This window comes from Pygocentrus nattereri, chromosome 11 (genome assembly GCF_015220715.1).
Source record: "Pygocentrus nattereri isolate fPygNat1 chromosome 11, fPygNat1.pri, whole genome shotgun sequence".
NCBI lineage: Eukaryota > Metazoa > Chordata > Actinopteri > Characiformes > Serrasalmidae > Pygocentrus > Pygocentrus nattereri.
In genome coordinates, this window is record NC_051221.1 from 17123182 (window position 1) to 17195021 (window position 71840).

Genomic DNA, 71840 nt, shown 5'->3' on the forward strand with positions numbered 1-71840 from the left:
TTTGAAATGTTTCAGAACCCCTGTGAGGATAAGCGACACAAGGATATCTGGTCTAAGGAGAAAACATGTGATCGCTTCCCTAAGCTGCTTGTGATTGGACCACAGAAAACAGGTGAATGCCCAGAGCTCCCCCTGCTGGATTTATTGTGTGCTACACCCAGAGCCCTTGAGGCCAATCATTTCAACTGTTGGCACATTAGTTCAGTAGTTGTACTAATGTATTGTGGAGTTATCTTTCGAATAGTAATTATTTTAAACAAATCTAACATATATATGAATGTCCATTTAATAGTCTCACAACTGTTCAGTGAATTGAGAGAGAGAGAGAGAGAGAGAGAGAGAGAGAGAGAGAATGTCATTAGTGTTACAGTGCTGTGAAGCGTCAGGCTCCACGGCCGGCAGCCAGATCAGTGTGGTTTTGACACTCAGCCTTCTGCTACCTGTTCCTGTGCTGGTGTAAGATCAGCATGTATGTTTTTATGTATCTATGCAGTCATATACAAAAGTTTGGACTTATTATGCTCAAATTACATGTTTGTCGATTTTGTAAGTAAAAACCTAATCATCTAGATGTCCTTAAATATAGTATAGGTATTTTCACAGGCTACATTTTAAGCCACCATTAAAATGTCTAGAGGTGTTCTCTACTGAGAGAGTGTAAACAAAACATGTCATTTAACCAGGGCACCCAAACCTGACTGTGTCTATGACTGCATATATTTGTGACTGTTTTATAGACTGGGTAGCCCATTCATTACCTCCAGACAGGGATACAGATAGGGAAGGTGTTGTAATTTCAGGGAGGTGAAATAGTCAAGAGGGTTTATAATAATGTACTATAGATGACAGCTATATATTAGGAGCTCATGCACATCCTGCATGCTCTGTGGTCATTCTGGTCAAACTGTATGCAAATGACTTAATCTACTGTAGACGACTGATTTGTGACACAGGCTACACGTTGAAGATGCATTGCCTGTATGCACAAAGTGTAAGAATAGCAGTTCATTTGTTATTTAGCAGTTAAGTTTAAATAATTCTGAAGTCAAGGGGTGTTGCATCGTACCCCTGTGTGCATCCCTGTTTCCAAAGTGCTTAATACTGTTTCTTTTCCTCCACTCATTTCTTGTTCTGTCAGGGACGACAGCCCTGTATCTATTCCTGGGCATGCACCCTGACCTCATCAGCAATTACCCCAGCAAAGAGACATTCGAGGAGATTCAGTTTTTCAACGGCCACAACTACCACCGGGGAATAGACTGGTGAGAAGTGCTCTAGGCTTTCTTTGTCTCTCTGCATCAGTACATTTTTTTTTCTTCTTCTTCACTTTCTCACCTGGACCTGCAGCACATTCAGATTCAGGATGAGAATATCTCAAATCCATAAAGTTTTCTATGTAGTTTGCAGGTTACTCTTTAAGTTTGTTTTAAAAGTTATATTTTACATACATTCATGATACTCCCAGTTACTGCACATCTCTGTTATTGGCTACCTAAATGTTTCTCATGGATAGATTTATAGTATAGCATGCTTACTTGGGCTTTATCCCATTTCTTATTTTTAACCCCTACCTCTTGTTTTCGAATGTGTCACTTTGCGCGTTACAAGGGGTAGTAGCTGAAATCTTCCTCTGTGAAATGGGACAACTCTCAAATAAAAAAGAACATTGCTTCACTAATGGGCTACTAGCAGTGCTCTGTAGGTGACCCTGCCACTCTGCAGTGATAGCAGAGGAGCAGTAAAGTTCAGCAGTTTCACTTTTCACAGATATTTGATGAAAAGCTTTAAAGATTTATGAGGAAAAGGATAATACATTGAAGTAAGATTAAACTAAAATAACACCATGTTTGTCACAATTTTTAAACAAAAGGAAATACATGTGTGGGTCACTTGTATAGCCGTCTTGCTGCTTTTTTTTTTTTCCTCCTTTATAATGCTCCATTTAGACTGACTCTTAAAAACCTCCAATTTAGACCTAACACTTCGCCCTACTCCTCTATCTCATTAGAAATTTGGGAAACCCTACCCCTAGACATGAATGCACAAAACGGAGAGCTAAGCACTAAGTCCTTTAGGGTAGGGATGGGGGGTGAAATGAAATTAGGGGAATTGTGGAAATAAAATAAATCTCAGTTAACAAATAGAAACTGTGCTCTAAAATCTAAAGAAAAAGTTGTTATATTTGAGTCTGTAGGGGGTTTGTTAACTTACAACCCCAATTCCAGTGAAGTTGGGATGTGGTGTAAAACATAAATAAAAACAATATGATGATTTGCAAATGCTTTTCAACCTATATTCAATTGAATACACTACAAAGATATTTAATGTTCAAATGGATAAACTTTATTGTTTTTTGCAAATATTCACTCATTTTGAATTTGATGCCTGCAACACGTTCCAAAGAAGTTGGGACAGGGGCATGTTTACCACTGTGTTACATCAACTTTCCTTTTAACAACACTCAATAAGCGTTTGGGAACTGAGGACACTAATTGTTGAAGCTTTGTAGGTGGAATTCTTTCCCATTCTTGCTTGATATACAACTTCAGTTGCTCAACAGTCCGGGGTCTCCGTTGTCGTATTTTGCGCTTCATAATGCGCCACACATTTTCAATGGGAGACAGGTCTGGACTGCAGGCAGGCCAGTCTAGTACCCGCACTCTTTTACTACGAAGCCACGCTGTTGTAACACGTGCAGAATGTGGCTTGGCGTTGTCTTGCTGAAATAAGCAGGACGTCCCTGAAAAAGACGTTGTTTGGATGGCAGCATATGTTGCTCCAAAACCTGCATGTACCTTTCAGCATTAATGGTGCCTTCACAGATGTGCAAGTTACCCCATGCCATGGGCACTAACACACCCCCACACCATCAGAGATGCTGGCATTTGAACTTTGTGCTGATAACACTCCGGACAGTCCTTTTCCTCTTTGGCCCGGAGGACACGACATCCATGATTTCCAAAAACAATTTGAAATGTGGACTCGTCAGACCACAGGACACTTTTCCACTTTGTGTCAGTCCATCTCAGATGAGCACGGGCCCAGAGAAGCTGGCGGTGTTTCTGGGTGTTGTTGATATGAGGCTTTCGCTTTGCATGGCAGAGTTTTAAGTTGCACTTGTAGATGGAGCGACGAACTGTGTTCAATGACAGTGGTTTTCTGAAGTGTTTCTGAGTCCATGTGGTAATATCCGTTACAGAATGATGTGGGTTTTTAATGCAGTGCCACCTGAGGGATCGAAGGTCACGGGCATTCAATGTTGGTTTTCTGCCTTGCTGCTTATTTGCAGAGATTTCTCCAGATTCTCTGAATCTTTTGATGATGTTATGGACTGTAGATGATGAAATCCCTAAATTCCTTGCAATTGCACGTTGAGAAACGTTGTTCTTAAACTGTTGGACTATTTGCTCACACAGTTCTTCACAAAGTGGTGAACCTCGCCCCGTCCTTGCTTGTGAATGACTGAGCCTTTCAGGGATGCTCCCTTTGTACCCAGTCATGACACTCACCTGTTTCCAATTAACCTGTTCACCTGTGGAATGTGCCAAACAGGTGTTTTTTGAGCATTCCTCAACTTTCCCAGTCTTTTGTTGCCCCTGTCCCAACTTCTTTGGAACGTGTTGCAGGCATCAAATTCAAAATGAGTGATTTTTTTTAAAAAACAATAAAGTTTATCCGTTTGAACATTAAATATCTTTTCTTTGTAGTGTATTCAATTGAATATAGGTTGAAAAGAATTTGCTAATCATCGTAATCTGTTTTTATTTATGTTTTACACAACAACTTCATTGGAATTGGGGTTGTATTTTCACGTAGAAAATCAATTGCAGCCTCGTTTGTCTGTGCCTGTATGTTTCAGGTATATGGAGTATTTCCCTCTCCCCTCCAACACCAGCTCAGATTACTACTTTGAGAAGAGTGCTAACTACTTTGACTCTGAAGTAGCAGCAGCTAGAGCAGCAGCCTTGCTCCCGAAAGCTAAAATCATCACTGTCCTCATCAATCCTGCTGAGAGAGCCTACGCATGGTACCAGGTAATACTCTCTATATTCCTACAAACCTCCAAGAAAACATGAGATAGTAAAGGTTTTGATGAATCAGTGCACATCACACTGTTTAAGACTAATATTAGTTAATGTTACATTAATTAATAGTAACATTGTCTGTGGTCATGGTTCCTAGCACAGATCCTGCTGTCTCCACTGGCTTTAATATCATTTTTCATCAACTCGCATTTACAGAGCAATCAGAAAGGCCTGAGTGTCAAATGTCAAGGTTTTATTTCAAGGACACATTGCAAGGTCTAGATGCTCTACTGACTCATTACACATTATTCACATATTTCTTCCCTTTCAGCACCAGAGAGCTCATGACGACCCAGTGGCACTGAAATACTCTTTCCATGACGTCATCACCGCATCCCACAGTGCTCCTGTGAAGCTGCGTATCCTACAGAGCCGCTGTCTGGCACCGGGTTGGTACGCAGCCCACCTGGAACGATGGCTCACACACTACCACTCTAGTCAGGTGTGTGTGTGTATTTTGCATTTCAGTGCATAAGCTTAGAGCCTTTTTAGTAGTGCTTTGGTAATAATTTGAGGCTTAAAAACTGCAATCATTTTTGTGTAGATCATGGTTGTGGATGGGCAGATGCTGAAAACTGAACCAGCATCAGTCATGGATAAGGTGCAGAAGTTTCTGGGACTTGTGAACACCATTAACTACCACAAGATCCTGGCGTAAGTCATGTTCCAAACGTATCCCTTTCAGCTGTGCTTTATCTTGATCTTGATCACTCACAGCCTCTAGAAGTTGAAAATTCTTTCATTTTGCTTTGCTATTCAAATGTTTATACTAGTTTTGTAGCAGTTTGTTTCAGTGAATTATGAGTAAAAATCATTAATATATGATAAGTATGCTGTCTGTGACTTCTCTTTGTTATGACCGTTACAGCTCTCCAAACTTGTAGAAAACCACGTTCTGTAGGAAATAGTGATAACTTTTCCACTTGATTTCTTGCAAAGGGCTTCCTTCATCTTTACAGCTTCAAAGATACAAGTCCTAGTGGTAACATGAAGTTGAAACATATTTTTGAAGCTCTAATGACTGTGAACAGTGATATTAAAACAATCATATATTTGTGCAAGGCTGGTTTAGAAAGTTTCTGTGAGCTTCCTAGACACCTAGAAGATGGTATAAAAATATACAAAGGATATATCTAGTATACGTGTATTAAAGCTCATATAAAAACATTTCAAATTTGCAGGGTATGGATTTAATATAGTAAGAATGAAATGTAATAAAATATTAATAAAGTCATGAACGGAATCAAATGTGCTGTGATCATCTGTGCAGGTTTGATCCTAAAAAAGGGTTTTGGTGTCAGCTCCTGGAGGGAGGGAAGACGAAGTGTCTGCGGAAGAGTAAAGGAAAGAGATACTCAGATATGGACTCAGAGGTACAGTACCTTTGCCTGTATCATGCAGCCTTTACTGTCCCTGGACATTTGTCATATGGAGCTGTAGATGAGGAGTGCTAGCATTCTGATTATCTTATACTGATGAGCAAGTCATCCATTTATACAGTGACTTACCGTTACATTTGTACACTGCAATGTAAGGCTACGTTCACACAGCAGGTAAAAGTGGCCCAAGTCCAGTCTTGTTCTTTAGATGAACAGCAAAAACACACTGAATCTGACCGTTACAATTCCAATTTGGACACTTTCATATGTGGTACTGAAATCTGCTGTGTATCTGTCATGTCAATCTAACTCAACATTCGTCAAAAGTTTGCACTCCTGAGAAAATTGGAAGACATTTATCATAACTGCTCCATGTCCAAAGACATTTCAAAAGAAATGACTGAACACTCCTGTAGGACAGCGGGGCTACAGTGTCAAAAGTAAAATGTCTGAAAGCAAAGGCTAAAGAAAGGACAAGAACCAAAGAAGTGGCCATGGCCGAATAACATGCCCTTTCCATAGCGAGCTCGAACAGAGGTTCTTATTAGCGCCTGTGAAGCTGCCGAAGATGAAAATGAAAATGCGGATGTTAATGTTGACTCTGTTTTGATCATGTACCTCTGGATGATTGTTGATGATGTTTATTTTTTTAAGGATGCAAGTCAGTTTAGGAGCATTATCTGGTAAGAGACATGTAGGTCACTTTTAAAAGACGCTGTGAACAGCTTAACAAAACATTGGATTTGGTGAGAAAATCAGATTTGTGCCACTTTCACCTGCTGTGTGACTGTAGCCTTAGTGCCTCATGATGGGAATGGATTGCATCACACTTTACAGTACATTTGTTGTATGGAAAAGTGAGCAGAACCCCCCCCCCCCATCAAATGACATGTTTTGTTGATTTTCTAAGAGAAACTAGGTTGATACATCTGCTACAGAGAACAGACTTAATTGTGACGTTGTTCCGTTTATTTATAAGTTTATTTATATAGAGTTTTTTTGCATCAGGCATTCTCACAAAGCAGTTTTACAGAAAAATCCAGGTCCATGCCCCCATGAGCAAGCCAAAGGCAACTGTGCCAAGGAAAAACTCCCAAAGAGCAAGAGAAAGGAACCTTGAGAGGAACCCAGACACAAAAAGGGAACCCATCCTCCTCTGGTTGACCCCGGAAAGCAAAACAATAACACGAGCAATATGAACAGAGAATTGTTTTTTTATCTTTACTATAAAATATTCAAATACAGAAGAGGAAAAGCAGGTGAAGCAGTTGCTATGATTAAAGAGTTCATACTGCATGCAACAGTATCAGTGCCATGCAGGAGAGATTTGCACAGCGTTGTACAGCAGGAAGCTACATGCTGTTCTGACTGATCCAGAAGGCAGGAGAGCAGTGGGAACCTGATGTCTGTCTTGGACTCCCAGCCACAGATGGCTGTGGAGATCAAACCTGCAATCTCTTGTCAGCAGGGCCAATGCATAAATGCTAATGCATTGTGCTTATGCTTTTTATAGCCTTTCTAAAATGATGCAGCATTTTTTACATTCCATCATGTTCATAAACCTCCAAAAACAAATTATTGGCATTTGTATTTTGTATCATGAGAATTATGCTGTTATTGTATTCTGATCAATTGCATACCGTTGACCTCTCTCTGTTTGTTTCTCTCTCTCCCCCTCTATTTCTCACTCATAGTCGCAGGTCTTTCTGAGAGAGTACTACAGGGATCATAACATTGAGCTGTCCAAGCTATTGTATAGGATGGGACAGCCTCTGCCCAGTTGGCTCAAAGATGAACTCCTCAATAGCAGGTAGCATTGAAACTCATACCTCCCCCTGTCTGACAATGGTATAGTCATCGGCACCACTCATCTGCCTCAAGTGGAATAAACCATTCATGTCATTGGGGGTGTAAGGAATTCCACTGAAATGGAAGCTTGCCTTCCTGAATTGACTGTTGGAATGTGATGTGGTAATTCACTAAAGGACAGAAGCAGCCTCCCCCATGGGGTAGAATGGTACATGACCCGTTTGGGCAAAAAGTGATAGATCCTTCTGTTTCATCCTAATGGACTGAAGTGTATTGGGCTTGCTATGGTGTCGAGCATTGAGATTTCGTGTGTCATCTTGATGAGATGAAGATGAAGATGCAACAGATTCCTTCACTATGTTAATTGTGGATGGGAAAGAAATGTCCAAGAACTTGAACTTGTTTTGATGAGCTATTGACTTAAAGAATAAATACATTGGACATGAGGAGATGGACGAACTGCTGTTTAATCACCTCTGGTCTTTTGGGTTTAATATGAGCAGGTGACAGGTGAGGCCAGATGAGCATATGTGTGTTAGTTTTAAAAGTGCCAGTCATAGAAGAAAACACTGAGGGTTTTGTATAATGTAACTGTGTTGTTTTCTTTATCATATGAACCAGTTACACAGCGCTTACTCAGCATGGTACGCAGGCAGTGAAGCTGCCGTCAACACTAAACATGAATGTATCATAATGTAATTCAAAGCCTGCCAGTTATTGATTTTATAAGTATTTATGAGCTAGTATTTCCTTCCACCCAATTCCTTCCATCCTGGCTACAGTGGAATAACCTGATCACCCTGTACTGTCTTCTGAGTCTTTGAGTTGAGTGGTCAAAGTCTACAATTTTCTTTAAGGCAGCACCCTGTTCTTGTATGATAGATCTGAGAATGGGGCCCAGTAGGGGTAAAATTGCATCATGATGTAGAAATGCGTTTTTACACCAGGGCTGGCCGTAAATGTGAGAGATTCCATTTCTCTTCCCAGCATAAATGTCAGCATGCTGGAACCGCCATCCTCAGAGGCTTTCACCCACTAACACTACAAGGTAGCAGGTGTGGTAGATATTGGCCTAGGCCGACATAGGATACGTAGGATATCACTTCATTCAGAGATAAAGGAAAATGAGTTTCAAATGGTACTGGTTTGAGTCTGGGAATATGGTGTTTGTTTACTCTACAGACTTATGTCAGTTTGAAATAGTTTTACAGTGAAATAAATTCATTTTAAGTGCCATAACTACAGCTTTAGATCCTGGTTGAATGTGGAGGTGTGGGGGGATATATTTGTAATTTTTTTTTTTCTGTACTTTGTTTTATATCATTTTTTACTTTTTGTTGATTGTATTTTTTCACATTCAGATATAAAACCATGCAGGCACCTCTTACAAAACTTGCTGATTAAAAATGGCATCAGACAGATGGATTTCTTTCCCATTAAAAGAAATAACTCTATATTTCCACAATGGAAACTTTATAACTAAATGTTAAAGTACGTTAAGAGTAATTTTTTTTTTTTTTTTTTTTTTTCCCCTTTTTTCAGTTTCTGCAGAATTCAGCCTTTGAGATATAAACAGAGTTATTCAGAGTGGTTTGATGTGAAATGCGCCATTCTGTAGAAACTAATCAGTCATGATTTCTTTACAGTGGTGGTGATAGGAACCAGGGGGCACAATGTCTACATCACAAATATAGCATTTTATTTAATATACAAAATAACACATATATTTATATACAATGTTGATAATGGTAACAGTGGTAAATCTGTATAAATAAGTTTTCTTGGAGGACTATTTTGTCATTCAGTGCCCAGCAGGTACCTCCGTGAATGGATTAGGTCACAACCTTCAGCTCAAAACTATCATAAAGCAATACATCAGGCAGTGTATTCTTAGGCATTTCATGTAATAACTTTCTGTGGAGGAAGCTTTTAGAGGCATTAAACTCTTCAGACGTCTGGTTCCTATCACTACCACGGTAAACAATTCTGACTCTTACTGAGTAAGTTTCTCTAGAGCGTTTCGCATCAGATAACTCTGACTTTGTTTATGTCTTAATGATTTAATCATGAAAACATTTAGAATTCTCCTCGATGCAATAAGATTTGATGTAATAAGTAATTGGCTAACAAATGAAGATGGTTGTGTTTTTATATTACAACAACATAAACTAAGAATGTGCTGCTGTTTCTGGACCAGATGCTTCCAACTAAAGACAAATCACTATCAGTATCAGTTAGAAGGTAACCCTCTAATGCAGTGGGGGGCTTCTGTGAGCCTCGGTATGAAATACTTTAAACATTTTAAATGGCTCTTTGTTTTCTCTGTGATCCTGTTTTGCAGTCCTCATCCATGAGCAGTGGAATTAAGAATGTCCTCATTTTACTCCGAGTTTCCAAAATGTATCTGGTTTTAATTGGATACTGAAGTTGGCATGTCATAAAATGGTCATCTTTAAAACGTTCATTTTTGGTGTGTAATTGCATGGGTGTTGGAAGTTTTCATATGAAAGTAATTTGCCTTCTTTAGTCTATTCAGGGAGTTTCCCCTGTTCTGTGCCTGTTTTTATTATTTACCCATTTTATTCTGGATAACAGATCAGCAGTACTGATAAAACCATTGTAAACGTTAGTGGGGCTGTATAAGGAGACACTGTACTCTCCTGCTATGTTCTTTGCGTTGTTATGATTTTGGGAAACAAAAGCATAATAACCTGGGCCCAGGGCGGCTAATGTTTTTAACAGACAGATGTTGCATATGAATGACCAATCAATGGTCAAGAAAGCACAGCTTTTTATAGTGTAAATATGAATCTAATAATCTATGAGGTTTCATGGATGAATGAGGAGAGTGGAAATTATTGGATGTGGAATATTAACAACTAACCCACATGAACTTTCAGGTTAAGAGTGACTGAATTGCAGGATTAGAAGATAATATAATAATGTTTTGTTTTGTTTTAATATTTGCCTGTTTTTATTTTTTTATTTGTATTTATTTTTTTGTTCTACATGTTTTCCTCAGTCTGATTTCATTTTGGATACTGTTAAGTGCGTCTGAACTTTGAAAGCCTGGGCACTGAGGCCTGGCTGTGTTGCCACTACAGCTGAAGTTTAACAGAAAGTGTAATAAATAGGCTGCAATAATCACTACACCTTTCTGCAGTTATATTCTCTTCTCTCTCTCTGTGGTCATTGAGACTGTTCTCTAGCTCATGAGCTCATTGTTTGTGAAAAGTCTGCCAGTATGTAAAAGAATAGGTTACTGATATTTATCATTTCAATACATGGTCAGTGTCCTGCAAAAGTGCACTCTTAGTTTAACAATAGCTTTGTTTCCATCAACTTTCTGAAAAGCAATAATGAAAATGGATTTTTTTTTAAATTCACATTAAAGTTTAGCAGCTAAAGATGCCTTACATAATTATGTAATTTCCTGCAAAAAAGCACAAAATTGATACAGGTTTTGGTTTATCAAGAAAATGTTGTTTGGTGTCGGTGTTGATGTCCTCATCTCTAAATTCATGCACGTCTCAACATCTCTACCTTTGGCTTCCCTCATGTTACCATAGGGTGTGGATAAGAAAATGACATTTTATGGGGTTTTTTGTTTCCAGAAATATTTTTATTTGGTTTTCCAAATACAACTCAAAGAGATTATGTATATGTTGTAATTAAGCTCAGGTTGTGATGCTTATGACAAGAAAAACAAATATCAAAGGGGGAAAAAAACAGGCAACAAATAAGTAAATGAATAAGATAATGTAACAGACAGTTGTGTGGACATGGCCTTCAAGTAAAAACTGACTCCTGCGCAGCGGCATTCTTTACGTACGATGGAAATAAACACAGCACTTAAAATTGCATTGTTTGGATAGAGTTACATAAAAACAGAAAGAAAAGCTGCACGTTGGGTGGGGACATCGGTTATCTTTCCTCTATATGGCCCAGTATTGGTTGCCATATTTTGGCAAAAACCTCTGATCTATGAGTTAGACTGTATCGTAGCTGCTCCACGTGGAGCACATTAGCAAAATCTCTGATCCATGCTTCCAATGATGCTTCCGATTTCCACTGTTGTAATATTAATCTGTTTGCCAAAAGTACACCAAGAGAAATTGCTTGTTTCTGAAATTTATTCAGACATAAATTAGTCTCTTATTCCCAATATTGCAACTAAGGGGTCTGGCACACAGGTTCTATCGAATGCTACAGAAAAGAAGTCAAAAACACACTTCCAAAACTTCTGAAGTCTAGAGCATGTTCAAAATTGATGAAGCAATGTTCCTTCTTCAGTATTACATTTACTGCATATGGGGGAAATCTCAGGAAAAATCTTATGCAATTTGGCCTTTGAATAGTGAACTCTATGAACTATTTTATACTGTATCAGTGTATGTCTTGTATTTATTGAACATTTGTTGATATTCTTTAGGGCGTCTTTCCATTGTTCATGAGGAATCTATATACCAAGTTCTTCCATCCATGCTTATTTGAAAGAGTTGGACTGGATGATAATGCGATCACATAAGATGTTATAAAAAACCGGAAACCGTTCCTTTCGTGTTTGGACAAATGGAAAGAATCTTCTCCAAAGGTGAATGATGCGTTTTGGTTTCAACTTCAGTTAAATATGTTCTGGTGAAATGCTGAATTTGTGAATATGCAAAAAAAAAATGTGAAGAGGGAGATTTGTATGTAGATTGCAGTTGTTGGAAAGATGCAAAACAGTTGTCAATGTAAAGATCTCCAATAGTTTTTAGACCTCTGTTTTTCCATTGCAAGAAGACAGCCTCCTTCAGTGCTTCTGGAAAGGCTGGTTGTTGCATATTGGATTATCTATGTACATATCGGGCGCTTTTAAGTATGTTTTAATCTCCAAATTTTCAGGGTGTTATGGATCATGAAATTGTTGCTGTGTAAAGATTTCTGCGTTTCAATCGGACTGTTAAGTGAACTTAATAGAAAGGTATTTTGACACAAAGACCGGTCAACGGACAGCCAAGAGGGAATTTCACATTCTTGATCTTTTTATGGGATTTTAATATGATTCAGAGGGGGACACTGGGGGCCTTCTTGGCTTTCAAAGAAGTCTGAGTAATTTCTGGAAACTGGGAAAAAAATATTTAGAATTTTAAGTTCGTAGAATCATGATTGGATTTAAACTCCAAGTATCATGGAACTAATCCAGTTTCATTAAGTTCTGGATGCAATCACAATTCTTAAAACTTGCCCATCAGGAGTTCTTTTTCTGCACGATATCTAGGTAGATATAGCTTTGTGAGCTCAGGAGTATCGGCATAATTACAGAGTTAATTAACTAGTCATGGTTTTGATTTCCAATGGTTAGGACCAGTTGTGAGAAACATTACTCAAGGCCTTCAAGAAGTTCTTTGTATGCCATTGACTGTGAACATGAGTAGCAACCTGGTTAGTGGATTGTTACAACTGGACAGCAGTGGTGACACCTCTGTACCAGGCCTCTCCACTGAAAGAGTTGCTGTGAAACTTCTCCAAGGTCAGTTATATGATATGTCAGTCACAAGTTTCAAGTAAAACAAATGTCTTTTATAGAAGCTTCACATGTCTGTGTTTAATCTTGCATGGCCAGAAAATGTTCCGTTAGCTTAGCGTTAACAAATTATTACAATCCCAAATTATCGTTTGCAGACATTAACATTACCGTAGAGGTGGATTTGACATTTACATCCTGAACTGAAGGCCTACTTCTAATAGTCACAGTTGACCACTATTGTCACTATTATTATTATGATGTTACTACTATTATTTTTCCTATCAAACTGTTACGTGAGGTGAGGTTTCTCTGTCATATCTCTGTTACAGCTCTTTTCATTTCGAAATTCTATAGTGATAAAGTGGCAGCATTGCTTTTAAAAGTCTTCAGTCCAGCTCCAGCTCTTCACCTTTCATGTCAGAGGTACTTGGGGGGAAATCTTTCGCATGATGAATTTTTGTAGGTTTTTCCTAACAGTTTCAAATTTGATAAGCAAACTTTAAAAATGTTGTGGCTGAAAACGTAACTGTAAGCATAGCTGAAAACTATACCATCCCAACAAGGGGTAGAACTAATATGACCTTTTACAAGTTAATACAGTACCTTCATGGTGTGCATAAATTAGAGGACGATAACAGAAAAACATATATAAGATATAAGAAGCAAAATAAAAGTATTACAGTTGTTTGTGTCTGTGTTTAGCAGGGGCCCGTCTTTAAAGTCAACGTGAATCTTCAAGTCGCAGTGCAGTCCCCTTCTCTTTCAGATGATACAGTATGATGAATTGTGCTTCATAAGTCCAGGAGCATGAACTAACAAGGTAAAAAAAAGTCAGGTTTGATTTCAGGTTGATTTGTGTGACAACTTTTTGTCTGCGACTGCTGCCCTCTAGTGACCATAGATATTTACTGCACTGATCTCAGCACATCCCTAAAACCACCTTTGCTCAGTTTTATTGTTAAAAGATACAAGGCATTGTAGATCAGTAATAATGCTGGCCTCGAATGAGAAGCTGTGGCAGATTTACTGTTTGATCCTGTATTTGTGGATTTCAGTCCATTTATTTTCTGATAGTCATAAAAGTTTACCTCTGATGCTCTGCAATGTCGTCATCATTAAAGAGATGTAATGACCTGTAGACAGAGATTTAACGCATCATAAAAATGTGTTTTATTTTGAGATTGGTTACTTTTTCCATTAAACACTGCTGTGTGGTAACATGAATTTTAATTAAATTGCAGTATATTTGAAGCACTAAAATAATGGCAGGTTTAATGAGCCTCTTGGAGAGGATAAAAAAAAAAAGCAAAACCAAAGTACATTAGTTGCAATAGCTGAAGTGTAAATGCCTTCCTGCTCCCTGTATAGGGAGTAATGTTATGTAATGTCTGTTCTTCACCCAAATAGAGCATTGAACACCGATCAGCCACTTCATTAAGTACACCACCTTGAATCTCCACTCATTGTCTGTTTTATCAGCTCCACTCATGACATAGCTGTGCTTTTTAGTTCTACAATTACAATCTGTTTCTCTGCATACTTTGTTCTTCTCTTTCAACCTGTTCTTCAGTGGTCAGGACCCCCTCCGGGCATCCACAGAGCAGGGTGGCGGATCATTCTCAACACTGCAGTAAAACCGACTTGGTGGTGGTGTGTTGGTGTTTGCTGTGCTTGAGTGGATCAGAGACAGCAGTGCTGCTGTTTTTGTCTATTTTATTTTTAGTTTATTTGCTGAATTTAACGTTTTGTAAAATCATAAAATGTAACCTGTGCAACTGTTATGGTACATTGGAACCAGACATCTGAAGTGTTTAATGTCTGAACCTGGTTAAAATATACATGAGCTTTATGTAACATCTAATAATGTTCTCTCTTTAACATCTCAGAAATCTTTCCGAAGTCCATTAGTGTGAAAGGAGAGCTTATGCTTAGCTCACTTCTCTCCAGAATGTCTTAAAATGAAGTTACGGTATCTCCCCTATTTCATTTAAGAGAGGCTTAGGAGAAAGGATTCAGAAATATGTGATTCTTTATGAAAACAGTATTGAGAGATGATTTTTTTTTTCTTTTAAGAAAGGTTGAGACTTTTCCTTTTGAGATGTATGTTTATATTGTTCTTAATAGTTCCTAAAATGTAATGACCGTGAAGGGTCTCTTTCCAGAATAAGTGGTCGTTTAGTTCCTGTGAAAGTAACATAGGTGTGGACATTTTCTGACTTAATCACTGCTAATAGTAAAGCATGTTGCCTGGCAACAGAGGAAATTCACAGTCACAGTATTTGCTGATAGGAACAGAAATGATGCAAAATGTACATAAACTTTAATGATTGCATGATGAAATGCTAATGATTGAACAGCATTTTTATCAGTAAGAATAAGGTTTTTGCATCAAGAGTGTTGAAGCCCTGCTATCAGGCCAGTTAAGTGTAGGCTGTGTGTAGGCTATGGTGTTCTTGCAGTGATTCATGCTGGAGTCATTTCCTCGTGGGGGTGGACACTACATCGCTACATCATCAGACCAAGAAAATGACCTGAAGATGGTAAATTCAAGGCTAAAACATCAGCTCCTTTCTACTGTTGTGTACACTAAAAATGTGTTTTAACTCACACTCTGTAATATCAGACACTGTTTATGTCGAGAACACAGCACAAGTTCAGCGCAGGCTGTGATTAGAACACATTGATGTGGTACAAATCTGAGCACTGTCTGAGTTGAATAAGATATTAAGTTGTCTTAAAGGAAAATTGTAAATGTGTTTTGCTTAATTTACAGAAGCCCATTCCTGTCAGCTGGAGAAGATCCCCTGTTTTAATCACCCCCACCCCCCCAACTTCTCAGTTCATAGCTGCACTATGTCAAACCTTTGACTTGGTATCTCAAAGCAATGACTTATTTTCTCCAAATATAATTTCAAATTAATGTATGTTCCCAAACGTTTGGCTCATTAACTCAAGAGTTTGGGTTATTAAAAGAGGTGTCTCATGTGAGTTATTAAAAAAAATCTTGAAAAGTAATTATTTTGAGAGACAAAGATGAAATGAAAGTCAAAATTTTAAGATGTCAACTCAGAGTTTATGTACTTTAAGATAGTCATTTTTTGCAAAAGTAAATCATTAATAATAGAGATACTAAGAAAATGTTTTGAGAATATAAATCATTTGACATACTAAGACAAAGTATTGAGAATATAAATCATTAATTTGAGATACTAAGACAGAGTATTGAGAATATAAATCATTAATTTGAGATACTAAGACAGAGTATTGAGAATATAAATCATTAATTTGAGATACTAAGACAGAGTATTGAGAATATAAATCATTCATTTTCGATACTACGACAGAGTATTGAGAATATAATTAATGAGATACTAAGACAAAGTATTGAGAATATAATTAATGACATACTAAGACAGAGTATTGAGAATATAAATAATCAGCGATACTAAGACAGAGTATTGAGAATATAAATGAGATACTAGGTCAGAGTATTGAGAATATAAATGAGATACTAGGTCAGAGTATTGAGAATATAAATCATTCATTTGAGATACTAAGACTGTGTATTGAGAATATAAATCATTAATTTGAGATACTAAGACAGTATTGAGAATATAAATCATTAATTTGAGATACTAAGACAAAGTATTGAGAATATAAATAATCAGAGACACTAAGACAGTGTATTGAGAATATAAATGAGATACTAAGTCAGAGTATTGAGAATATAAATCATTCATTTGAGATACTAAGACAGAGTATTGAGAATATAAATAATCAGAGACACTAAGACAGAGTATTGAGAATATAAATGAGATACTAAGTCAGAGTATTGAGAATATAAATCATTCATTTGAGATACTAAGACAGAGTATTGAGAATATGAATCATTCATTTGAGATACTAAGACAGTGTATTGAGAATATAAATCATTAATTTGAGATACTAAGACAGTATTGAGAATATAAATCATTAATTTGAGATACTAAGACAAAGTATTGAGAATATAAATCATTTGAGATACTAAGACAGAGTATTGAGAATATAAATAATCTGAGATACTAAGACAGAGTATTGAGAATATAAATAATCAGAGACACTAAGACAGAGTATTGAGAATATAAATGAGATACTAACTCAGAGTATTGAGAATATAAATCATTAATTTGAGATATTAAGACAGTATTGAGAATATAAATCATTAATTTGAGATACTAAGACAAAGTATTGAGAATATAAATTATTATTAATTTGAGATACTAAGACAGTATTGAGAATATAAATCATTAATTTGAGATACTAAGACAGAGTATTGAGAATATAAATCGTTTGAGATACTAAGACAAAGTATTGAGAATATAAATTATTAATTTGAGACACTAAGACAGAGTATTGAGAATATAAATAATCTGAGATACTAAGACAGAGTATTGAGAATATAAATGAGATACTAGGTCAGAGTATTGAGAATAGAAATCATTAATTTGAGATACTAAGACAGTGTATTGAGAATATAAATCATTAATTTGAGATACTAAGACAGTATTGAGAATATAAATCATTAATTTGAGATACTAAGACAAAGTATTGAGAATATAAATCGTTTGAGATACTAAGACAGAGTATTGAGAATATAAATAATCAGAGATACTAAGACAGTATTGAGAATATAAATAATCAGAGACACTAAGACAGAGTATTGAGAATATAAATCATTCATTTGAGATACTAAGACAGAGTATTGAGAATATAAATAATCAGAGATACTAAGACAGTATTGAGAATATAAATAATCAGAGACACTAAGACAGAGTATTGAGAATATAAATCATTCATTTGAGATACTAAGACAGAGTATTGAGAATATAAATCATTCATTTTCGATACTACGACAGAGTATTGAGAATATAAATAATCAGAGATACTAAGACAGAGTATTGAGAATATAAATAATCAGAGACACTAAGACAGAGTATTGAGAATATAAATGAGATACTAAGTCAGAGTATTGAGAATATAAATCATTAATTTGAGATACTAAGGCAGTATTGATAATATAAATCATTAACTTGAGATACTAAGACAAAGTATTGAGAATATAAATCATTCATTTGATATACTAAGACAGTATTGAGAATATAAATCATTAATTTGAGATACTAAGACAAAGTATTGAGAATATAAATCATTTGAGATACTAAGACAGAGTATTGAGAATATAAATAATCTGAGATACTAAGACAGAGTATTGAGAATATAAATAATCAGAGACACTAAGACAGAGTATTGAGAATATAAATCATTCATTTGAGATACTAAGACAGTATTGAGAATATAAATCATTAACTTGAGATACTAAGACAAAGTATTGAGAATATAAATCATTTGAGATACTAAGACAGAGTATTGAGAATATAAATAATCAGATATACTAAGACAGAGTATTGAGAATATAAATGAGATACTAGGTCAGAGTATTGAGAATATAAATCATTCATTTGAGATACTAAGACAGTGTATTGAGAATATAAATGAGATACTAGGTCAGAGTATTGAGAATATAAATCATTAATTTGAGATATTAAGACAGTATTGAGAATATAAATCATTAATTTGAGATACTAAGACAAAGTATTGAGAATATAAATCGTTTGACATACTAAGACAAAGTATTGAGAATATAAATTATTATTAATTTGAGATACTAAGACAGTATTGAGAATATAAATCATTAATTTGAGATACTAAGACAGTATTGAGAATATAAATCATTCATTTGAGATACTAAGACAAAGTATTGAGAATATAAATAATCAGAGACACTAAGACAGAGTATTGAGAATATAAATCATTCATTTGAGATACTAAGACAGTATTGAGAATATAAATCATTAACTTGAGATACTAAGACAAAGTATTGAGAATATAAATCATTTGAGATACTAAGACAGAGTATTGAGAATATAAATAATCAGATATACTAAGACAGAGTATTGAGAATATAAATGAGATACTAGGTCAGAGTATTGAGAATATAAATCATTCATTTGAGATACTAAGACAGTGTATTGAGAATATAAATGAGATACTAGGTCAGAGTATTGAGAATATAAATCATTCATTTGAGATACTAAGACAGTGTATTGAGAATATAAATCATTAATTTGAGATACTAAGACAGTATTGAGAATATAAATCATTAATTTGAGATACTAAGACAAAGTATTGAGAATATAAATCATTTGAGATACTAAGACAGAGTATTGAGAATATAAATAATCTGAGATACTAAGACAGAGTATTGAGAATATAAATAATCAGAGATACTAAGACAGAGTATTGAGAATATAAATAATCAGAGATACTAAGACAGAGTATTGAGAATATAAATCATTCATTTGAGATACTAAGACAGAGTATTGAGAATATAAATCATTAATTTGAGATACTAAGTCAGAGTATTGATAATATAAATAATCAGAGATACTAAGTCAGAGTATTGATAATATAAATCATTCATTTGAGATACTAAGACAGAGTATTGAGAATATAAATCATTAATTTGAGATACTAAGTCAGAGTATTGAGAATATAAATCATTCATTTGAGATACTAAGACAGAGTATTGAGAATATAAATCATTCATTTGAGATACTAAGACAGTATTGGGAATATAAATCATTAATTTGAGATACTAAGACAAAGTATTGAGAATATAAATCATTTGAGATACTAAGACAGAGTATTGAGAATATAAATAATCAGAGACACTAAGACAGTGTATTGAGAATATAAATGAGATACTAAGTCAGAGTATTGAGAATATAAACCATTCGAGATACTAAGACAGTGTTTTGAGAATATAAATCATTAATTTGAGATACTAAGACAGTATTGAGAATATAAATCATTAATTTGAGATACTAAGACAGAGTATTGAGAATATAAATCATTTGAGATACTAAGACAGAGTATTGAGAATATAAATAATCTGAGATACTAAGACAGAGTATTGAGAATATAAATGAGATACTAGGTCAGGGTATTGAGAATATAAATCATTCATTTGAGATACTAAGACAGAGTATTGAGAATATAAATAATCAGAGACACTAAGACAGAGTATTGAGAATATAAATGAGATACTAAGTCAGAGTATTGAGAATATAAATCATTCATTTGAGATACTAAGACAGAGTATTGAGAATATGAATCATTCATTTGAGATACTAAGACAGTGTATTGAGAATATAAATCATTAATTTGAGATACTAAGACAGTATTGAGAATATAAATCATTAATTTGAGATACTAAGACAAAGTATTGAGAATATAAATCATTTGAGATACTAAGACAGAGTATTGAGAATATAAATAATCTGAGATACTAAGACAGAGTATTGAGAATATAAATAATCAGAGACACTAAGACAGAGTATTGAGAATATAAATGAGATACTAACTCAGAGTATTGAGAATATAAATCATTAATTTGAGATATTAAGACAGTATTGAGAATATAAATCATTAATTTGAGATACTAAGACAAAGTATTGAGAATATAAATCGTTTGATATACTAAGTCAGAGTATTGAGAATATAAATTATTAATTTGAGATACTAAGACAGTATTGAGAATATAAATCATTAATTTGAGATACTAAGACAAAGTATTGAGAATATAAATCGTTTGAGATACTAAGACAAAGTATTGAGAATATAAATTATTAATTTGAGACACTAAGACAGAGTATTGAGAATATAAATAATCTGAGATACTAAGACAGAGTATTGAGAATATAAATGAGATACTAGGTCAGAGTATTGAGAATAGAAATCATTAATTTGAGATACTAAGACAGTGTATTGAGAATATAAATCATTAATTTGAGATACTAAGACAGTATTGAGAATATAAATCATTAATTTGAGATACTAAGACAAAGTATTGAGAATATAAATCGTTTGAGATACTAAGACAGAGTATTGAGAATATAAATAATCAGAGATACTAAGACAGTATTGAGAATATAAATAATCAGAGACACTAAGACAGAGTATTGAGAATATAAATCATTCATTTGAGATACTAAGACAGAGTATTGAGAATATAAATCATTCATTTTCGATACTACGACAGAGTATTGAGAATATAAATAATCAGAGATACTAAGACAGAGTATTGAGAATATAAATAATCAGAGACACTAAGACAGAGTATTGAGAATATAAATGAGATACTAAGTCAGAGTATTGAGAATATAAATCATTAATTTGAGATACTAAGGCAGTATTGATAATATAAATCATTAACTTGAGATACTAAGACAAAGTATTGAGAATATAAATCATTCATTTGATATACTAAGACAGTATTGAGAATATAAATCATTAATTTGAGATACTAAGACAAAGTATTGAGAATATAAATCATTTGAGATACTAAGACAGAGTATTGAGAATATAAATAATCTGAGATACTAAGACAGAGTATTGAGAATATAAATAATCAGAGACACTAAGACAGAGTATTGAGAATATAAATCATTCATTTGAGATACTAAGACAGTATTGAGAATATAAATCATTAACTTGAGATACTAAGACAAAGTATTGAGAATATAAATCATTTGAGATACTAAGACAGAGTATTGAGAATATAAATAATCAGATATACTAAGACAGAGTATTGAGAATATAAATGAGATACTAGGTCAGAGTATTGAGAATATAAATCATTCATTTGAGATACTAAGACAGTGTATTGAGAATATAAATGAGATACTAGGTCAGAGTATTGAGAATATAAATCATTCATTTGAGATACTAAGACAGAGTATTGAGAATATAAATCATTCATTTTCGATACTACGACAGAGTATTGAGAATATAAATAATCAGAGATACTAAGACAGAGTATTGAGAATATAAATAATCAGAGACACTAAGACAGAGTATTGAGAATATAAACCATTCGAGATACTAAGACAGTGTTTTGAGAATATAAATCATTAATTTGAGATACTAAGACAGTATTGAGAATATAAATCATTAATTTGAGATACTAAGACAGAGTATTGAGAATATAAATAATCAGAGACACTAAGACAGAGTATTGAGAATATAAATGAGATACTAACTCAGAGTATTGAGAATATAAATCATTAATTTGAGATATTAAGACAGTATTGAGAATATAAATCATTAATTTGAGATACTAAGACAAAGTATTGAGAATATAAATCGTTTGACATACTAAGACAAAGTATTGAGAATATAAATTATTATTAATTTGAGATACTAAGACAGTATTGAGAATATAAATCATTAATTTGAGATACTAAGACAGTATTGAGAATATAAATCATTCATTTGAGATACTAAGACAAAGTATTGAGAATATAAATAATCAGAGACACTAAGACAGAGTATTGAGAATATAAATCATTCATTTGAGATACTAAGACAGTATTGAGAATATAAATCATTAACTTGAGATACTAAGACAAAGTATTGAGAATATAAATCATTTGAGACACTAAGACAGAGTATTGAGAATATAAATAATCTGAGATACTAAGACAGAGTATTGAGAATATAAATGAGATACTAGGTCAGAGTATTGAGAATATAAATCATTCATTTGAGATACTAAGACAGTGTATTGAGAATATAAATGAGATACTAGGTCAGAGTATTGAGAATATAAATCATTCATTTGAGATACTAAGACAGTGTATTGAGAATATAAATCATTAATTTGAGATACTAAGACAGTATTGAGAATATAAATCATTAATTTGAGATACTAAGACAAAGTATTGAGAATATAAATCATTTGAGATACTAAGACAGAGTATTGAGAATATAAATAATCTGAGATACTAAGACAGAGTATTGAGAATATAAATAATCAGAGATACTAAGACAGAGTATTGAGAATATAAATAATCAGAGATACTAAGACAGAGTATTGAGAATATAAATCATTCATTTGAGATACTAAGACAGAGTATTGAGAATATAAATAATCTGAGATACTAAGACAGAGTATTGAGAATATAAATAATCAGAGATACTAAGTCAGAGTATTGATAACATAAATAATCAGAGATACTAAGACAGAGTATTGAGAATATAAATGAGATACTAAGTCAGAGTATTGAGAATATAAATGAGATACTAAGTCAGAGTATTGAGAATATAAATCATTCATTTGAGATACTAAGACAGAGTATTGAGAATATAAATCATTAATTTGAGATACTAAGAGAGTATTGAGAATATAAATCATTAATTTGAGATACTAAGACAGTATTGAGAATATAAATCATTAATTTGAGATACTAAGACAAAGTATTGAGAATATAAATCGTTTGACATACTAAGACAGAGTATTGAGAATATAAATAATCTGAGATACTAAGACAAAGTATTGAGAATATACACTCACCAGCCACTTTATTAGGTACAACTTGTTAGTAAAATGTTGGACCCCCTTTTGCCTTCAGAACTGCCCTAATTCTTCATGGCATACTTTCAACAAGGTGTTGGAAACATTCAGAGTTCTTGGCCCATATTGACATGATAGCATCACACAGTTACTGCAGATTTGTCAGCTGCACATCTATGATGCGAATCTCCCGATCCACCACATCCCAAAGGTGCTCTATTGGATTGAGATTGAGTACAATGAACTCATTGTCATATTCAAGAAACCAGTTTGAGACGATATGAGCTTTGTGACATGGTGCATAATCCTGCTGGGAGGAGCTATCAGAAGATGGGTACACTGGTCATAAAGGCATGGACATGGTCAGCAGCAATACTCAGGTAGGCTGCGGCATTTAAACGATGCTCAGTTGGTACTAAGGGGCCCAAAGTGTACCAAGAAAATTTCCCCCACACCATTACACCACCACCACCAACCTGAACTGTTGATACAACGCAGGATGGATCCATGCTTTTATGTTGTTTATGCCAAATTCTGACCCGACCATCTGAATGTCACAGCAGAAATCGAGACTCATCAGAGCAGGCAACATTTTTCCAATCTTATACTGTCCAATTCCGGTAAGCCTGTTAACACGGTTAACAATGACAACAGAAATACATATAACAGCAAAGAGCTAAACTGAGACACAAAAGACTTCAGAAAGCAGCGATATATATATATATATATATATATATGTGTGTGTGTGTGTGTGTGTTTATGTATGTATGTATATATGTGTGTATATATATGTTTATATATGTATGTATCTGTCCCTCCAGAGAACATGTCTCCACTCTAGAGTCCAGTGGCGGCGCTTTACACCACTGCATTTGACACTTTGCATTATGCTTGGTGATGTAAGGCTTGGATGCAGCTGCTCAGCCATAGAAACTCATTCCATGAAGCTCTCTGTGCTGTTCTTGAGCTGATCTGAAGGCCACATGAAGTTTGTAGGTCTGTAGCGATTGACTCTGCAGAAAGTTGGTGACCTCTGCGCACCATGTGCCTCACTGTCCACTGATCCCACTCTGTCATTTTACATGGCTGTCCACTTCGTGGCTGATCTGCTGTCGTTCCCAATCGCTTCCACTTTGTTATAATACCACTGACAGTTGACTGTGGAATATTTAGTAGTGAGGAAATTTCACGAGAGGTGGCATCCTATCACAGTACCACGCTGGAATTCACTGAGCTCCTGAGAGCGACCCATTCTTTCACTAATGTTTGTAGAAGCAGTCTGCAGGCCTAGGTGCTGTATATATGTGTGTATGTGTCATGGCTTTGACCGTCTCACGAAAGACGGGATCCAATCTCCCTGAACTCTCTGGGAGATCACATGATCGAGCAAGGAGCCTCAGACTCTAGTTTGGCAGACTCCAACCCCCAGAATGCTACACAGGATGACATGACGCCACAGCGTTCCTATCAGAGATCGCAATCCCCAGACTATTGACGGTGCGCACCTGTGCCTAGTTACAATGATGAGGCACAAGAGTGTATTTAAACTCAGGCTGAACTTTCTAACGTTGCAAAGTATTGTTTCTATGCAATCACTGAGCATTCGACTTCTGTTTTGTTTGTCTTTTCCGTGTATCGACCTGTTTTTGTGCATTTCCCGATTTAGATTTCTGCCTGACCCTTTTGTATTCTCCCTTCTTGGATCTGACCTGTGTTTGACTATTTTTGCCTGGGCTCTGACTTCGATTTGTGATTTGCCCTTTCCGGGTATTAAAACCAACTATCTTCTTATGTTATTAATAATAATATTATTATTAAGTGTCTGGTACTCGTCACAGTATGTGTGTGTGTGTGTGTATATATATATATGTATACAGTCAGTCAGTTTGAATAACACACACTGATCCCCCCCCTACCCCCCCCCAACCCAGCCTGTTTTATGACTTTCACTGTTACCCTAAATCATGTTCCCAGGCAACATAAGTAAATGCAGTAGTAGCACTGCCTCTCTCTCTCTCTCTCTCTCTCTCTCTCTCTCTCTCTCGCTCTCTCTCTTCTCGCGCTTCTCGCGCGCTCTCTCTCTCTCTCTCTCATTCTCTCTCTTACTTGCTGTCTCTCTGTCATTTCAGTGGTCCATCTTTGAAAACGCTCCCTCCTCCTTCCCTCCCTTGAACCAGAAATCTCAAGTCCTCTTCTTTTTCTTAAACTGAGGTGGGTGGGGTGGGTGGGGAGGGTGGGGGGTTGCCTTTATTAAAGGTCGGAGGGGTTCACCACCTCACTTTGAGGAAGAAAAGAACTTGGCACATTCCATTGGTCAGTAGTGACCAGGGCAGGATGTGCAGGAATTTGTTTTGGCTGCTTTAGGCACATTGAGCATTCATTAATCTGTAATGTTCCTTATGGAAAGGTTCAGTGAAAAAGCCACTGCATTACATTCGTTTATTAGACATCAGGTGACTTTTCTTAAAATGTGAGGTTTTCATTCTTAGTGTATTTTCATTTGGTTGTTGTTGTAAAATAGGCCTTCAGGTCAGTTTTATTTGTACAGGCTTTAAACAATGAACATGCCACCAAGTGTTTTTACAGATCCAGGCCTGGTCCACTAATGATCAAGCCAGAAATCTGTATAATGTTAATAGTAAAGCTTTTCATTTATAGAGCTCCTCTCAGGTTGCACACAAATAACACTAAGGGCAGAAATAGTCAAATTAAATAAAAGCATACAGTTGTATGGCAAAGTTTGAACACCCCTGATGATCAATTGCATGTTTTGTCGATTTTTTTGTAAAAGTAAAAAAAGTGAATGTAAGTTCTTCTACAGGAAGCCAACTTAAATATGGCATTTTTTGTGCACAATTTCTATTTATTTGCTGAGCTTAATATATGAAAAAAATAAAATGTGCCAGAAATTTTCCACAGACCAGATTTTTTGTTTTTATCAATATATTTAGCAAATAAACAGTAACTTTGCATTAAAATTTGTTCTTTGTAGAGTATGTGTTCACCTAATTTCTCTTAGAAAATCAACAAAATATGTAATTTGACCCAAACGTCTGTATTCCACTGTATGATTTTATGATTTAATTGTTGTCCTCTGTTTTTATTTATGTGTACTATTTTATCATTGTTTTCATACTTGCATCATAAAACATTTTTTGTCTATGAAAGGTGTAATATAAATAAAAAGTCTTAGTGTTATATTAATCTCATTTATATTATTATAAATATTTTTGGGTATATTTTAAGGGTCATTTGACAAGGTGTGCTCAAACTTTTGCATACCTTTTTCTAAATGACCTGATCTGGTTTGATCTTCACTTGTTAATGCCACTTTCTTCTGTCTCAGCAAACTTTTAGTATGCAATAAGCTCTGGTGGGATAGCAGCCCCTTTTCTCTGCTTGAAGAGTGTGTGTGTGTGTGTGTGTGAGAGAGAGAGAGAGAGAGAGAGAGATGCTGTAGAGGGGGGGTAGGGGTGTCTCTGCCACCCCACTCCAACAGCCACCCCCCCCCCCCCCTCTTTTTTTCTTTCTGGTTGCCTTGGTCACTCTGTCATATACACACACACTTTCTCCCCCAGCTCACACTTTAACTGTGGCAGGCGGAGTGAAGGGCACCTCCATGGACCCTCCGGTACCTGAAGCCCTTGAGTCTGGGCCCTGCTCCAAGCCCAAACAGAACCAAAGAGAGGCTCCAGACACAGATGCAGAGGATGATGTCCAAATTCAGGCCAAGAGTGCAGAGGAGGAAGAGGAGGAGGAGGATGATGAAGGAGGAAAGTCCGAGATGGAGAACCAGGAGCGTTCTCCTGCAGACTGGATAGAGGAGCGGTTCCGCATTGACAGGAAGAAACTAGAGACCATGCTTTATGGTGAGACGGAGAGAGAGAAGTTTTGTTTTTATCATGGTTTGATTTAATGCAGTATTTGTGTGTTGATGAGTATTTTAGGGCTGTGCAATAAATAATGTGTTAATCATCACTGCAGTACTGGCTTTAGGCCTGATCACAAAATGAGACGTGTGCCAAATCGCAAAATAATGTATTCTGTTCCGTGAGTGTCCATGTTCCACAAACTAAAATCATGTTGATGATTAAAAATGCCTTGTTACAATAAGATGTTTGTCAGGTCAAAAGCCCATAAAACAAATTGTTTTCCCCCTTTTTGTTCCAATTGAACACCAGCATTGTGTGAGCATTTCATAACAAATGGGCCAAAGGACATGATCCAGAATCACTTAGAATAAAATCTTGTTACATTAAAGCATATTCAAGATTTTTAGACATCTTCCATAAAGGTATCCACGAGATCTAACAAGTCTAAAATAATATCGATGCTGCTTCTATAAAGTTTTCTCACATTAAAGAAATGTAAATAGTTTTGCTCAAAACATTTTAGTACTTCTATAAATTTATCCAGATGAACCAACAAATTGTACAGAATTTGCTGAGAAAACGTAAATAATTTAGCCAAAATGTCAATAATTTGGTCAAAATATCTGTTGCCTTATTAGTAAAATTATTCCTGTTATCCAACTCATGTACATAATTTTGGTTAAAACATTTTCCTACTTCAATAATTTACATGAACCAACAAATATATACAGTATTGAGCAACACATTGTTGATGATCCAACAGGTGTAAATGTTGGGAGTAATGGACTAAATAAAAACACATGAGCTTTTCTTATGATAGTGAGGATATATTATTAGGTATATCGCAATAGTACTGTAATCACAAGATATTCATATTATACAGGCCAACTCTAAAGCCTTAGACACGTTCTAATCCATCATTAGTTGTGAACCCTGCACAGGAGCTTAGAGTAGCAGCGGCCCTGCCATTACAGCTGTGTGATTGATGTTGCCATTTTAAAAGCACTTTAATGAAAAGGTTTGACATTCTGCGTTCCTGTCGTGGCTGCAGTGCGTTATTGCTTGGAGATTGCTCTGAGCAAATGATGGCTGTTCTGTGCTAATGCTGGTGTTTAGGCTCTTCTCCAGGCTCTGTTTCACTTGCATCAGTGCATTGAGGCTTTGTCCAAGGGAGGCAAGCGGGTGTGTTATCGTGGAGAAGCAGCTGGGTGACTGATGAGGGGATGGGAGTTTTGAAGAAGTCTTTCGGTCTCACATGCTGGGACAGTCGTCCCCGCTGCTGCTTTGATGTTCAGTATGTGAAAAGAATAGGAGTTAGTGTGAGAGGCCGATCACTCGAATGTTGAGTAGGCCGCTGCTGCTGGAGTGTTATCTGTGCTGAACTGACACGCAGTGCATTGATAAGTTTGTGCTGTGGTGTTGCGTGTGCTGTCTCAGGATTAGCTTTCTTTCCTGGATGCAGTGTCGTGACTTTATCTCTCGCGTTCCTGAAAGTGGCAGCGTTTGCAGTGGGGGATGGTTTTGCGTCAGCATTGTTGTTAGTTAAATGCCTTTGACTGCTTGACGCTGTTTCTCAGAACTGGCTTTTGGCTCTTTTTCTTGCCCAGAAACGCACACACACATACTGGTAAGTTGGGCCATTCCTGGTGGCAGGGCAGCGTAACCCGGGGAGATGAGAAGGAGGAGAAGAAAGGAGAGGGATGTTCACCCTAACCCTGTAAATGTCAGTGTAGAGCTCTGCCCTTTCATTGTATTTAACTTTATCCCCCCAAACACACCGCATACTCATACTCATTTGTCTGCCTGTCCTTGTATTTAAACTTTTGTGTAAATCTTCCTGTTGACTTCTCTGTTCTACACATTACAACCCATTTCACAGCAGGCAGAACATAGAACAATACACGTAAACAGAATCATGAGATTCATGAGAAACAGGCTATAGGTTCAAGCTGCATTCTCTAAGATTTTTGTTATAATTGTTGTAGCATTTAGTGTTGTAGTCAAGACCAAGACCCGGACACATCAATTAAGACATTTAGTAATGGAGTCCGAGTCAAGATTGAGATGGCACGTCACATATGACACACATGCACACAGCTTCCCAACTTTATATACATATGTGTGTGTGTGTGTGTGTGTGTGTGTGTGTGTGTGTGTGTGTGTGTGTGTGTATGTGTATAAATCATTGAATTCACGTGTTTCAATCACTTCCATGGCCTGCGGACTGCTTCTACAGACATTAATGAACGAACGGGTCACTCTCAGGAGCTCAGTGAGGTACCGTGATAGGATGCCACCTGTGCAACAAGCCCAGTCGTGAAATTTCCTCACTACTAAATATTCCACAGTCAACTGTCAGTGGTATTATAACAAAGTGGAAGCGATTGGGAACGACAGCAACTCAGCCATGAAGTGGTCAGCCACGTAAAATGACAGAGCGGGGTCAGCGGATGCTGAGGCGCATAGTGCGCAGAGGTCGCCAACTTTCTGCAGAGTCAATCACTACAGACCTCCAAAGTTCATCTGGCCTTCAGATTAGCTGAAGAACAGCGTAGAGAGCATGGAATGGGTTTTCAAGGCCGAGAAGCTGCAAAATTAGTAACTACAGCTCTGTGCTGTTTGTTCAGGGGTCAAATTAAACTTTTAAACCCAACAACTTGAAACTTCAACCTGTTGAAATGAACCAGAACTCCATTAGTTTTCCTCTCTTCAGCCTGACATCCAGCACATGGTAGCTGCCAAATCAGCCTTCTCATTAGGTGAGTCAGGAAAAAATGTAAGTTAAATCGTTTGTGGTCTTTTGTGTTTGTGTGTTTGGGCTGCAAGTTGCAAAAGTTTGAGAACCTCTGATACAAAGAACTGACTGTTTCACTCTGTTTGTTCAGATTTTGTCAATATTCAGTAATCAACTAGTTTTCATTTACTTTAGATGGAGCCATTGCACTTAGCTGGTCTCAACAGTTTCTGAGTCCAAATAAGTTTAAGACCAAGATGAGACAGAGACTGGTAGTTTAGGGTCTCAAGACTAGACTCGAGTACTACAATACTACTATCATCAGTGAGCCAGGGGGAAAAACAGGCTAAAATATGGTATGTGTGTGTGCTGCTGTAAGTCACTCTGTAAGTCCTGAAATCATTTAAAAGTCAGAAGCGTTGGGTCAGATTTTGTGAGAGTTTTTCTGAGTCAGTCTTTACATGTTGATGTTACATGTACAGGCTTAAAAAAAGGAATTTGTTTAGGCCTAATTCAGAATCAACTTGTAGGCAATTTACTTGGATCCTCAGAAAACAAAGAGTTATCTTTGAATATACTTTTAACTCTCGTCAGATTTATCCCCTCAGGGAAGGAATCTGAGGCACAGCCAATGCATGTTGTGCACAATTACACATTTCCACCAGAGAAGACTCTAAATCCCCAAATCTTTGAAGTAATGCTGCGTTTTTAAGCCTAATTTGTGTCTGCTGGATCTGTACCATACAGGCAGTTCCCAAAGACAAATGGAAAGAAAAATAAAGAAAAAATGTGAACACATTTCCCACTAATCTGTAGAATACCATCATTTACCATGGACAGCAGCTTCCCTATACTTTAAAAAAAACATGTTAGTTTAAAAGTGTATTATAGAAACCAGTGGAAGCTGCTACAGCAACTCTTTAAAGTCAACTTTTTTTTTTTTTTTTTTTTTTTTTTTTTTTTAGGGAAATTGTCAATGGCCATTGTCCTTGACTAAATGCTACAGATGTGGCAGATGGAAAACTGATTGAATGTTGTTTTAATGTTTAACTCTTCACACTGTAACCTCTTTATTTATCAGTCTCAAGACTCGTTATTCAGTGTGTACTATGTTTCTGAATGTATTCAGTGGTATTTTCACAAGTATTTCTTCAGTGAAGTAAGTTGTTGGGAGTGAGCTTTGCATAATAAATTTCAGGCCAATAAAATACAGTTTTTGTTTGTTAGTTTGTTTGTTTTGTTTTTTGTTTGGGAATGTAACTCTTCACGTAATTTTGCAGGCCCTGCAGAAGGGACCAACCTGACCGGAGAGGAGTTCTTTGAGAAGGTGAGTGGCCCACCTGTTACTACTATTGGTTCAGTTTTATTTTCTTCACTTTCCAACCTCTCTTTGTCCATTAGAATGGATAGGTTTGTTACTGTACCTTTAACACTAAAATATGTAAATGGCCTGTGTTCTGATTGGCTGCCCTGCGTTTTGCATCATTCAAAAAGGGGTTCAGTCTGAAATATTCTGGCAGGTGGACCCAAATTGCTGCGGGCTAAATCGGTAGTTATGTGTAATTTGGGGCAGTCAACAATTCGAGTAATTGCGATCATCTTTGCTCTCAAAAAACACAATGCATCTATATTTTTGGTGTTTTTTTCTTTTTAAAATCACAAAAAAAATTGACTTATAGAAATGTTTCAAAGTCACTTGGAACTAAATCTCTTTACATAACTTATATTAACAATGTTTTAGCTTTCTCCTGTAAAGCTGCTTGTAAAGTTACGTGTGAAATAAAATGTTCCTTAGAAAATCACCATAAAAAATTATATTAATTACTAATAATATTTTAGTATCATTATTTTCATCACATGAATGCAGGATTCACATACAGCGAATGAGCAGCTGGCCTTCAGCCTACACAGCTACGATGGTTCAAAGTGTCAAACAAAAGAGTTGTAACTGTGAATGTAACCATTACATTGTTATATTAATTCTGGCAGCTCTTGCTTGGATAATTTGCTTTTCCATTATACGAGGCCTTTAAGTTTCTTTCATTCTGAGAACTGACTTTACCTTCAATGACACTGTAACTATGGAAAACTGGGCTGTCTATTCATGTCTATGGAAGTGACCTGGCTCTCGACTGACTGTCTGTCTTATAGGGGTAATAACTACTGCTTTGAAATGCTAATGATGTATTGTCACTGTTGAAAGTATCTATTGAGGGGACATGTCCTCCCTTCTCTTTCCCACACACCTGCCTTTATCTCTCTCTTTCTCACTCACATATGTATCTGTCTAACACTCTCAGTACATGCACACACACACATACGTGCCCCCTCTCTCTCTCTCGCACCTCTGTCTCTCCAGATAATGAGGGAAACTAACACTCAGGTGAAATGGCCGTCGAAGCTGAAGATTGGAGCAAAGTCGAAGAAAGGTGAGAGAAATCTCATCTCATATAGCAGTCGGATTTCAGCGCCTCCAGACCACTCTCTGTCAGACCTCTCAGCTTTCCTTCATTAGGCTGCTTTCTGGCTGCTCCCGGTTACAGTGCAGGACTGTGCAGGATGACATTACATTGATCTGAAGAACCTGAAAGACATTATTTTAAGATTACTGACGGTCATTAAATGAATCAGTGGTGGTATTATTCATTACGCTGTCATTAGTATTCATTAAGTTTAGGATGTGTTCACTGACTCTTTAGCTTTCTCACAGGTATGATGTAATTGGTATATAAACATTTGGGTGCCCCAAATAATATGGTTTGATTTTTTTAATCGCAAATAAATTAACACACAATCTACCGAGGACACACATCTGTACATTTCAATACACAGTTGCTGTTTGTTTACTGAATTTAACACATTGTTTTCATTTACGGCATTTGGTAGACGCTCTTATCCACAATTTGATCATTTTATACAGGTAGGCAATGGCAGTGTCAGGACTCTTGCCCAAGGACTCTTGTTGGTGTAGTTTAGGCTTTTTACCCAGGCAGGGATTGAACCTCAGTCTACAGCGTACAAGGCAGAGATGTTACCCACTACTCTATGCCAACCACTGTTTTCCTTTGCAAAATGCTCAGCAAATATATACAAAGTGTGCACTAAAATGTGCAGACAAATCACAGACAGTGTGTTCTCTGTAGATGATGTGTTAACCTGTAATTTGACTGGCTGTGTTTAAGCATTTGCATGTGTATATGTATTTGTAAAGCTTATTGCTGTTGGTTGTGCCTGCACTTGTAGATCCTCATGTAAAAGTGGAAGGAAAGCGAGACGATGTCCTCGAGGCCAAGCGCAAGATTCTGGAGCTTTTAGAGACGAAGGTAGATGCTTGAAATATGTAATGTATTTGTGCTCTGCCTACAAATGCGCTGTCAGGTTGGACAAATGTAACAGAAAAAAAACATTCAGTCTAATGAAGAACTGATGAGGAATGTGTGGCTTAGTAACTTTGACTGGTTCAGGGCTCCTCATTGTGCACACAGTACCTGGGACAAAAGTTATTCAGTCAAAAATTAACTGCCTTACGTCTGACAAGATGTCCGGTCTGAGACCTGAAAAAATATAAATGTTTGCTCATTTAAAGCACAATAAATAATTCTGGGAACCATGTTTATACTGACCAAACCAGAGAAATATTTGTCAGTGCCTGTTAAACCGGCAGATTTTCATGTCTAATGAGAAGGTTTGAGTGATGGGGGCTACCCTTTCAGATGAGCTAACAGTAGAGCAAATGCTAAAGCTAACACTGTATCTAAGTCATTTAATCTTACCTTGTTTTATGGTGCTATTTATCATTAAACATGACAATAAGATCAATATTAGTACATACCACTGCCTAAATTAAGATTCGTCAGTGGTTCTGACTGAGCTGTGAGTGTGGTCTTCCACATAGTTTAAAACAGCTTTTTCAACTTCAGGAATGAAATAAAACATCTCCACCCTTCAGATGATCAGGGTAACATGGGTCAAAATGACACCTTCCTCATCAACACTTTCCACGCTTTCTTAATCTAATAATTTGGACCAATTTGGGGCAGTCGTGGGCTGGAGGTTAGGGATCTGGCCCTGTGACCGGAAGGGTGCCGGTTCGATCCCCCGGGCCGACAGTCCATGACTGAGGTGTCCTTGAGCAAGACACCTAACCCACTTGCTCCCCAGGCGCCGTGGATAGGGCTGCCCACCGCTCCGGGCAAGTGTGCTCACTGCCCCCTAGTGTGTGTGTTCACTAGTGTGTATGTGGTGTTTCACTTCACGGATGGGTTAAATGCAGAGGTGGAATTTCCCCGGTTGTGGGATCAAAAAAGTATCACTTACATGAGTTCTTACTTACTTACAATTATGCCTGTACCGTTCTCCCTGCAGGATTGTTCTGGAAAGGGTTTCTTTCACTTGATGAAGGTGGTTGTGATCATGTCAGTCACTATTTTGCAATAGGGTAGTTGTAGCCCACAACCGTTTTTGTCAAAATACATAAATCTCACAGCTAGAGGATTTTTTTTTTACTGCAGTTCAAAATGCTGTACTACTGAGCTGAACTATTCAAAACTACGTACACTGAAAACAAGTAAATTTCCGCAGTGCTAACATTATCCAACTAACACACTGACTTCAATCTGTCCTCATGTTATGACTTTCCGCAAGCAGATAAAGTCAAAATCATTTGAAATGAATAACAAATTCTAAAAAAGGGGTAAATTAATAAGCACGACTACGCCACCTAGGGGAATTTCACCCCTTAGGTAATATTACTGGCACTCAATGCCCAAAAAGAGAGACACCCATGTTCGAACACACTTGGATACCAGAGACGTACTTCCAACACTTAAATCACAGTTTATTGATTTATTATTTAAAATTTCCCCCACAAGAGGCAGGTCAGGACACGAGCCCCCTTCTGGACACAGACAATTAGGATAAAACAAATAGCAAAATTGAATTTAATATTCTATGGATGCATTTATATTTTAATAAAACCTCGGCAGAAGGAACAGGGCTGAGGGCTTGCTACAGCAGAGAAAAGGGGGTCTCCTACACTACACGCCACACGTGACCACATAAATATAGGTATTTTGATATAAACTGAGTTGTGTGCTATAGTTTCTCATTAAGTTGAATGGTATTTCTGTTGACCTGTGACGCTTGTCCAGTTTAGCAACAGTTTTTACAAAAGAACATATTTGTGGGTGGACCATGGAGAGGTCAGTTGTTGCACTTAATGGTACGGCCTTCTCTTTCTGGACATATCATAGGTCAATAAAGTGACTCTAAAGATGGATGTAACTCACACTGAACACTCTCACGTGATTGGTAAAGGAGGTGGGAACATTAAGAAGGTCATGGAGGACACGTCCTGTCACATCCACTTCCCTGACTCTAATCGGCACAGTGCGACCGGAGAGAAAAGCAACCAGGTATGAGGGTCTGGGGTGGACGTCTGTGTTGTCCAGCAATAGATTACTAACTGAGCCTATTGGGCAAGTGGCCAGAGCCACTAGGGGGCATATGTCCATCATAGAGTTATAATAGATTGACCAGTGCACCGAAGTCACTCACATAACATCCCACAGCCTCAGAGAAAAATAATTAAATAAATAAAAAGGATTTATTTATGTATCCCTGTAAGCATCCATGTTGTTCAGTAAGGTTTTCATACCAGATGTTTGCCTTTTCCTGGTGATTCAGCTGATTGGGATTAGCTGGCCAGGACTGGTCAGATGCTGAGTATCGTTTCTCACTGTTTTTTGTCTTGGCAGGTGTCCATTGCCGGACCTGTGCAGGGGGTGGAGTCTGCTAGAAGATACATAAGAGTTAGTGTTGCATGCTGATATCACACAAAGTTTACATTAAACACCCTGCAAAGTTTGAAATCCGTTCTCATTTTAGTCTCCTTTGTTCTTTTATTCAGTATAATCTTACAGGTTACAGCATTTAAACTAAACATTAAAATGCACTTTTAAGTGTTGTCCAATATTTCCAGCCAGGTCACTTTTGAAATATGAAACATTCGGAATATTGCTTTTATTATAACATAATTAAACGGCATATCTGCATATCATTTGAAATTTGTGATGTTGTGTTGTATTAGAATGTTATGCATGTATCTTCAACACATTTGGTTTTGTGTTGCTGTTGTACACATATTGTTGTACAGAGTAGAAGTAACAGAGTTATGTTCTGTGTAATATAGAAACATGGTTTTTCCAAGATTTGGTAGTGCATGAAGTTTATTTTTGGTCACAATTTTTAATCAATTAATCAATTACAAAAAAGTATGATAATTGAATTGATAAACTGTAAACCATGTTAAAAACTCATGCACCATACTGATACAATGAAGCAAAGGCTGCATGTAGTCTCTACTGGCTTTTCATATTCTATCATGTCCAACATTTTAGGCCAAAATCAAGCTAATGTGCTCAAAAAATATATATATATATTATTAGGACTATCAACAGCAAACGTGAGCCCCTGTCATCTAACCAGTTACAAATGTGACTGTTCAAATGTTTACAGCTCCTGCAATGTCAGCATAATCTTATTAAAATATCAATAACAGACTCTTTATAGATAATATGTGCCATATATGGCAGTTGTAGCTTTATTATAACATATTTTACACTGTGGCTCACCAGATCTACTTAAAAATACTTCATGTGTTAACAAGCAATTGAACAAGTTTTATTCAACTTAATAAACTACATTGAAAGAATCATTCATTCAAAATATTTACTTAGGTTGAATAAAATTAGTTAATTTACTTGTTACAGCAATACGTAATTTTTTAAGTAGATCTGAGCCACTTTTTACAGTGAGCTAGCTTTCTTTCATAGCGCTAAAAATAAAAGTTATTGGTCATGTGACCAATTATAGCACCACATAAAAATGTCCAGAAATCAAGGCAACCCATAGTTTATAGTTTATCATACATGAGAAAACACATTTAAAACTTTTAGAGCTGCAGAAACCTGAAACTACATTTTGGTTTAAGATGTGACAGGTGGGATTAAATGGTCTAATTCGTCACTAATATGTATTTAAACAGTGAATTGATCTACACCTGAAGCAATGTGCTGAGTGTGGAGTAAAACCTGCCTGACCTCTCACTATGACTCAGGACTTGCAGCCTCTGGTGTTGACCTTTGACCTGCCACTGACCCTGGTGGGTGGAGTTGTCACAGACGCAGGGTCTCCGCTGATTCAGCATGTAGCCCAGGCGTTTGGAGTGAGTGTAACGTTCAGGACCCAGCCCAAACTCTACTGCTCCACCTGTGTGGTCCGAGGCCTGCAGGGGAATTGCTCTGCTTTGAAGGTACAGCGCGCACACACACACACACACACACACACACACACACACACACACACACACAGACACACACACACACACACACACACAGACAGACAGACACACACACACACACACACACACACACAGACAGACACACACACACACAGATATGAGATCAGATACACACAAACACATATTTATGGTGTCGTATGTAGGCAGTTTTAACTCCAAAACATTGAATCTGAGATAGAAAAAAAATTGGACTAACAGGTTGAAATGCAGAAAACTACTTTAGCATAACCATATCGTTACTGTCAGTACAAAACCTTGTATCTCTATTTTTGTTTTCTTATTGCCAGCTGCCTTTACATTGTTTTAAAATTTCAAGATGAATGGACCAATAGAAACCATCCAAATTGCTTACCAGTAAACTATTAATTTCCTTTCAAGTTAAGAACAATGGGCTTCATTCACTGATGTCTTCCTACGTTTTTTCTTAAATTTGTTTTTGAGAAATGTCCTAAGAAGAGGTCTGTCAGATTCATGATGTGTCCTTAAACGCAGAATTATTTGCACCTTTGTGCTCTTGAGTGTGCTTAGATCCCACACAAGAAAACATGGTGAATGTCAGAATATTTGTCAAAACTGTATAAGTGGGTTTTAAGAAAAAGAAGAAATTTCTTTAATATAGCATTTTTGGAAATTTAGGTTTAGAATTTTGTTTATTTAAGGAAGCAAACAAAAAAATGCAAATTGTGGCATAACTTTTGCAAAGGCAACACTTTCTTGTTTTGTTTTTTCCTTCAGTGTGTTAAATTCAGCTAATGAAAATGTATTTCCATTAAAATGTGGACAGGTTTGTTCTGTGGAGAGGATGCATTCACTTAGCAAAAAAAAAAAAAAGCAACTAAATATGATTTTACCAGCAGCGTTAAAATTTTTGCGTATGACTGCAAGTGCTCTGATTCCTATATAATTCAACAAAATATAGATTTAAATATCCTCAGCTTAGCCACACGCACAAACGCACAGTTTCCAAAGCATTAACATGCACATTGACATGCACATGCACATTCTTTCTGGCATCATTTAACCTTTAACCTCTGGTCCTGGTAGAAGGCCACCGGCGTCCTCATGGAGCTCCTTTTGGGCCGAGAGGCTGCAGCAGTTGCCGGGGTAACTGGGGTCATGGTCAGTACTCAGCTGGACGTGACTTCTCAGCAGCATCTCTTCCTGCTCGGCCAGAATGGAGCCAACTTCCTCAGTGTGATGCACCAAACACAGACACAGATTGTCCTGCCTGACCTCACTGCCCCACAGCACACACCGTCTCTGCTCATCCAGGGCACAGCTGATGGTGTCTGTCTCGCAAGACAACAGCTCATGGTGAGTATGTGTGTGTGTGTAGTATGTCCACCATCAACAAGACAAAAGTATGATCTTTGTTCCAGCTTCTGTCTTTAACGCTGCCTTACCTAATATACAGTCAACTATCAACAACTTGTTAAAATATGTCCCCAGAGGTGCAAATGCTAGTGTTAGTGTTAGCTGACTCAACAGAACTGGTGTTTAGTGTTCTCCTCTAAGCATGTTCAGTCCAATGATGTTGCATTAGCGGCATTTCAAAAAGATGCAGTGACTTGGACAAAGTCTGATTTCTTCTTTGTCCTCCTAGCACTGTGATTGGGGCGATTAATTTTAGACTTTTAACTGACTTGGACTTCAGAACAAAATCATTTTGCTTTGATTGACTTTGTGCCTTATGAATTGACCTGAAAATGAGTATTTTTGATCATTTGCCGCATAGGCTGCGTTTACTTCCATTCACTTCAATTCAGTAAAATTATGTAATTTGGCCATAAGTGCCTGAACTTTTGCACACAACTGTATTTATGTTTCATTGTCTCCTCTGTGAATACTTGGGCTGGGCTGATATTTTTTCCTCTGTCTCTGTTCTTGTGTAGGACTGCCTGCCTGTGTGTCTGATGTTTGAAATGAAAGAGGAAGGCGAGTCAGACCCTCGGAAACTCGCTCAGATGATGCAAAGTCTGGGAGTCTTCATCAGTGTTAAGCCAAAGGCCAAACAGACTGCTAAGGTACTATCCTACCCATCTCTACTTTAGTCAATTATGTGGATACATAATTGCTGAAAAACTCACCATATTTGGTGTCTTCTTGTAAGTTTTTATATATAAATTCTCTGTCATTTATATTCATTTTCATCAGTGTAGGCATGCAACATACTTTGTGTCTACTGTAGTTTGATATACAGTGAACTACAATTCCCAGAATGCTGTTGTGGTTTTAAAAAGCAATTGCATTTCCCAGTCAGTGGTGGTGAAGGGGTTGGAGAGAAACATAGCGAGTCTATATGAAGCCAGACGTCTCCTGCTGAGCCTGGAATCCTGCGAAGTGTCAATGACTGCTAAAAACTCTTGTGAGGTCTCCACGGCAACCAAGTCCTCCCTGGACCCTCTGCTGGTAAACAGCAGCATTACAGGCTACTGGTTCAATATGCTAATGCAACAGCTTCAACTCACCGAGACAGGTCTGTGAAATGTAATGTAAACAGAGCTGATACAGTTGGGTCCATAAGTAATTGAACATTGACAAGTTAGCGTTATTGTAACTGTCTACCACAGCATATTAGAATTTAAATGAAGTAAAAAATATGATCCCGAAGTGCAGACTTCCAGCTTTCATTTCAGGTTTTTCACATCCAAATCAGGTGGATGATGTAGGAATTACAGTCATTTGCATAAATAGCTTTGATTTTCTAAGGGTTTCACAAGTAATTGCACAGTTGGATGCTTAGCTGTTCCATGGCAGGTGTCTGTTATTCCCTCTTTATTTCACTTACAAGTAAGCAGATAAAAGGTCTAGAGTTGATTTCAAGTGTGGTATTTTCATTTGAAGTCTGTTGCTGTTAACTGTCAATGTGAAATCCAAAGAACCTTCACTGCCAATTAAGCAAGCTCAAATAATTAAATAAGCAATTGATAATGAAAAAATCTGTGAGAAGATGTCACCAGAGTAAATACAGAGGGTTTATCACAAAATATAATCAATTGGTTTGCCTCAAAAACAGGGAGACCAGATTAGAGTTTACCAAAAAACATCTGTAAAAGTCAGTTCTGGGACAACATCTTATGAAGGGACATAGATCAACTTGTACCAGAATGATGAGAAGAAAAAAAAGTAAGGAACTCCCCATGAACCAAAGTATAGTACATCATCTGTAAAGCATGGTGGAGGTAGTGTTATGTCATGGGCAGGTAGGGATGGAACAGTTTTTCTTGCATATAGATGGCAGGTGGTTGGTGACAAAAGAAGCAGGATGAAGTCTGCAGTGTTTAGGGTTGTATTATCTGTTCAGATTCAGTCTAATACCTCAGAACCCATTTGATGGCACTTTACAGTGCAGATGGACTCTGACCAGAAGCATACTGCGAAAGCAACCCCTTTTTAAAGACTTTTTTTTCAGGTAGGAAAGTGGATTGGGTTTCTGCAGTGGCCAAATCAATAACCTGAACTCAATCCAATCAAGCTTGCATTTCACTAAGGGCAAAGCTGAAGGTAAAACACCCCCAAAACAAGCAGAAACTGAAGACAGCTGCAATAAATGCCTGGCAGAGAAGAAATGCCAGGGAAGAAACCCAGCATGTGGTATTTTCTATGGGTTCCAGACTTTAGACAGTCATTGCTTGCAAAGAATTGAAAATATTGAAAATGACAATTTTAATAAATGATTTTAATGTATTACTTTAATTTGCTTCTAAAAAGGAAGGGCTATGTATGAAAATGACTATAATTCTTGCACCATTTTTCCCATTTTAATGTAAATACTGTTCAGTTCAACCCCAAGATATAGTGGTAGGCAATTAAAATAGCAATAACTTTGGTTATATTTGGTAATATCTGTATATTTGTTATCATGTGCTTGTTTGAGTCTCTTTGCTGTTAACTCTTTCTTTACACTTCGACACTGCTGTAAATTCTCAGCCGCTCTCTCCACACCGGATTCAGTGCCTAGTACTGTCCCAGTGAAGCCACGCCCCTCTCCCCCACCTGGATTGGCTGGTCCTGCAGATGAAGGACGAACGGGAATGAGGGGAACAGACACTAAGCTAGAGAAGGTGTGAAAAATGAAAATTATCCACACTGAAGATTATCCGAAAAATGAAAATTATCCGCACTGAAGCCCCACTACAACGATCTAATTGGAGGTTAATGTGAAAACGTAATTGTTGGAAATGTGGCCATAATTACCACCAGTCAGAACCGTTAATAGTTATTTAAAATGGTTAGACTGTTCCTTCAGGATATTCACACTCAAACTGGCTTTTTATGAGCAGTCAAGAGTCTATTATGCATATTCTTTCTAATGAAGAGACAGTTGAGGATTATTTAAGCGATAGAACAGTTGAATGGAGGTGTTAGTTAATTTTGCCTTTAGATTATTATAGCTGTGGGATTATTCACAAAGTGGTCTATTGCTTTTACACTACAGTTTTCAAATAATAACAAAGCCTTGTATCTCAGTAAAACAGTAACTTTAGTGAAGAGGAACGTTCTTAATGTAACTTGGCAGCATTTTATTTAGTCTATTGATCCTTTCAGCATGAAATGTTCACCCCATGTAAAAGGTGGTAGGTACAGAGCAGCAAAAATATTTCAATTTTTAACAGACTATATCTTTCTATTTTCCAAAATGAAAGGAAATTCTCAATTTTAATTTTCCGTTTTTTCAGCCATTTAGTTTCCTTTCAGCCCCATTCATTGGGAACTTGGTACCTTCCAGTATTTTGCGGTTATATTTTTGGTATAATGGGAGACATAGGAAGTGGCCACACTCCCCTTAAACAGGCTTTTAAATCAGAACATGGTTAGAACACTTTTCAGTGTAGTAATAAAATAAATACTTATGTGTTTGCTTGGTTTCAGATTCCAGAGAGTGAGGACCAGTTAACAAATGCAGAGTGTAAACATTCAGAATTACAGGAGCAAGAGATCACTGAGGTCAAGGAGGTCACTGTCAAGCCTGCAGGATCAATCAGGAGAAACAGCCAATCAGAGGCCATCAGAGACCAAATTCAAGAACAACTGCGCAAGCCAATGACCTCACAGAGCTCTCCAAGGTAATAAGATAAGATGCCTTTATTGTCATTGCACAGTGTACAACAAAATTGATCAGCAATCCAGCAGTAAACAGCACTTTACACACAAAATAATTAAACATACGGCTAAAATATATAAAGTGCAGATTTAAGAAAAAATAGTATATACATAAATATAAAGAAATGGGCTATAAAACTATATATTCTAAGCAGACAATAGACAAGTATAATAAGGTCATATGGCTCACATCTTGAACTGTATATATTGTATAAATCATCGCTGTTGCATTATTTGAGAACAGCAACTGTAGATTCTATCATGTCAAAATGTACTGACGAATGGAGCGATAGCAATAGTCTAAAATTACTTGGGCGCATTTATTACATTTTATTACATTAATTTACATAAAAATTAAGAGCATTTCTGTAAAGTTACTATTTTTGAGGTTTTTTTTTGTTTTGTTCTGCACAGCAGCGTATATGACATCATGTACTTCATAACTTTACTTCATAACTTTACATGGCTTCAATGCTTAAAATGTGAGCTGATGTTGCAGCTTTAATGTGTCAGTACCACCCATTCAGTACTTCAATGTGAGATGCACACAGCGCCTACTGTGCATATTCTATGTTATTCATGTTATCTATGTTAATTCATACTACACTTTTTAAATATTTTGGATTAATGTTTCAACAGTATAAAACCAATTCGTCTTTAGTGCTCATCCTGTTTATATCATAGGGCTTTAATTAGTATTTGGACACTAAAGCTGTTGACAAAAGAGTCAGAAATGTTCGATATGTCCTGAATGATGAATGTAGCTGTAGGAGATTCTTAAATGAATGATAAAACTGTATAAAAATGTTGCAATAAAATTAATATCATTCATTACATTTCAAAAGTTTAGATCAAAGGATGACAATTTAGTAGAAATTCCTGCAAATTGATCATTATATTATAGTAAAGTTTGTAACTCAAAATTGAAGCATTGATCAAAACACCTGAAAACACCTTATTGGCATATCATTTACAAGATTTAAACCTGCACTGTAGAAGTAATTGTTAATCTAAATGAACACAGTCCTCTTTCAGAATCTTTCCTTTGCTACAGTGCCAGGAGAAATATAAATTCTCACTTTCAGCCTTTTTCATCTCCTTAATCCAAACCTTGTCATACGGTTAAGCGAGTTGAACACTACATGCAAATTTTGAAATGCTTATTTCAATTATTTATTAAAGGAAGTCATGCACCCCCGGTGCCCCTTCATGAAAGGGTAATTTTACCTTTACCGGCACTTCCTGCAGTGATGGATCTGTCTCTCACAGCTTGGGAGGATTTTTAGAGCAGTTCTTCATGCAGGGCTGTTTTAGCTTTGACATTTTCCAGTATGAACTGCTTGAATCTGGTGCTGCCTCAGAGCACTCAGTAGGACTTGGGTACTCAAAAGCTTTTCTCAGGAAAGTACTGTGAATTACTGTCTAGCTGCTCTTCTTTAAAACATATCTGTAATGATTAAAAGGTCCAAAGTTGGTATTTATGCTGGAAGTGAGGCCCAATTGTTTGCCCAGAGTAATCTTTAGCTGTCCTTGGTTATTCTTGCGTGTGTACTGAGTTCAACAGATTATTTTTTCATTCCTAATGAAATGCCAAAAAAAAACAAGAAGAAAAAGATAAACATAGTTCTTGTTGTTGACTCGCTTAACACTGGCCCATGGACATTCTACTACTGCAAACAATAACAATAATAACAACAACATTCTGTAAAACTCTTGCTTAACTTTTAAACATCTTAAGACATTTAAGGCTGCAATTCTCAGTAGTATAAACAAAATTGCGTTGTGAACATGCAATGTTGAGCTTCTTTGCTTGTCTCTGTATTGTAGTAAAGTAGTAATCCAGCAGTTTAAGAACAATATTCCTTAATGATCAACAGCAAGGATTTTCAGTATTTCTGTACTCTATGGTGCATAATATCATTCCAGAAATCTGGAGAAATACGTGTGCTCAAATGAAAAGGCTGACAACCTGAATGCCTGTGAGCTTCAACCCCTCAGATGGCACATAATTAAAACCGGCATTCTTTCTATGATGGATATCATTGCATGGCCTCGGGAATGCTTTGACACACTGCTGTCAGTAGACACTGTTGGTTGCTGCATCCACAGTTTTCTATGCACAGTGGAAGCCACGTGTCAACAATGTTCAGAAACTCCTCCAACTTCTCTGGGCTTTATCTCCTCTTAGATGGACTGATGCACCGTGTGAATGTGTATTGTAATCTGATGAGACAACCTGTTTATGGAGTTAATGGATGAATTATGTTGTCCTCCAGGTCAAAGAAGAAAAGGACGGTCTACGTTGTTACCAGTATAAAGTCCAAAAGCCGTGTTTTGCCATGATATGGGGCTGTATCAGTGCTGTGATATGTGAAAGCTGGAACATATATACATTTGTGGATAGCATGTGCTGTCTTCTAGACAGCATCTTTATTGGAGTTGTCCACGATTATTCAACATAATATTCAGTGTTTATTTATAATATATTTGCAAAATGTAAAAAAATGGGTAAAAAATCTAATATTGTGCTTTCAATTTAATTCAGGTCTGTCAACATTGTCTTTGTGGAGCTGTTGCCAGTAAATGACCTGCTACATTTTTGTTGTAGTATAGACATTCTCTTTCAGACGTGAGCTGAACTGTTTATTCATCTCTCTGTGTGTGTGTGTGTGTGTGTGGTAGGCCCATGAGGATGGAGGTAGATGGTGTATATATTAACAGGGACAGACGCTGCAGTCTTAGAATCTTTCCCTGTCTGGACTCGAGCTCAAGTAACGAGGTAAGTAATGAGGTGTTCACTGAAGAACCAGACAAACTCCTGTTAAAAAGGTGCCTTTTCTTCTTAACATATTTAAAACCCTTTAAAAATCTAATTTAGGGGAACACGCAGTGTAAATCAGGATTGTTCTCATACTATCATGTCTCTCACATTTATTCATTGCAGGCTGTTAGCATTCTGAACGCTGGCTCTTGAATGCACCAGTGTAATTATCCACAATCCAAATAACAACAAAACCGCAGCATCCATCTGTTTATCCAGCCAAATGTTGCGGTGAGAAATGTCAGGGTTTTCAACATCCATAAAACACATAGACCACTTCTGTATTCACTCCAGTTTGATTAGACAGACTGGGTTGGATGTTGTTTGAATAGCAGAGTATATTTTATATTATCTAAGCAATGAACACAAAAACAATCAAACAAGCAATGACCTCCGTCTGTAACAGTGCCTTTCATATAGAGGTCGCAGTCTTCAGCCTGCAGGCACCAGAAAGAGGAAATGAGGGGTAAACAAGGTTCAAACATGTGAGTTTGGTGGCTACAGATGGTGATTGTTCTGATCTGATAATGTTACATTTATCAGTTTTATTTATTCAGACAGACAAGCTCAATAAACAGTAAGGTCACAGTGGATATACAGTTATGACTGCCGCTGCTTCTCTCACAGGACCACGACTACGAGAGGAAGAAGCTTCTCGCAACTCAAGGTTGGCTTTCTTTCTGTTGATGATTGTTTGCATTTGTGTTTATTTGTTTGTTTGTTTGTTTCTATAATTATTTGCATGTTTGTTTGTTGTTGTTTTTTTCATGATTCTTTGCATTTCTTTCTTTCTTTTTTCCTTCCTTCCTGTCCATGATGCTTTGCAATTTTCTTTTTTTTCTTTCTTTCTTACTTTTATTTTCACAATTCTTTACGCATTTTCCTTTCTTTCTCCCAGATCTTTCCTTCTTTCTTTCTTTCCTTCCACAATTCTTTCCATTTGTTTGTTTGTTTCTTTCTTTCTCTTCCTTTTATGTCTTCCTTCAGCAAAATGTTGTGCCATGTTGCCATGGTGATGAATCATTGCTTACCCTGCATACTTGTTGACCAACATTACATTCTCAGCAGTTTTTTATTTTGTCTGCATTGCCAAGTTGCATCTTAAAAGAAATGAGCTGTAATTCTGTGTCTGTTTATAATTCTGTTTAAGTAAGAGGTGCACTCAGAAACCAAGAGCGAAATACTTCAGCGTCTCTGCATTAACCATGAATTATCACACTTCTGTGAGGGCTTTTTTTTCTCTTCATTTTGAATATATTAATCTCTGTGGCAGAAATGGGTATTCAGTGGGCTGTGATTGGATGGCTCATGTGCAGTCTGATTGTGGGATCTGAGCTGAATCTATTTGGCATTCATCACAGTGACTAAGCCACAAAATACATTAAAGGTCCACTACGTGCCAGGAAGGTGATATAGGGGATCCATTTAAGCGTCACGTTGAGCCAAAGAGGTGATAGAGGGGACCCATTTCAGTGTGACTTGCTGCCAGAGTTATAATAGAGTGAGATAGCACCGCCTACTGAAATATGCGTGCGTACACACACACACACACATATAAACTTATATGCATTTGGACCCTCCCAACCACACACACAGAATGAAGATTTTAAACATGTCCATATGTTCTCACATGAAGTACTACACACACACACACACACACACATACACACTCGCACACACACACTCTCCCAAGAGTGTGAATGTTTGTCCATCATTCAGAGTGAGTCATTTGGAGGCTGCTGTGTGCCAAATGTGATGGTGCGCCCAGAGAGGAGCTTAATGGAATTGTGAGTTACAGAGTTTGAATGAACCATCTGCTGCACACTCATGCTCAAAGGACCACAAGACTGCATTCACAGATACTCAGATTTATCACACAGAGAGATCACAGCACATTTTTCTCTTATTAAGATGTTTAATTAGGTTTCAGGTGTTTAATAATGCAGAGGAATTCAGACAGAAGGCTCTCTAATTGCTACACACACGCACACTCCAATTAGGTGCTAGACAGTCACTGTAAATCTGGGATTTTGTTTTGGCTTTTAATTCACTGTTTTAATTAGTGTGTGTGTATGTGTGTGTGTGTGTGTGTGCTTGCTTTGCAGCCATGCAGAAAAAGCCAGTCGTGACAGAGGTGCGGACCCCCACTGACACCTGGAGTGGTCTGGGTTTCTCCAAGTCGATGCCTGCTGAGGCAATGAAGGAGCTCCGCAGTGTCAGTCGCCGCTGCTATCGATCCTACCTCAATAATCAACAGGTTCACACACAGACACACTTGCTTTTGTACATTACCAGGACATGGGGTCATATATACATTGTAAGGCCAAACATATGTCGACACCAGACTGTCACACCTATATGAGCTTTTTGGACATCCCATTCTAATCCCATGCACATTATTATGGAGTTGACCCCTTTGTTTCAGCAGCAGCCTCCACTCTTCTGGGAAGGTGTTCCAAAAGATTTTAGAGTGCATCTGTGGTAATTTGTGCCCATTCGGTCAAAAGAGCATTTGTGGGGTCAGACACTGATGTTAGACGAGAAGGCCTGGCACACAGTTAATGTTCCAGTGCATCCAAAGGTGTACAGAGAGATTGAGGACCTTTCCCAAACTGTTGCCACAAAGTTGGAAGCATAACCTGCTCTGTGAAACTGTGTGGCCCACCACTTAATGGTTCCAATGGTCCTAAATGCTTCCAAGGTGGAATTCTATGACAGTGGCACGTTTATAGTCACTCAGCTCTTCATTACAACCCATTGTACTGCCAGTATTTTTGAATTTTTGAAGGACTATACATGACTACATGGTTATTGTTTATCTAACTCTGTTATCAGCAAGTGAGTGGGTGACAGCTCGTGAGTCCTGAGGATGCGGGACCGGAGGTGGCGCCTAGCAGGCAGGGCTTGGGACTCACTCGTTGTTCTCTCCCCACCATCCTCACCGGGGTTTGTCCTCACTCATAGTTCAGGCCTTGCCTTCCTGCCGGCTCTCGTGACCATTATTGGGGCCCAGGAGACAGCCACATGCCATTTATGCTTTATAGGTCATTTTCTGATTATTATTTGGCAAAATGTTCATCTTGTTGAACACCTTTCCAGAAGAGTGGAGACCAACTCCATATTATTGCCCAAGGTGTTTTAGTGGGATGTCCAAAAACCTCATTTACTAATGAAAACTATAGCTGACAGCTCCAGTTTTCCCACAAAATCAAGACATTTTTGTCCTGTAAACATATGAAAGCAAAGACAAACTACCCACACACTTTACTCTGTAGCAGTTTGCTTCCCAGATTATCCCTGACTCCTCCTCATTATCCATTAACCTTAAGCAGCAGCAAGGCTGCATGTCTCCCAGCCTGCTGAGAGCAGCTGCAGCGAAAGCAGCAGCCACACAGACACAGTAACATTACCATTCACTTTACAGAGGTCAAAGGAGCTCTCTCCTCCGAGGATTCCTTTCAATGTTTTAGGCCACAGATCCCCACCTGGAGAGGGAATGCACAGTGTGAGGGTGGTTAGTGCTAATGACCTGAATATTCTGAAGAAACACGTGTACACACACACACACACACACACACACACTCATACAATAATAATGATGAATGAAATACAAAACGTGATTATTGTCATGCAGTGCAGCAAAGCTGGCGGAGTCGCTCCAAACTCCAATTACTCAGCTATCGCTTCTTAGAGAGAGAGAGAGCGAAAGAGAGAGAGAGAAGGAGCAAGCAAGATACAGAGTGAAAATCACATTACTGTCACATTTATTCCACCATTCCTTCCATCCCTGCCTGTCGCCCATCGTCTTTAGTAAAGCTCTGAATGACTAAAGCTCGCTGCAGCGTTATATTGGTGGGAGTTCTTTAAAGAGCTCTTTTCTCCCCTCTCAGTAGGTTAGTGAATACATTACAATAAATACGAATGGACTACAGTCTATTAGTATTAGAGTGGGTCGTTAGGACGTGAGTAGTTGTGGCTGTTGAGCTCCGTGCCAAATTGCACCGATAGGACATTTGATATGGTGGTGCTCTGTTTTTGTAGTGAATAGATTTAGTGCATTACAGGCCTAAATGGTGGTGGTGCTTCTGGAGCATCAGATGAATGGCTCTTGATGAGTAATGCTCTATACAACAAGGCAGTAACAGACCGGATTTGATCTCTGATTGTGTGTGTATGTTTCTCTCTCTCCATCTGCAGTCATGGGGCTCTCAGAATGGTAAAGAGAGAGTTACTGGTAATGGAAGTGACTCGGAAAACTGGAGAGAGAGACGAGGGTCTGCATCATCGTTGTCTGTGTCATCCTCCTCTTCGTCTTCACCTATATCTTGCTCCTCATCCTCTTTATCAGCCATGGCTGCATTCAGCTCCTCAAAAGCATGTAAGTTTGTCCAGTGCATGTAAATAAGAGCTACATCACATACACTGAGCTGGTGGTTTATTAAGGACGAGGATATTAAATGGCCCATATCATTGGAATCATTTTGGAGTGTGTAGTTTGTAAACATTGTGAAAGTTTGAAAGTTTGCTGGTCATTCTCCAATCATACAGTCTATATACTGAAACTGGACTCTTAAAGGCTGTAACAAAAACAGCCTGTTGAATTCTGAGAGATAACTTTTGGAATATAGTTATGTAAAAATGAATTACTACTAATGAATAATAAGGAAGGAAACAAGAAAACAAGGAAGGGAAGAAGGAAACAATGAAGGAAGGAAGCAAGGGAACAAGGAAGAAAGGGAACAAGGTAGGAAGAACGGGAACAGTGCAGGAAGGAAGGAAACCTCACAGGGGGAAAAAAATATAATCCCCAAATAATTTTATTTGGTTCCCTCCAGCTCATTAAAAGTATCTCCAATAATCTTGCTCAGTTATCTTCACACCTGAAGACGTTTGTGAAAAACCTTAACGTCACTTTTGATTTACCTTAAATTTGATAGAAAAATCAGTTATGCTATTTTTTTTTCTTCTTGCATTGGTTACTGTAATTAATTTTACTGACACCAAGAAGACACCATATTTCTTCAGACCTTGCTTCACTTCATTGGCTGCCAGTTTGTTTTAGGGTGCAATTTAAAGTGTCATCATCATCATCGTCGTTGCCCGCTTAGTCCAAACAGGGTCACGGGCGGCCCCGGGGTCTTGTACCGGTAGGCCGTGCCTGGAACACCCCCACCGGGAGGCGTCCAGGGGGCATCCGGATCAGATGCCCGAACCACCTCAACTGGCTCCTCTCAATGCAGAGGAGTAGCGGCTCTACTCTGAGCTCCTTCTGGATGACCGAGCTCCTCGCTCTATCGCAGAGCGTGTAGCCCGCCACCCGACGAAGAAAGCTCATTTCCGCCGCTTGTACTCGCGCTCTCGTTCTTTCGGTCATTACCCACAGCTCATGACCATAGGTGAGGGTTGGGATGTAGATCGACCGGTAAACAGAGAGCTTCGCCTTTTGGCTCAACTCCCTCTTCACCACTACAGTCCGGTACAGTGACCGCATTACTGCTGCCGCCTGTCCCAGCCTGCGGCCGATCTCACGATCCCTCTTCCCGTCACTCGTGAATAAGACCCCAAGATACTTAAACTCCTCCACCTGGGGCAGGTCCTTTCCCCTTAATTTAAAGTGTGTTTGTTTTAATTGTATTGTTGATTTGCTCACATCTTCAAGTACTCAAAGATCCTTGTGGTCCTCTTGACAGAATTAGCTGGCTGTTCCCAGAGCACGCTTGAAACGCTTGTTGACTGTTATTTTATTTCTGTTACACATCTTCTGTTATACATCCTATGTACAGCACTTGGTTTAGCATACATTATTTTAAATGTGCTTTATAAGTAAACTTTACTTACTTACTATTATAAACACCTTGTACCTACACTGATTAGCCATTTTTTCAGAAACACCTGCCCTGTAGGTGCATACTGTAGGGTTACTGTCACGGAATATAGCCCTTCTTTTGCTGCACAGTTGATCAGCCCCCCTACTCCATCTGCCAATGCAAAAAACAGACCACTATAGGACCACCACTGACCAGGTATCACTTGTGTTGTGGACTATTCCCAGAATGTCTCAGGCTTAGATGCTCCACCCACATGTATACAGAGTGTCTGAAAGTTATTGTAGGTTAAACTGGCTACAACTGTAGGGATTTTGCCAGTTGCACTCATATTGTCTATCCAAACCTCTGTGTATACAGACTTATGAGTTTGCTAGGAAACACACTTTTGTGAGCGCTTCCTGCCCTGCATGTTGTAACTGAACATTTCAGGTTGAAGTTCTCATCACTACATCTTTAACATGTGTTCAAGGATAGTGTTATTTGAAGCATTGAGTAGTGTTTAAGTTAGATATCCTTAAGTGTTTGCAGACACGTTTCCTACAGGGCTGTTTTTGTTGTAGCACAAGTTATAAAAATAGCCTACCCCTATAAGCCATGCTAAAACAACAATCTGCAGTTGGTTATTTTGCATGTCAGTCAAAGGCCTTTAGAGTTGGTTGTTTTTGGCCATGTTAAGAGGTATGAATGTATCAGACACAGCAGTATTGCTGTGAATTTTAAACACTGTATACACTCACTGTCACTGTTATTAAACACACCTACTTTGTAGCTTAGTTTTAGTTATGCTCTTAAAAATGATCTTCGATGGTTCTTTAGTGAAGAAAATCATTCTATATAGAACCATAACCACTCAAAGAACCCTTTTCATGATTAAATGGTCCTTTGCATTGTGAAAGGGCTCTTCACAATGTGCTGTAGATGGTTCTATATAGGTCCTTTCTGAAGAGTTTTTCTACTGGTACAATGTCAAATAGAAGAACCCTTTTTGGTGTTATATAGAACCCTTTTCAAAAAGATTCTGTACAGAACCATCTAGATTAGATTAAGTGATCCTTATTAGTCCCACAACGGGGGACTATTTCATCTCCCTTTTAATCATGCAAAGGGTATTTTGAGGGTTTCTTTACTAAAGAACCCTTGAAGAACCATTATTTTTAAGTGCATAGTAAGTTTAGTTGGTCAGTTAGTTTGTAGTTAAAGGCACATTCAGATGCCTTTCTTTGCATCATTATTTATGGGAAATGTGCATTACAACTAAAATTCACTCCTGCCTCTGAAACTGCGCACACCTTAAAAGTGTTGCGTTTTGAAGGATTTTCACAGCCTCAACATCAAAACACCTTTTTTCAACATGGTGTCTGTTTATTATTATATCTGTCAGTTTCTAAATGCTGATCAGTCCTCTTCCCTGTTCTTTCAATCACTGTTTACCTACTTGTCAATCAGTCAAATGTGTTAACCTGCCTTATAAGAAGCTTGTCCTGATGCTTTCTAAGCTCAAAACATGGCTCACCTCGCAATTTAAAAATAGAGAGAGATAATCTTTATCAGAAGTCAGTTTCTGACCACATGACCAGTTCTTGATATTTTTGTTTGGCAGACTATTCTTAGCCCAACAGTGATGCTAATGTGTCTATTTATATATATAAATAGACTCTTTTACATGAAACAGCATCACACACTAAAATGCTACTGCCATGTCAGTGTCATTGTCCTGTAGTCTTCTAGTGGTCTTTTTCCATTGATGGAGAGGCAGATAAATTGTTCGGTCAGTAGCTGAAAACCTACAAAGTGAACTTATATGGTAGGTGCATCCGATAACCTGCCATGTCTCTCTCCCTCTCTCTCCTTCTCTCTCTCTCTCTCTCTCTCTCTCTCTCTCTCTCTCTCTCTCTCTCTCTCTCTCTCTCTCTCCTCTCTCTCCTCTCTCTCCTCTCTCTCTCTCTCTCTCTCATCTCTCTCCTCTCTCTCTCTCTCCCCCCTCTCTCTCTTCTCTCCCTCTCCTCTCTCTTCTCTCTCTCTTCTCTCTCTCTCTCCTCTCTCTCTCTCTCTCTCTCTCTCTAATGCCTTCAGTATACTGTGGCAGCGTGTTGAGTTTAAGACTTTAGCCTTGGCTTTGTTTTCTTTCTTAAGGGTCTTGCTAATGTATCAAATTAAATTTATTTGTTTAGCGCTTTTTACAATGGATGTTGTCACAAAGCAGCTTCACAGAATTCCAGAAAAGACAGAGTTTTAACAAGAATGTAAAAAATGTAAAAGCTTAAAAACTTAAAAACCCCCCGGTGGGCAGGCCAGGGGCGACAGTGGCAAGGAAAAACTCCCTCAGAACTGAGGAAGAAACCTTGGGAGGAACCAGGCTCACCAGGGGGGATCCATCCTCCTCTGATCAAACTACCTAGAAGTGATTCTACTACTAATATTAATAGCAGTAGTATTGGAAGTAGGAATAGCTAGGAGTCTATGAGAACATCAGCGTAGGGTGGGCAGCTCGTACAAGGCAGGTGGTGGTAGCTGGGGCGTGGGCAGCTGGTTTGAAGTGGGTAGCAGGAGGGCTTGACAGTCAGTCGTCCTTCAGTGTCCGGCCAAACATGTGGTCGATTGTATACTCGGAAAAAACGACAGCACCAGCGTCTCAGTTTACTATAATTCCCTGTGTCCATGGACCCCTGGATCTGCTGCCTTTATCTAAGGGGGAACATTACCTACCAAAAGCTAAACTCAATAAGTGAGTTTTCAGCCTAGTTTTAAAGATTGAGACTGTGTCTGAGAATCCCGAACAGTTTCTGGAAGATCATTCCAGAGTTTGGGGGATTTATAAGAAAAAGCTCTTCCCCCAGGTGCAGCCTTATGAATTCTGGAAACTATTAATAAGCCAGTGGCACTCTGGGATCTGAGTGGTCGTGATGGCTCATAATGGGAAATAAGTTCTTGCAAGTACTCAGGAGCGAGCCCATGTAGGGCTTTATACATCAATAAGAGAATTTTGTAATCAATACGGAATTTAACAGGCAGCCAATGAAGTGATGATAGCACTGGACTGATATGATCACATTTTCTAGTTTTAGTGAGGACCCTGGCTGCAGCATTTTGGACTAGTTGGAGTTTGCTCAAATTCCTGCTCGTACATCCTGACAGTAGTGCATTACAAGAGTCTAGCCTGGAAGTAATAAAGGCATGTACTAGTGTTTCTGCATCACGCAGGGATAAGGCATTTCTTATCTTGGCAATGTTGCGATGATGTAGAAATGCTGTTCTAGTGATGCTGCCTATGTGTTGATCGAATGATAATCTGAATCAATTATGACGCCAAGATTTTTTGCTGCTGATCCAGGTGTAACTGGAAAGTCGGCGAGATTTAAAATTAAATCTGGTAGTTTATTTCTTGCCAATTTTGGACCCAGAAGGAGAACCTCTGTTTTGTTACTGTTTAGTAGGAGGAAATTACGTGACATCCAGCCTTTCACGTCTTTTACACAGTCCTCCATTTTCTTTAACCTGTATTTGTCATCGGGCTTGGCTGATATGTACAGCTGCATATCGTCTGTGGAACAATGAAAGTTGATACCATGGTTACTTATAACTGTGCCTAACGGTAACATGTATAGAGTAAATAATAATGGTCCTAAAATAGAGCCCTGCGGGATTCCAAATTTTACTTTTGAATAAGTGGAAGATAAATTGTTTACACTGACGAACTGATAACGTTCTGTTAAGTAAGATTGGAACCATGATAGGGCCGTCCCTGTGACTCCAAACATGTTTTCTAACCTTTCTAGGAGAATATTGTGGTCTATCATATTGAAAGCTGTGCTGAGCCTTGATCAGAGGCAAGAAGATCATTAGTTATCTTAACTAGAGCTGTGTCAGTGCTGTGATGTGGCCTGAATCCAGATTGGAATTTTTCACATATATGGTTCTTATGTAGATATGAACTAAGTTGTTGGGCCACAGCTTTTTCTAAGATCTTAGATGTAAATGGTAAATTAGAAACAGGCCTGTAATTAGACAAAACGCTAACATCAAGATTTGGTTTCTTGATCAGGGGTTTAATAACTGCTAGTTTAAAAGCTTTGAGAACATAGCCCAGACTAAGGGACGAGTTTACTATAGTTAAAATAGGGTTTATAATGACTGGTAGTACTTCTTTGAGTAATTTTGAGGGAATTGCATTGAGTGTGCAGGTTGTGCAATTTGCAGAAGAGATAATCTTCTCTAGCTCCAGCTGTGGGAGTGGGTAAAATGTTCCCAGCCTTTCTTCTACAACTGTATTTTGTTCTATATCAGCCAAGTCAGATGACAGGTTGGATTTAATACTGTGAGTTGAAATTGTTGTCTAATATTTTCAATTTTATTTTTAAAGAAGTCCATAAAAACTTCACTGGTGAGAGTTGCTGGGATTTCTGGTTCAGTACCTGCCTGATTTTTTGTGATTTGGGAAATCGCACTAAACAGAATTCTAGCATTATATTTATTATTCTCGATCAGCGAGGCCAGATATGCTGAGCGAGCTTTAGTGAGAGCACTTCTATACTCTATAAGGCTGTCCTTCCAGGCCGAGTGGAACACTTCCATCTTGGTTTGTGGCCATTTCCGCTCTAGTTTCCGAGCTTTTTGTTTTAAGGTACGGGTTATATCATTGTACCACAGTGGCGACACCTTTTCTAAAGTGGATTGGAAGGTATTTTCAAAATAATCGGTTAGTAAATCTAACTCCATTTGGTCTGATGGCGTGAAAGCTGGCATCTAGCCTCAACTTTGCGGCTAGACTGCTGAGTCGTCACCCATTCGCCCCGCTGTGAGGGCTCTAACGCCGGAGTCGAGGGGGTGCTAACTCTCCCTAGGGCACCCGGAGCTGCTAACGCTGAATCTTGCTGCCTATCCCTTAATAACCCCTACCCTAACTACCTTCTCCGCCAGAGAGCTCACTAGCTGGCACTTAGTACAAACACAGCCACTATCTTTATCACTAGAGGCGGAAAAGGGCGTTAAACTAAACATGCCACACTCCGAGCAGACAAAACAACCAGCAGAAGCCATGATGTTTCGGGTACTTACCAAAATCACTTTTGGTCGATTTAGAAGCTAATGGCACAAAACGTCGCTCACAGTTACGCGCTCTCAGTCGCTCGCAGTAACAGGCCCCATCACACACCCTTCTTTCTAGGCTGTGCTCTTCCAGCCGTCCCGTCTCTGTTATGGCCCACAGGCAGACACAACACAGCAATCACATCCTCCTCTTTTCCTCTCACATGGCATCTTTTTTAGTTTAAGCACCATTAGAGCTTCAGCAGCAAACCTGCCCACCCTCAGACTCATGAGCTTTCACTCTGTTTGGTTTTCCTTACTTTCAGTGTGGCATTTTCTCTGGTGTTAGCAATATACTCCCTACACTTTCTGTCCCAGTCTAACATGGAGAGGCCACAGAGAGCAGATCAGTGAATAACAGCCACAAGAGGCCCTAAAGCCAGAGAATTTCCACTTTTTTTGGAGATAACAAAAAACATGTAATTCGTTATGAATTGTTTTGAACGTGAGGTGTAGTGAAGTGGCCTCACTCCATAGGGACAAATAAAATAAAAATATAATACAGAAAATAAAGAATAATAAAGACTCATGGAGAGGCGCTAGAGATGTATGTGTAATATACAGTGTATTTAAACTTCCATTGCCATTTTCTAGAGTTTCTGTTTCCATTTAATTCCATTCCATTTTATATACATGTATATAATATATAAAATATAATATATGGTGGCATACAAAAGTGTGAGACCACATTGATCATCTGGTATTTTTTTTCCCATTTAAACTCGAAAATGAACAGTAAACAGTTTGGAATGTTAAAAAAAACAAAGAAAAGTCATGACAAGTAAAATTTCTTCACAATATTCAAGATTTTACACTATTTCTAGGCCACTGTACAAATTAAAGCTGTGACATTGACCATGTGGTAATACTTAACTTGAGCCCTGCTACAAAACATGGACATAACCATGCCATAAACATTTCATAGCTGATACAGATAAGTTGTCATGACGCTTTTTGTTCAATAACATTGTTGTGTCATGTTACTATTATCAGTAATTATCATGACAGGTGTCAATGTTTGATGTCATGATGACTAACTAGAGTAGTATAAAAAATGAGCTTGTGATGTTAGCTGTTATGACAGCAAATGATGTCAGCCACGACATGACAATGTTGTTTCAATGTGATGTAGCAGAGCTGAACTAAAATATGAAGGCCTTTGTAGAAAAAGAAAGAATAGATTTACTTGTTCTGTCTTATCTCCTCTATTGAAGCTCATATATAACTGTCAGGTGAATTTGATCTACTTATCATGCCAACTAGGGTGCATGCAGTCATTAAAATAAGGAATGCAAAATAAGAGCATTTTCACCTGTGGAAAAAGGTGTCAGTGATTCAGCTGCACACTTTTGAGGACAGCTTACCTTAGATGTCATGGACTAAACTATTTCAGTTTATCTTTGGCACAAAATGTGAGAATGAACACTGGATCAGACTAGAGGATGCAGACCTATCAAAGTCTGCAATGACTGCATGTCATGCAAGCTGTATCAAATCAAACGTCCTAATGTCGTCCGTTGATAAGCAGAGCTCATTTTCTCTTGGCATTGGAAGTCAAAGTCAGTCGGATTCTCAGTCTTCAGGGCTTAGCGTCTCTCACTAAAAGCAGTGTCGCTCAATCCCTCTCACTCATCCACAAGCTTAGAAAGCACTTACTTTGGCTTCCACTAGCAACGTCTATTCATTCAAATGCTTCAGGAGCCAAACTGAAACCCAGCTAAAGCACACCTAGCACAACCTGGAGCAACGTGGTGAAAGGTGAAACCTTTGGGTCTGGATTCTAAACGCAAACCTGAGACTTAAGAGTTAAATTATTAATAAATGATGATGCTTTTAACACCTGAGCTCGATATTTATATTTGTACAGTACAGCAGTTTGAACATCCTGTACATCCTATTTTGGGATTTGACCTTTGAACCTTTGTTCTTGCAGCTGAGGGATATCTGAAAAGCAGCAGCTACTTTGAAGGTGTGTCCAGGCCCTTGATTGGCAGACCTCCAAGCCCCTCCCCTCCACCCAATGACAATTTGATGGAGTTATTGTTACAACTGGGCCTGGAGAAATACAATACAGTGTTTCAGGATCAAGAGGTAAACTATCCATCAGTCTTAAGGCCCAGTCACACTAGCGTTTGCAAGCAAAGTTTTGGTAGTGAATTTGCATTCATTTCAGCAGAATCCACCACAATCCGTCACAAAATGACCCTTATTTCAATAGAATTTTCTACAGTGAGCGATAACACATCATAGACTTCTGGGATGGAAGATTTTGAATGTGAAACTTTGACAGATAAAATGGCATCTTTGACCTACTGCTTTAGCTCTTTTACCCTTCAAACAGCAACATTTAATATATTAAAAATGGAGGCAGCGCTATTTTAACCAGCAACTGCATCTCCAAGCCAAGGATGCTGCAGAGGAAGCCTGCATTTCTTGGCTGTTACATGATTGAAGGCTGTTCCTTCCTGTAGGATCCAAAAATGCCTCCTTCTCAAATGATGTACCCTTTGAGACCTTCTGTCACCCATAATCCTTTATTTACAGCACAAAAACTTTTGAAAAGGAAACTGTGAGTGGTAGAATACTGGGCACCAGGTTTTTAAACATAAGACTTAAATGTGCCACATAACTTGAATCATATTGTGCTGGTGCAGCCTGCTCAGACTATGTCCATTGTGCATGAGTGAGAACTCAAGAGGAGCCTACTAGTGCCAGCAAGGTCTCTCCTCCCTCAACTGCGGCCATCGTTTTGAGACACATAGTATCTAAGCGCAAACCTTTTAATGCAGTCAACAAAAGTGCAGGCACATCAAACTAGATGATTTTCTTTATAACTGTTTTAACTCTTTATAATAGGAGAGTTATCCAGCTTATTAACTGCTGTGTTAGCTTTTTGGCTAACTGCAGCTGCACTCTGCCACTGCTGACATATTTATATATTTTTGCTTCAGATCAAGAAGCAACACTATGCAAGTATATAATTATCTGATTTAATTATGTTCACATTTGTGTTTATGATTAGCCCCGAAAATGGAGTATTTATTTTCATGCAAATTTTGTTAAGCACCTCATGGACCTTACCTGGAACTCACTCAATCACATTCAGCAGGCTGAAAATTCTCCACAAGGGGCAGCATTAGTAGTCAGTTAGCTTTGCATCAATACCACTGTGTGTTCTGGTTAAAAGTCATTGTAGGTTTTCACAGTAATGTCATAGAAGAGACACTTTTGGTTCCCTAGAGAACCTTTCAATGAATGGTGCTATGAGGAACTGTAAATGAGATGTAGGAGTAGGTAGAACCTTTTTAAACTCTCTTTCTCTCTGTATCAGATTGATTATCAGACCTTCCTCACTCTCTCTGAAGAAGACCTGAAGGAAGTGGGTGTGTCCACATTTGGGGCCAGGAGGAAGATGCTGCTGGCTATTTCTGGTAAGCATTTGGCAGAGCAGCTTGAGTTTTTTATAGGAGAACAGAAGGCATCTGAATTGCTGTGTGTAATCAAGCTCAATCACACCTCAGCTAAGATGGTTTCCAACTGTGAAATTCAGGACAATGATTCGATAATGCCACTCAGGTGATCTTTGTCTTGTAATACAGTTACTGTGATCTGTTTGCCTGCTTACCTTCCATCCTGTATATGTGTGCATGCTACAGTACAATATAGTTCATATACATACAAATACTTGTTTACATTTTTTACCTTATTAAGGATCACCTCATTTATATGACATGTACGTCAGTTGCAAGTCTTCTAAATTCGGTAAACCTCTATAGGTTTTCTTTTTTGTCATTTTAGCTATATAAGCTATTTAATATAGCTATTTAGTATAGAGCTTACTCACTAACTCTCACTCATGCTTTCATTCACCTTTGTTCCTCTCTCTCTCTCTCTCTCTCTCTCTCTCTCTCTCTCTCTCTTTCTCTCTCTCACCCCCTCTTTCCAGATCTAAATAAAAGTAAGATGAAACCCCCTGAAGCCCCTTTGGTTAAGTCTGGCTATCTTGAGGGTGGGGCTAGTGGCCGTCTTCCACGAATTATGGACGAAGATGCAGCTGCCAAAAGTAACCGCTGGTGAAAAGAGACACTGGGTACACTTTCTAGGCTGCATTATCTGCAATAAACTTCTGGCAAATGGACGTGTCCCTCAGGGTCCAGTAATAAGACAAAAAGATTTAATAAAGGGCTGAGTGTTTCCGTTAATTACGGAGGACTTAGAGAGCGGACAGATGTGATATGACTCTCAGAGGAAACATGTAAGGATATCTGACCTTCACTGTGGACCAACTATCTACTACTGCCAACAATTAATATGCAAAACCTTATCTCTTTCCCTTTTTCATTCTCTTTGTTTTTTTCTCCCTCTATGCAAACCTCTCTGTGCAGAGCCATGACATGCTGCACAAACGTGAGATTTATATTGTGAAAATTATTAAACATTTCAGATAAATTTGCCTCTTCATTCAAGAAGAAAAAAGACAAACAAACACAGATCTGTCTGTTTGATCAGAAATCCTTGTTAAATATGACTGGCGGCTTGCTTGTTTATGCGATGTTTGATAAACAGAGCTGGTTCTAGTCCACTGACACATCATTTCATCTGCTTCTGAGGCATCCATTCAAAAGCATTGACTATTAAAACAAACAATGGGGTATACACTTAAAAATAAAGGCTTATCAGTTTGGACATGAGGTTCTAGGAGAAAACTTTAACTAGTATGGGAATAGAGATGCCGCTGGCCTGATACCAGGTATTGGTTCTCGGCCAATATCAGTAGATAATGCTGGATCGGACACTGGAGAGGAAAAAGAATGAATTTGATTCCATCCTTTAACAAATCTATCCTGAAATAGCATTCAAACTATGCGATGTTGTTAACTTTGTTTTTCTGGGCTGCACTATGTAAGATTAGGGGATTGGGAGACCTCTGGTGGAAAAGTGCAAAGTGAAGAAAAACATTTTTGTAATGTGGCTTGTGTTTCGGATGCCTTCCCTGAGTGGTTGAATCTGATAATTGTGCATATGTTCAAAGAGTATTGAAAGAGAACTCAAAACTTGCCGATGGACGTTTTCCAAGGATGTGAATTCTGTTCTAGTCTGTACATTAATACATAAAGACTTGTGTTCTGAAAAGCTCCCATGAAATCCACCCTGATACCTCTGAATTTGAGGTGGGCAATATGGCAAAAATATAATATTGTGATATTTCAAGAAATTGTCATGATACACTGTCTTTATTTTTTATGACATCTGACAAGTTGTAACAGAAAAAAGAACCAACAGACTAAAAACTATATTAAAAACTGACAACAATAATTTTATTCAATATTTGGTAGTTTGGTGTAATAAATCCATTTTAATGGGACTAATTTAGCTCTCTTTATAATAACAGGCAATTGGTCAGTGTTCAGCAAGTATCGACAATATTCGCAATATGTTAAAAAAAAGTTATTTTATTGCAAAATCATTTATCATGGTAATGATGTATATTGTCATATTGCCTAGCCTTACTCTGACTTGCCCCCCCCCCCCCCCCCCCCCCCAAAAAAAAAAAAAAAGATAGATTTCACAGGGCAACAGCTGTGCAAGTACACTGTTTTAGCATATTCCTGACTCCATAATACAGTTTCTTTCATGTTGAACAAAAAGAAATCCTACTTAGTGCATTTTTAAAATCATTGAATAAGCAGTTTGACATAGATTTGTTAACAAATGATTCTCTTGAATTGACGTCTCAGCTTGATTTACTCTTTTGTCCAAAGGAAGAAGGTTGAAGAAAATGTCCTCAGGGAGAGTTTATCAGGCAGAATCTTTGAACTTATCAGCATAAAGGAACAGGTTGCACAAGCAAGCTACCCTAAAAGCATGCATATACAAAATAAATGGCCCTAGTACACTCCCCTGAAGGACTCCATGTGCTCCTTTTATCTGTCCCATTGAAAGATTAGTTTGGGAACTAAAACTGGCTCCAAATAACTTTTTGTGGTAAGGCTGCGTGAAGTATCATACATATTAAGTGTTATCAGCACCGCTCAGCACTACTTTCTGGTGCCTTTATTTTTGGGAGTGTAGCTGCAGATTGGTGAAACACTGAGAGTTGTAGTTATCTCCTGTGCCAGCAGGGGGCACCATGTCGCCATCTGCTGCCTCCTGGTCAGGAGCTTGCTACACCCCCCACCCCCCCACCGCCCCCCACCGTTTCATACTCGCTGGAGATCGTTTTCAGAGAGAACTAATTACGCCGCGCTGAAAATGCCTGTTTCAGGTAATGTTGAATTGGCACAATCCATTGTTGAATAAATATACGCTTCTGATAAATGAATAATTAAATGGCATTAATCAGAGAGAGGGTGAAAAATATGAAACCGCTCTCAATATCGAGGCGATGCACCTGACTGCACGGCTGAAAAGTTCCAATTAAAATCCTCAGCCGTGCTTATTGCCTCCGTATGCCACTCAGTGGAGACTTTAATTCCCCTATCTCTCACCTTCATGCCACTGAGCTGCGTTTCAGCAGCGCTTTCTCTACCACCACCATTCACACGCGGATTCAGGCTGAAGATCGAGCCTCATGAAAGGTTTCGTTCCCTTTCTCCGCAAGTTTCTTTGGAGGACGAGTTGAGTTTTTCTTCGTATTCAGTGGAAAGTAGACTTCACTTCATCGGAGCACGTGGAAACAGCGCCTGTTCGGCCAACGCGGAGGTCATGATGCAGATCTACGAGGGAAGCCTATTGATCAAAGATGTGACACACGACCGTTACGCTCGCAATCACACACAGTGACAACACTTTACAGCTGAAATCATCTTCACACACACACACACACCCTGGACCTGTCAATCACTGAGCTCACACGACAAAACTATACACTGCACAGGTTCGAATTGCTTTAAAAATCTTTGCCCCTCCCCCAATCTCGTTCTCTCTGTCTCTCTCTCTCTCTCTGTCTCTCTCTCTCTCTCTCTCTCTCTCTCTCTCTCTCTCTCTGTCTCTGTCTCTCTCTCTCTCTCTGTCTCTCTCTCTCTCTCTCTCTCTCTCTCTCTCTCTGTCTCTGTATCTCTCTCTCTCTGTGTCTCTGTATCTCTCTCTCTGTGTCTCTGTATCTCTCTCTCTCTGTGTCTGTATCACTCTCTCTCTGTGTCTGTATCTCTCTGTCTCTGTATCTCTCTCTGTCTCTCTGTCTCTGTATCTCTCTCTCTCTCTGTCTCTCTGTCTCTGTATCTCTCTCTCTCTCTCTGTCTCTGTATCTCTCTCTCTCTCTGTTTGTCTCTGTATCTCTCTCTCTCTCTGTCTCTCTGTCTCTGTATCTCTCTCTCTCTCTGTCTCTGTATCTCTCTCTCTCTCTGTTTGTCTCTGTATCTCTCTCTCTCTCTCTTTCTCTCTCTCTCTCTCTCTCTCTCTCTCTCTCTCTCTCTCTCTCTCTCTCTGCGCATTTGTCTTCTCAGATATATGTGGACACCTGGTTGAAAATGCTCCCTCGGGGGACCCTGAAGATTCACTGGATGGATACACACACACACACACACACTTTTCGTATCGAGTCTGTCACGGTGGATGTGTGTGGATATGAGACTGGAGCTGGCTCGAGGCGAACAGCCACCACTGTCTCTGTGCATCCAAGTGTTTTAAAAAAAGACCTCAGCCCTGTCCCTATTACATCATTTAGGCTGTAGACTGCGCAGGAAGTCCTGCTTTGAGACACAATGCACAGTTTAGCATTTTCTTGTCTGTTTTTTTTTTTTCTTATGGAAATATGCATTTGCTGTTTTTTCTACCTTCATTTTACACTGGAGATTCAACTCAGCGATCACAATATGATATAAAACCAAAGCCACCCAGACATGCGCATAAAATGGAAAACAAAGTTATCCTCTCCCTTTTAAATGAAAGAGTCTGATATTGAATGCAAACATTGTTGAAGTTTCTAAATGCTGCAAAAATAGTTCATTGTGAATTGGTTGCTTTTGTGATGTATCAAAAAACCCACATTGTCTTTGGCAACTTTAAGATGTCTACACAGGCCCATCTTGGGTTGGGAGGAGCCCAAGCATAGTCACCAATCCAGGCCTATTTGACATTGTTATTGAAGGTTTAATTACTGTGAACTAATGCACACTGCAACTTCCCACAAACCATCCATATACAAACAACCAGTGGATGTTTTAGTGTCTTTTTTACTTTGTGCCTTGAAACTATTGCAGAATGAATAACTCTAACAGCTCTAAAGGGAATAGAGACTATAGGGATGGTGTTACTAATCCACATCAGTTTTGTATTATTGTCATTACACTATTGTGCTGGTAGGACAGCTCAGTGAAGGAACAGTTACTATATGAGTGTAATACTGAAAGAACAACTCCTATATGAGCAGGATTCTTAAGGGACAACTATTGAGGATACTGCTAAAAATCAGCTCCTATATTAGTGTTGTACTGAAGGAACAACTATTATTTTAGTGTTGTACTAGGAACAGCTCCTATACGAATGTAACACAAAATATTCTATATCAGTGTAATGCTGAAGGAGCAGCTCCTGTGTGAGTGTAAAATGGAAGGAACAGCTCCAATATGATTGTAATACTGAACGAACAGCTCCTATATGAATGTAATATACTGCATTTCGTTGCTTTGTACCTGTGACATACGCAATGACAATAAAGTTGAATTCTATTCTATTCTATTCTAACACAAAATATTTTCTATCATTGTAATGCTGAAGGAACAGCTCCTATTCTAGTGTGGTACTGAAGGAACAGCTCCAATATGAGTGTAATACTGAAGGAACAGTTCCTATTCTAGTGTGGGACTGAAGGAACAGCTCCAATATGAGTGTAATACTGAAGGAACAGCTCCAATATGAGTGTAATACTGAGGGAACAGCTCCAATATCAGTATAATAGGGAAGGAATAGCTCCAATATCAGTGTAATGCTGAACGAACAGCTCCTATATGAATGTAATATACTGCATTTCGTTGCTTTGTACCTGTGACATACGCAATGACAATAAAGTTGAATTCTATTCTATTCTATTCTAACACAAAATATTTTCTATCATTGTAATGCTGAAGGAACAGCTCCTATTCTAGTGTGGTACTGAAGGAACAGCTCCAATATGAGTGTAATACTGAAGGAACAGTTCCTATTCTAGTGTGGTACTGAAGGAACAGCTCCAATATGAGTGTAATACTGAAGGAACAGCTCCAATATGAGTGTAATACTGAGGGAACAGCTCCAATATCAGTATAATAGGGAAGGAATAGCTCCAATATCAGTGTAATGCTGAAGGAACAGCTCCAATATGAGTGTAATACTGAAGGAACAGCTCCAATATCAGTGTAATGCTGAAGGAACAGCTCCAATATCAGTGTAATGCTGAAGGAACAGCTCCAATATGAGTGTAATGCTGAAGGAACAGCTCCAATATGAGTGTAATGCTGAAGGAACAGCTCCAATATGAGTGTAATGCTGAAGGAACAGATCCAATATCAGTGTAGTGCTGAAGGAACAGCTCCAATATCAGTGTAATGCTGAAGGAACAGCTCCAATATGAGTGTAATACTGAAGGAACAGCTCCAATATCAGTGTAATGCTGAAGGAACAGCTCCAATATGAGTGTAATACTGAAGGAACAGCTCCAATATCAGTGTAATGCTGAAGGAACAGCTCCAATATGAGTGTAATGCTGAAGGAACAGATCCAATATCAGTGTAATGCTGAAGGAACAGCTCCAATATGAGTGTAATACTGAAGGAACAGCTCCAATATCAGTGTAATGCTGAAGGAACAGCTCCAATATGAGTGTAATACTGAAGGAACAGCTCCAATATGAGTGTAATACTGAAGGAACAGCTCCAATATGAGTGTAATGCTGAAGGAACAGCTCCAATATGAGTGTAATGCTGAAGGAACAGCTCCAATATCAGTGTAATGCTGAAGGAACAGCTCCAATATGAGTGTAATACTGAAGGAACAGCTCCAATATGAGTGTAATACTGAAGGAACAGCTCCTATTCTAGTGCGGTACTGAATATGTAAACTGCTTCTGTCAAACGATATGTTTACAACAATGTGTAAATAGTTGTTGTCTTCTCTTTTTGTTTACTTTTTTATTATTCCTGTGGACTTTTAAAAAGAAAATATTGCTTGCAGCACTGCAGCCAATGATCTGTGACCAAACACATAATCTCCCAGCTGCACTTTACCTCCACCAGACATGGGCTGAAATAAAAACAGAAACTTGAGCATTTTAATTTGTTTAGATCTTACTGAGGACATATCCAGCCTCTTGTGGCTGCATGCAATCCGATTCTCACAGCAATGTTCCAACATCTAGTGTAAAGCCTTACCAGAATACCCCTAATTTCAGAAAGAAATATTGGTGAGTGTGTCTACAGACTTTTGTACATATAATGTCCATGTACACATGATACATATTTAGCCATGATATGTGCAAATGCTGTATATTAGAGCTGCACTCTGCCTGTTCAGGAAGCAGAAAGATATAAACAGTTTTCTGTTTTTCTTTCTTTCTTTCTTTCTTTCTTTCTTTCTTTCTTTCTTTCTTTCTTTTCTGTTTTATTCCCCTGGCTATAGTGCTCATTCGGTGGTCTGTGACTAACCGTATAATCTCCCTGCTGCGCTGTACCACCACCAGTCTTGAGTCCAAATGAAAACAGAAGCTGGTTTTAATTTGTTCAGATCTGACTGGGGAATAAGTGCATGTAACTTTTATGTGGGTCTATTGATCTCCCTCTCATTCCCTTCCCCGCGCACAGTCACAGCCCTGACTTCAGCGCTCCGGCTATTAGAGCTGCTCTCGGCTGAGCTCACCGCTCACCGTCTTAATCAATCAGCCAAAGAAACGCTGTTTAGTTATCGATTTTTATTCCCCCCAGTATTTAAACCGACTCCGCCCCTCACGCGTTGGTACTAACTGCGCTTTTTTCTTTTGTTTATAATAAATTGTAAAATATTAAAATAAATAAGGGTATATAAAATTATTGTTATAATAATCATTATTATTATTATTATTGTGTTATTATTTTTAATAGTAGTCCTAGTTGTATTTATATATAATAATCAAATAAAAAGTACTTATTATTATTGTTGTTAGTAATCATTATTAATTATTCATTATTATTATTATAACCAGGGAGTAGGGGGCGGGACTATGGAATTTGGGTGGAAAAAATGCGTCAGAGAGAGAGAGAGAGAGAGAGAGAGAGCGCGAGAGCTCCAGTAGGAAGGGCCTGTGTGTGTATGTGTGCAAATGTGTGTGCAGTAGGAGGAGTCTCTCTCTCTCTCTCTCTCTCTCTCTCTCTCTCTCTCTCTCTCTCAAGCTGCGCAGACTCTGCCGTCCCGCACGCGCTCCACTCCTCCAGCACGGTGACACCGACCACTTTCACGCCGACCCCGAAAGAAAAACAGCTCGCGCGCTCTCATTCCCCCTCATCCCCCTCCACAGCGAGCGAGCCGCACGCGGGCCACCCGAGGTGAGTACACGCTCCTAACCTGGACGGAGTGAACCTGCAGGGCAGCGGGGATCTCCAAAGCGCGCGCGCGTTCGCGTGTGTGTCCGCTGCGCTCGGTCACCTCGCGCCACCGCTTCAGCCAGAGCAGTAATCACATTAGCGCGACATTTTCCAGCGTTTATAATCCCCCATAATCCAACAGCAGCGGCCCAGGCGACCCGCAATTAGCGCTGATTGGACGGAAGCAGGCAGAGCGCGAGCCGTTACTGTTGGTGTGCACTACGGCGCGGCGTGGCGCGTGTGTGTAGCCCGCGCGCCCTGCACGTCCACGTCCAGGAAGGTACGCTTTCTCTGTCCTGCCTCATCTCCCTCTCTCATTAATTATCCTCTTTCTGTTCCTCCATCTATCCTTCTTTCTCTCTCTTTCACCCCCTCTTTCCTTTACCTTTACCTCTCTTCCTCTCCTCCCTCTCTCCCGCTCTCTGCTCCTCTGCCTCTCCTGCAGGCGATGCTGTACGGGCTGCTCTTGCCTCTCGCGGCGCTGCTGCTGCTGCGCGCAGACGCCAGGCGCGTGGACACGGCGGTTTCTATAAGCAGCAACAACAACAACAACAACAACGCGAACCCACTGGACTCGGACAAGTGGATGAGCGGCGCGTCCCACTACGACAAGGAGAAGTACTGGAACAGGTTCAGAGACGTGAGTGACCCGCTTTCAGATTTAGAGAGTGACCAGAAGAGTTGGCGATCGTGCTCGTTTAGGGAGTCTGGCTCTGTAAAACACACACACACACACACACACACACACACACACACACACACACTCGGCAGTGTATAGTTTGGTAGTGTGGTTTGATCCTGGGATCCCCAGCTGTGGGGTCCTGGTGGGCCAGAGTACAGCACAGTTTGGATGAACTATATTCATCTTATCAGTCAGTGGGCAGGGGGTATTCCACAAAGCAGGATTTGTCAGTTTAGCCAGATAACTTAAGCCCAAGTCTAGCCAGTCCAATAGAGCTGAGGGACATTTCTACTGGGTAGTCCTCATCTGTGGGCTTAGGTTATCTGGCTAACTGTGAAATCCTTCTTTGTGGAATACCCCTCAGGTTCAGGTGGTGAAGGGTGGCTAGAGCACATCGACCCAACAAACAGAAACAAATGCTTGGCTGGGGTGCTTCACTGAAGAAAGCAATGCACTTGATCCAGCTGTGACTCATTTCCAAAAAAAAAAAATCTTTTGTGTACTTTATCAACACAGTCCTGTGTATTTTATTTACTAGTGACATTAGTTTTTATCAGTGCAGCATGTTTTATTAATGTGATGTAAGCCTACAAATGTAAATAAATCAAGCGAATAGAATGCATCGAAATGTTTGTGTTTATACGCTCCTGAATGCTCTGTTCATGTTGGTCTAGGATGTTCTCCCCATTCTGACTGCTCTAGAATGTTTGACCCACTCACTTATAGAATGCTGACCCCTGTTCACAGTGTTCTAGAATGTTCTCCCCCCGTTCTCACCGCTCTAGAATTTTTGACCCACTCACTTATTAAATGCTGACTTCATTCGTACTGTTCTACAATGCTCTCCTCTTTTCACATCATTCTAGATTGTTCTACCTTGTTCACACTGTTCTAGAATGTTGTCCCCATTTGTACTGTTCTACGATGCCCCCCCCCCAACTTGCAGTCATCTAGAATGTTCTCATCCATTCTCTTCCATTCATGCTTTTCCAGATTTTCCTAAAACTCCCCCAGCTATAGAATGCTTCCTTCCACTCATACTGTTCTAGTCTCCCCTTCCCAATTTACACTGTTCTAGAGTACTGGAATTTTCTCTCCCACTCACACTGCTCTAGAATATTTTCCTCTATTCACACAGCTCTGTAATGTTTTCATACAGTCAAACTGTTCTAGAAAATTCTCCTCCGTTCATACAGCTCTGGAATGCTTTTATCCATTCACACTGTTTTAGCCTCCTTTCCTTAGTTTATAATGTCCTAGAGCACTGGTTAGTTAGGTTCTGAACATTGAAGTGTGGGTGCTCAGTGAGCTCAGGCCTCTAGAGAGCAGAAAACTAGCAAACTGTGCTGGACTCTGGACCTGCAGGGCCAACGTTTACTGGTGGACATCCCTGGCTTAAACCCAGAGCTTTTTGGCTGGTAATGCTGAGAGGCCTCATTGAGCTTTAGCTGTTCCAGTGAGGAGACCCAGGGGTTTGATTGCAGAGCATTCAGAGTCTTTACCATGGAGTGCTTTGGATGAAGCGTGTCGATGGAACTATCTGTCTGTCTATCTATCTATGTCTCCTCTCCCCTGCTGTTCTATAGTAGTCATCTTTTTCATCCTGCATACATTTGCTGATTGTGATTATTTCTTCTTTCAAGACTGTTCTTTTTCCTCCTCCTTACCTAGCCATCTCGCAAAGAATTATCTGTGGAGAAAAGTTGTATTAGGAGTTTTTGTGAGAGATAATGACACACATGGATGCTAAGATGAATGTAAGTCTAATACACCACTGCATACTTGCTCAGTGTAGCTCATGAAAATCTTGTGTACAGTCTGAGCAGTTGAAGCAGATGTGTTAAATGAGGTAGAATGATCAACTCTGTAGTGCTTTGGCCCTCCAGTGTTGGAGCTGGAGAGCTTAGATGCTCTTGTTTGCTCCTTCAGCTGATCTAGTGTTAAAACCCTGGCCTTTAAATAGGTTTTGGATTCGCATTGAACTGCGCCTGTGTGAGAGCTGGGCTCTTACTGCTGGAATGTAGTGTTTACAGTACAATTGCTTTTTTTTCAAGTGGTTATTGAGCAGCTGTTTTTGGAAAGCCTGCATTAGAACTAAGCTCAGTGTGCCATTTTTTTTGCTGCAGCTTGGCTTCTTTCTGAGTTATACAATTACAACTTGTATGACACATTTTGTTGGCAATATTAAGAGAGTTTGGCATTAAAACCATTTGACTTCCTTATTTCATTTATTACATTTATTTTGAACTCCCCACTGAAGTGGCTAAGATTGCCGCTGCTGTTTTAGTACATTGAGTGGATTTGCAGTTTTACTTTAGTGTCGTTGGCTGAGAAATGGCTTTGATTATTGCAGTTGTGCTTGTTTTATTGATGGTTTTGCCACCGTGAAAACTGAGAAGGAGCAAGCTCCCATTTACCCTATATATGAACATTTAATGAGGAAAAGGTCAATGGAACTGCTTCAGAATTAGTTAGGATAAAATATCATTAATTAATAATATATGTATATGTATGAAAAAGGATGGAAAAAGGATGGCATGCCCACTCCAGGTAAGGGGAAAGGACCTGCCCCAGGTGGAGGAGTTTAAGTACCTTGGGGTCTTGTTCACGAGTGACGGGAAGAGGGATCGTGAGATCGGCCGCAGGCTGGGACAGGCGGCAGCAGTAATGCGGTCACTGTACCGGACTGTAGTGGTGAAGAGGGAGGTGAGCCAAAAGGCTCTCTGTTTACCGGTTGATCTACATCCCAACCCTCACCTATGGTCATGAGCTGTGGGTAATGACCGAAAGAACGAGATCGCGAATACAAGCGGCGGAAATGAGCTTTCTTCGTCGGGTGGCGGGCTACATGCTCTGCGATAGAGCGAGGAGCTCGGTCATCCGGAAGGAGCTCAGAGTAGAGCCGCTACTCCTCCACATTGAGAGGAGCCAGCTGAGGTGATTCGGGCATCTGATCCGGATGCCGCCTGGACGCCTCCCGGTGGGGGTGTTCCAGGCACGGCCTACTGGGACAAGACCCCAGGGACACCCTAGGACCCGCTGGAGGGACTATGTCTCCACGTTGGCCTGGGAGCGGCTTGGGGTCCCCGGGAATAAGCTGGAGGAAGTTGCGGGGGACAGGGTCATCTGGGATTCTCTGCTGTCCCAACTGCTACCGCGACCCTGTCTGGAATAGCAGTCAAAGATGATGATGATGATGTATGTGTGTGTGTGTGTATATATGTATATATATATATATATATATATATATATATGTGTGTGTGTGTGTGTGTGTGTGTGTATAACATATGTATGTATGTATGTATGTGTGTGTGTGTGTGTGTGTGTGTGTATAACATATGTATGTATGTATGTATGTATGTATGTATGTGTGTGTGTGTGTGTGTGTATAACATATGTATGTATGTATGTATGTATGTATGTACACACATACACATACGCACACACATACATATATATGTTTATATATGCAATGGTCTTTAGCACTTTACCACATTCTTTAAAACCATTGTATAACCACCTAACGCACCATATAACATTAGATTAAAAAAAAAATACAATTAAAAAGTAATATGATTTTTCACAA

The 71840-nt window shown here is 38.6% G+C and overlaps 3 protein-coding genes across 8 annotated transcripts in view; all 3 read left to right on the forward strand.

Annotated features, from left to right (window-relative positions):
* The window catches only part of ndst1a (N-deacetylase/N-sulfotransferase (heparan glucosaminyl) 1a), an 86706-nt gene extending 76281 nt beyond the window's left edge, over positions 1-10425 (forward strand). For both annotated transcript variants that reach the window (XM_037542894.1, XM_037542893.1), the window contains 7 exons: positions 16-112; positions 1139-1262; positions 3860-4034; positions 4357-4527; positions 4630-4739; positions 5356-5458; positions 7159-10425. In XM_037542894.1, coding sequence (XP_037398791.1) covers positions 16-112; positions 1139-1262; positions 3860-4034; positions 4357-4527; positions 4630-4739; positions 5356-5458; positions 7159-7278 — 900 coding nt within the window. In that variant the 3' untranslated portion in view covers positions 7279-10425. The remainder of the gene's footprint in view (positions 1-15; positions 113-1138; positions 1263-3859; positions 4035-4356; positions 4528-4629; positions 4740-5355; positions 5459-7158) is intronic.
* Positions 10426-26822: 16397 nt separating this feature from the next.
* On the forward strand, positions 26823-60490 carry bicc2 (bicaudal C homolog 2). The gene is made up of 20 exons (XM_037542531.1): positions 26823-27107; positions 31125-31171; positions 32204-32273; positions 33088-33167; positions 35097-35258; positions 35601-35654; positions 36962-37156; positions 38249-38518; positions 39097-39228; positions 39461-39680; positions 41135-41268; positions 42077-42270; positions 44990-45086; positions 45756-45795; positions 47234-47385; positions 49326-49506; positions 57975-58132; positions 59373-59472; positions 59753-59803; positions 59988-60490. Exons 1-20 carry the CDS (start codon positions 26858-26860, stop codon positions 60116-60118), a joined length of 2718 nt encoding a protein of 905 aa, XP_037398428.1. The 5' UTR covers positions 26823-26857; the 3' UTR covers positions 60119-60490.
* A 6873-nt stretch (positions 60491-67363) lies between these two features.
* spock1 (SPARC (osteonectin), cwcv and kazal like domains proteoglycan 1) overlaps positions 67364-71840 on the forward strand; it is a 399300-nt gene continuing 394823 nt past the window's right edge. For 4 of the 5 annotated variants that reach the window (XM_017703782.2, XM_037542778.1, XM_037542779.1 and 1 more), the window contains exons 1-2: positions 67364-67533; positions 68018-68212. In XM_017703782.2, the coding sequence (XP_017559271.1) occupies positions 68021-68212 (192 nt within the window). In that variant the 5' untranslated portion in view covers positions 67364-67533; positions 68018-68020. Of the gene's footprint in view, positions 67534-67603; positions 67853-68017; positions 68213-71840 lie in introns of those variants that run through there. The other variant, XM_017703783.2, reaches the window with a different exon arrangement.

Coding starts and splice junctions, on each gene's coding strand:
- bicc2 (XM_037542531.1), top strand. CDS start 26,858: ATGGACCCTCCGGTACCTGAAGCCCTTGAGTCTGGGCCCTGCTCCAAG. Junction 27,108..31,124: donor ACTAGAGACCATGCTTTATG/GTGAGACGGAGA, acceptor GTAATTTTGCAG/GCCCTGCAGAAGGGACCAAC. Junction 45,796..47,233: donor GAAGCTTCTCGCAACTCAAG/GTTGGCTTTCTT, acceptor CTTGCTTTGCAG/CCATGCAGAAAAAGCCAGTC.